Here is a 72,089-nt window from a genome sequence, read left to right as displayed (position 1 = left end):
TTGCTAAGGAGAACAATGCTTTCGAAAAGCTTAAAGAAAAGCTTATCTCTCAAACTGTGCTTACACTACCGGATCTCTCAAAACCATTTGAGGTCCAATGTGATGCTTGTGGTGATTGCCTTGGAGCTGTTTTGCTCCAAGAGGGGCATGCCATAGGCTATGAGAGCCGAAGGCTCAACCCTGTTGAGCAAGCTCTAGGCATATACGAAAAGGAACTCCTTGCAGTTCTACATGCCTTAGACTCATGGAAGCACTATTTATTGGGGACTCCTTTCATTTTGCGAACAGATCACCAAAGTCTTAAGTACTTCATGACGCAGACCAAGCTCTCCGACAAACAAATGAGGTGGGAAAATTTCCTTTCGCAATTTCATTTTCATATTGCTCACATTGCTGGCAAGCATAATCAAGTAACCGATGCACTCTCAAGATGACCGAGAGTGAATGCGGTTTCCATAGCAACTCACAATGATCTATCTTCAATGATAGATGAGTATGCTATTGATCCCAATTTTAGAGATGTGATTTCGGCCCTTGCATTAGGGAAGAAAGAAGAACCATTTACTTTACAAGATGGTTATCTTCGCTATGGCAATAGACTATGCGTTACTAACTCACTACGTGAGAAAGTAATGTATGAATCTCATGCTCCACCTTATGCGGGGCATAGAGGGATTCGGTCTACCTTAAAGGGAATTGAAACATATTTCTATTGGCCTACCATGAAAGTGAACATACAAGAGTATGTTTCCAAATGTGTGGTATTCCAAAAGACAAAATTTGATAGAGGGAAGCAACTTGGATTGCTTCAACCCTTGCCAATCCCTAATTCACCATGGGAGAGCATATCCATGGATTTTATCTTTGGATTGCCTAAGTCTATCCATGGGAATACGGGAATATGGACGATAGTAGACAGGTTTAGTAAACAAGATCATTTTATACTTGTCAAAAAGACTATTAAAGCCCATCAAATGGCAACCCTCTTTATTTCACAAATTTTCAAGTATCATGGCTTGCCAATGTCCATAGTGTCGGATAGAGATCCTAGAATGACCAGTAATTTCTGGAAGGGTCTCTTTGAGAATTTAGGAACAAGGCTAAACTTCTCTTCGGCCTATCATCCACAAACTGATGGCCAAAGTGAAATAGCTAACCTAACCATTCTCGATCTACTAAAAGCCTATGGGGAGAAGTACTTACCCTTAGTGGAGTATGCTTACAATAACACTGTACATACTTCCACGGGAAAAGCACCTTTCAAGGTAATTGAGGGAAGATCAAAAAGTCCCTTGCTACTTAAGGTACATGGGAATATCTTTGCTGCAGATGAGTATAGCCGAGACCTACAAGAATCTTTTCAAAAGATTAAGGATGCTATCTCTATCTCACAGCAAAGGCAAAAGGCTGCTGCTGACAAGCACAGAAGAGCCCAAGCCTTTAAAGAAAACGATTGGGTCTTGTTAAAGTTTCCCAAGGCTCGATTGAGGCACACGACAGGCAAGAATCCTACGGGCCACCAAAAGTACTATGCTAAACTAGCAAAAAGGTACTATGGTCCCTTTCAGATTCTTAGGCCAATCAATGAGATGGCCTATCAACTCAAGTTGCCCAATCATTGGCTCATACACAATGCTTTCCATGTGAGCCTATTAAAGCCTTACAAAGGAGAGCCACCTCAAGAACCAACTATTGAAGACCCACCGGAGAACGAGGACCAAGAGGAGGTGCTGCAGCCCGAGTCCATTCTCCGACATGAAGACAAGGTACTAAGAGGTGGTAAGACTATCCGACGATATCTTATTAAGTTTAAGAATTATCCTTTTGAAGATGCTAGATGGATTCAAGGCATACAATTAAAGGATAACCTAAACCTTGTCAATGCTTACAATGCTTCCCAAGAGTAAGCAAATGTACAAAATGTTAAAAATGAACAAATTTTTTGTCTTATAAGACTCTCTTTTTCTTTATTTGTGCACAAAAATGAAGTAGTATGCATGCTTAGATCAAGTTTGTGGAGACGACGTCTCCCAAACACCAAGTAGAGCTTGTCACTCTACTATGGAAGACTGATAGGACTGATGTGCAGACATGCTTGCGGAAGCCTCAGGCTCTCAAGCGCCAAATGGACTAGTCATCCATTATGGAATGATGTCGTAGGGTAACATAGGGATCCTCTACCCGCTAAGAAAAGGACTCATGAACATGCTTTATCTTCTCTACACCATAGTCGAGGACGACTATGATTTCAAGAGAGAGGTAATGTCATAATAATCAATATCTAATTCTCCTAAATGATTTTCTCATATTAAACTGATCATTTAATGTGGGGAGGTACCAGGGGAGAAAAAGCTAGAATATTGGTTAAGCTAGCAGACCGGCCACAGTAGGGATCCAAAGGAGGGAAAATAGGGATCAAAAGGGGGGGCCATTTGCAAAAGAGCCATGTGCAACAATGGGCTAAAAAGACCCTAAGGTTCAGCCCATTAAGACTTCCAAAATGCTAAGGTTCCATCTTCATTGCACTAGCTAGTCTTGAAGGAACACAAAAAATTGTATTGTACAATGTCTCTCTTGATGGGAGAAACCATAATACAAAGCCTTTTGGAGGGGGGACCGGCTCCATGCAAATCCGGTCCTCAACTGTTGTCAATAGCTTAATTTCTCTCTCTTTTGAAAGTATTGTCGATGCTATCTAACTAGGTGTTATGCTTTTTGTTGCTCTCTCCACCCAAGCACTCTTGTAATTCTCATTAGGAATCTATTCTAATGAAATGCCCACTATGTTCATGCTAATTTCCGCTACACATAAGTTATTAGGCCATTAAATGTTACAGGATTACAGAGAGATAATTAATTGCAAAGAATGGCTTGGTTATGGGCATTATTTCCTAATATATGTGCATCTAAATGCGGGAAATTAATTAAATGATTAATTGAGATTAGAGAAGGAGATCCCAAGTAGCCTAGCATAGAGGAATAGTGAAAATACAAGCTTGATGATGTGCATAAGTTGAATTAGCCTCCTAATCAACTAGGAGAGAAGTGGCCTAAGGGATTAGCCCATAACCGTATTCACACTAGTTGTACCTGATTCTAATCAGGCATTGACATGCCTGGGACCTAATAGGATTACAATATACTAATCCTTAGCAAGTTTTGATACCAATTGATAAGAAAAAGATGATTATGGAGAATAGATTCATGGCTTAGTCATGAGTTTAATTAGAGTGTGCTAATGGCAACTAGAGAGAATCAATAGCAAGATACCTTGCACATAAACTAAGCTTCATTAGAGTTGAGCAAAATGAGAAAATACAAGGACCATTATATAGGCCAAGAGGAGAGATCCTGCTGATCTTAGTGATGACACAGATGTAAGAATTTGAGTGGTCCAAATGAATACCTCATGTGGGTGTGGGTGGCATGCATATGCATGTGAGGTATCTACCAAATGTAGTAGAGGATCCTCTAACTCAAGTGCAATATATCTACTCAAGATGTGCTATGGGTAGAGCTCCATGGTGTGAGTTAGGCACAAATCCTAACATCATGGGATGCAAGTGGGAGTAATGTATTGACTCTTGGATGTATGAGAGAGGTATTTGGGATGACCATATAACTTTATGACATTCTCTTAAGCATGAACACTAAGGAAGTTCACACTTTGGCAAAAGCTAACCAATGATTTCATTGGATTGGCAAAGCCTACTAGCATATATAATGTTGTTCTTAACACTAGAATTGTAATAAGCCATAAAACTGGCCGAGGCCACAAAAATGGCTTAGATTAGGATAATAGTAAATTTCAATGGATAGAAAATGTTCATGGTAGAAGTGATGGCCTAAATACTAAAATTTCTCTATGTTGTTTTGATGAAAAATTTAGCAATGTTTAGAACGTATTTCTAACATTTAGTACAAGAGATCAACTCATTACTGACGCCAAGTTATTGATGTTGTTGGTGGGGGAATCGGTATATGCATTGCCAAAACAGGTGGGAGATTCAAATTTTTTAAAAATAAATTATTGTAAAATATCGACGTGTCTACCGACACTCTTATCGACGCATATACCGACGCCCATATGTAAAACAGAACCTGCTGGTTCATTTTTGCATTTTTGCACCATTTTTGTCATGCCTAGGGTAAGACCGGGTAGGCCAAGGGCCAGGATGGACATGCAGTCAAGGGATGCTATATTCGCATGTCTGTCTTGGCCCTTGGCTTGCTCGGTCTTACCCTAGGCATGACAATTTTTTTCTCCTTGTCCTTGCTCCTCTGCTGTGTTTCTCCTCCATACCTGCAGATCTACCATGTTGGTCCTCACCTGGCTTTGGATTTCCACTCTCACACCCTCCTACAATGAAAAGGTATGCTTTTTTTTGGGGTTTATGTTAGAGCGATTCTGTATTCGTGTGTGTAACACAATGTGTGTGTGTGTATTTTCTTGCAGATTTTTCTTCAATCCCCCAAGCTCTTTGTACTCACATTGGCCAAATGTGAGTGCTTTTTTTTCCCCTACACACACACACACACACACACACACAAGTTTTTTTACTTAGTAGAAAAGAGAGATGAGTGTGGTTTTCACCACCTAGCAAAGCCCCCGGGGTTGGTGATTTTTGACTTGGCTGACGCGGTATATACTGCCCCTTGGGAACATACCCTGGATAGTTTTTTAGCACTAGGCTATTGCTTAGTAGAAATGAGGCCTTATAGAGGGTCTACTGACCGATCATGTGGAACCATTTCCCTTACAGGGTATGCCTTGACATTTAGTGAACTCTCGTTTTGTGTATAGCTTTATGACCCGTCTGTAGAGCATCATGGTGTATCATGCTCTGCATTCAACCAATAGATGCTTCTCTCTCGCGTGCTCTCTGTGTGCTTACTGCTTCTAACAAACCACCACCTATCTAAAACCTAACCTCTTGTAGAGGGTGATCATAGAGGCCACCTCGCTTGTTCCTAGAATGATGTGCTGAGCCGATCGTGCTGATCAAGTGGATTCTCTTGACATGGCATCCCATAACACCTCCACCTGTGGGTCCTTCTATTTAAAGAGGTGAGGGTTGCATTGTCCCTCACTTAGCCTTGATTTTGTGTTTTTGCATGGGTATGTGAAGGTTGTAAGAGAGCCTTTTTCTCATGCTCACTGTGGTGCTATGGAGCTTGTTGAACATGCTGCACCATCTCAGGTCAATAAAGTACCGTGATACCTCTGTTCTGCAAAACATCGTTTAAGTTTGACACTTTCTGCACTGACTTAATGGAGTTCCATTTTTTGGAGTATTATGTCGTTTTTAACTTAGCTTATTTGGAAGGTTTTTTAAACCCCTGTTTGTTCTTAGCATCTACCTAACAACACACAAGCTTGTTCTTACAATATGAAGTTGTCGATAAAAGTGTTATCTCTTGGAAATTTCAGGTATTTTTCTAGGGAGCCATTTTAATACTTGATTGACTAAACACCCGCTCATGAGGTGGTAGGCCGCCGAACTGATTCTGTACTGCATACCTACTTTATAAACGAGTTGCTTTTGCACTAGCTCAAAAATGTGGTCTCGTTGTTGGAACTATCACCATTGTTGGTTTAAAACACTTTAGTGTTTTATTGGTTTGAAACACTTAAGTGTTTTATGTAGCATACGATCTGATTCACCACTGTTGTTAGAACTATTGAATGAAGGTATCTAATGGGTATACTCGGTTGTATTCCCATGAAACTTGTGTGCAATTAAGTGGACAAATTCACTTTCTTACCTAGCTAAGTAGGCTACCAATCATCAATACACTTTGTCACTACGCAATAGCTTAAGATAGTAATTAGGATCTGGTTACACGCTGAGTTGGTTGATATTTGATATTTTGGTTGTTGAGTGATACCTCGATAAAAAATTAGGTCATTTTTTATTGGTTTAACACATTAATAGGATTTGTACATAGGTCGAGTAGGCTGCTAAAATGGTTTTTTTCTTGGTTGATTATTTTATGTCCAACTTATGGGTTTGCGTTACTAACAGGTTTTTTTTTATAAATATTGTGTTCTATTCAAATTATGGATGGGATACTACATTCAGTTTTTGGGTTTTAATTAAAAAAAAGAAGAAAAATAGAGGCATGCTACCTCATTCACTTTGTTGGTTTTGATAAATTCTTAGAAAGTTCACGACTATATTTTGTGACATTCAATAGAAAAAATGGGACTAAATTGGGGGTTAGACACTTATTTAAATACTTAAGGCCTATAAAAAATTGGGTGCATAATAACCTTATCTATAATTACAATAAAACACTTGGATCTCAAAGGAGTGATTACCTTTTCTGATCTCAAGTTATACAATGAACTTTAAAAAAAGGGGAACAAAATTATACCTTACATTTGACAAAAATTCATGATTACTTTGGACAATGGTTTTAAGTTAAAAACATTGTAAGATGGACATGGATAACAATTGATATAGTCCGTTGACACTTGTAAAACACATTCAAAGCTAACATATTTGTTGTCTTGTTTGAATGGATGCAAGCGACAATTTTATCCTTTCTTGGAATCTCTTTTTTGCTATTGTCCATCCTTCATGTACCAAACTAATCCCACTTTTTGGAGTAGACAATACATAAGTTCCCTTCTACTTTTACACTAGAATGAGACCTCATTCTTATTACAATGTACAAAAATAATTGTAAGACTCAGTTGTTTTTGTGCTATCCTTGGTCACTTGTCTAAAGCCAACTGTCTTTTGAGTTGTTTGTTTCTTTTGTGCTTATATATTGAAGTAAAACAACTATACACACACATTTTCAAGTAAAATGTAAGAATTAATAAAAAAATTTAAATTAAATTTGTCATTTTTTAAGTTTGGGATGAATGTTACTATAAACAAACTAATATATTGAAAGTTTTCGATCATAGCTATTTAGTCAAAAAAAGAAAATTTGTTGAGCTTTTTGGTTTAGATTTATTTATAATTAATTATTTTTTATTTATGTAATTTTATTTGAAGTTTATGCGGTACTTTTAAGTTGTGACGTATCGTAGATCAAATTGTTAAATTATGTTAGAGACTTATGGTTACCAAATGCAAAGTGGTTGTAAATATTTGTATTAGGATGCTTTAGATTAGAGATCGATACAATTTTAGAATATAGTGTTACGGTTTAATTTGACCATCTTCGTTTGTTTAAAACTTGCCGTTTAAGTTAGATTATTAGGGTTTGAGTGTCTTAATCCGTTTAGAACTTGCCATTTAGGTTAGATTATTAGGGTTTGTCCATCTTAATCCCCTTGGCCATCTTATAGTTTGGTTGTTAGGAGTTGGCCGTGTGAAGCTAGTTAAAGTTGGCCACTCTAAATTGGCTTTTGGCCGCATTGATTTGTCAATTTGTTTTAAGGGTTAGGGGCTTAGGATTAGCGACTTTTGGTTTGGCCACTAATAGTTGGTAGTCCGTGCATGTTTGATTCCTTAGGGTTTGCCATGTAAACTTGTTTAAGTTTGGCCGCTTTAAATCGGGTTAGGGTGGTGTTTGGCCATTTTAGTCCGCTTAGGGCTAGCTACTTACGGTTAACGGCTTTTGGTTTGGCCACTAAGAGTTGGCCTTGTAAAGGTGCTTAGGATTGGTTGTGTAAAGACGCTCTAAACCGACTTAGAATCGCTTAAGTTTGTTCGTTTCAGTCCGCCTAGATCTAACTATTTGGAGTTAGAAGCTTATGGCTTGGCCATTTCAATCCGCTTAGGGTTGGCCAATCTGGACAACTTAGTGTCGTTTAGATTTTTCCATTTCAATCCGCTTAGGGTTGGCCAATCTGGACAACTTAGTGTCGTTTAGATTTTTCCATTTTAGTCTGCTTAGGGCTAGCCGCTTAGGGTTAGCGGCTTTTAGTTTACGCACTAATAGTTGGCAGTGTTTAGTTGCTTAGGGTTGGCCCTGCTTCAATCCCCTTAGGGCTAACCGCTCAAAGCTTAGTGACTTTTGGTTTGGCCACTATAAATTGACTTAGGGTCGCATTAGTTTATCCATTTCAATCCACTTAGGGTTAGCAAAGTTATGGTGCCAGTTCTTCTTGGCTAGGATGTTTCAGTCCATTTAGGGCTAGCTGCTTAGGGTTAGCAGTTTTTTGTTTGGATGCTAGGAGTTGGCCTTGTAAAGGAGCTTAGGGTTGGCTATGTAAAAATGCCCTAACCGACTTTCGATCGCTTTAGATTGGCCATTTCACTCCGCTTATAGTGGGGTAATCTAAACCAACTTATGATCATATAGATTTGTCCATTTCAGTCTGTTTATGCCATAGAGGCTTTTAGTTTACGTGCTAATAGTTGGCCAGGTTTAGTCACTTAGGGTTGGCCGGCTTCACAGCTTAAGATTGACAGTGTTTGGCTGTGTGTGGGTGCTTTAGAGATAACAACTTATGGTTTCGGTTCTTCTTGGTTTGGTTGTTTCAGTCCGCTTAGGGCTAGCCACTCAGGGTTAGTGACTTTTAGTTCGGCCACTCTAAATCGGCTTACGATCGCATTAGTTTAGCCATTTCAATCCGCTTAGGGTTAGTTGCTTTTGGTTTGGCTGACCTTTATTAGGTTAGGGTGGCATTAGACAAGTTCTGAATTCCCACTTAGGGCTATTCTCTTTGGGCTAGCTTCTTAGGGTTAGCGGCTTTTGGTTTGGCTACTTGGAGTTTTAGAGGGTTGATGGCTTTTGCTTTTTGGCCGCTCTAAATTGGCTTAGGGTTTGACGGTTTGACCGCTCTAAACCGACTTAGTATTAGAATTGGCTTTAAATTGACTTAGCTGATCAATGAACCGACGTGTTTAGGTTTTGGTTTGGCCACTTAATATTTTATGTTAGAGTGTGAGAGTGTTACAATCTATCCTCTACATTCATTATCATGTAGACGTGGGTGTGTACTTATGTCGCACCCATGATTATAGGCATTGACCAATAAAGATGATAGTATAACTCGATGGTCCTGATCTCTTTGCACCTCTAAACCGAGATCTATAGGGATCGGGCATGGTTAGAGAATGTGAGGTAGTTTACACTGTGCCAATGTAGAAACATTAAAGGGCTAGCGGCTTTTGGTTTGGCCACTTAGGGTTGGCTGTTCTTGTCCGCTTAGTATTAGCCACCTATGGTTGGCGGCTTTTGGTTTGGCCACCCTAAAATGGCTAAGGGTTTGACCGCTCTCTCTAAACTGACTTAGTGTTAGCGATGTTAAATTGACTTAGTTGATCAACAAACCAACGTGTTGTAGTGGGAATTTAATGAAAACCTAGAGGAGAAGCATTCTCTGATCACTAAACAAAATTTTGGTTTGGCCGCTCTAAATCGCGATTGGCTTAGGGTTTGGCAGTTTCAACCCGCTTAGGGCTAGAAGTCCATTTGTTCTTATATATCGTAATAACAAACCGCACTCACTACTACTTATTAGTTTGTTGTGTAATCTCTAGATTAATTATGGACAATAGGATGGCATGCCCTTGTCTGGTATGTAAGCATAAAATATTTTCAAAACAAAAGATGCGTGATCAACATATACACAAAAAAGGTCATTTTCCACTATAAGAAATCAATTCATTCCACGTCGTTGACGGATGTTGGTATATGCATTGCTAAAATTAGAGGGAGAACCAATTAAAAAAAAATCAAAATATAAAAAATTGACGCTTATTTTGACAAGCACACTGACGTCGATACCGACACTAATACCAACACTTATTCTGATGCCTATACCGATGCCATTTGCAAAACAAAACCCGTGGGTTCATTTGTGTGTTTTTGCCCCATTTTTGCTCATCTCCTTTGCTCCTTTGCTGCTAATCTCTGCCATAACTGTAGATCTGCAACTTTGGGGATTGCCTGGCTTAAGATTTCCACTCACACACTCTCTTGCAACAAGAAGGTAAGTTTTTTTTTGAGATTTATGTTAGATTATTGCATATTTGTGTGTGTGCATGACATTGTGTGTGTGTGTGTGTGTGTTTTCTTGCAGATTTTGTGGCAATCTCTCAAGCTCTTTGTGCTCACATATGGCGAATATGAGTGCTCTGTCTTTTTCTTTTCTTGCACAGACACACACACACACACACACACACACACACACACACACACACACATGCACACAAACACATAAATAAATACAAATGCACATATATTTACATAGAATTAAACACACTACAACCTCGCGCGCACACACACACATTTTCAAATAAGATATTAAATAAATCATGTATTCAACTTGTTATTTTTAAATTTTGACTAAATGTTATCATTCACAAACGAATAATTGAATTTTTAAATGATAAATATTTAATGAAAAAATTATCGATTTGTTTTGGTTTGATTTATTTATTTATAATTATTTTATTTTTATGCAATTTTATTTAAAATTTATGCGGTACTTTTAAGTTGTGACTTATCATCGGGCAAATTGTTAATTATGTTAGCAACCTATAATTATATACCAAATGCAAAGTGGTTGTAAATGTTAGTGTTAGAATGCGATATGTTAGAGATAGATATAGTTTTAGGTTTTAGTGTTAGGGTTTAATCTGACCATCTTCGATCGTTTAGACTTTGCCATTTGGGTTAAATTATTAGAGCTTAGGGCTAGTCGCTTAGGGCTAGTCACACATAGTTAGCGGATTTTGATTAAGCCGCTCTAAATCAGCTTAATGTCGCATTAGTTTAGCCATTTCAATAATTCGCTTTGGGTAAGTGGTTGGGTTGTTTCAGTCCACTTAGGGTTAGCGATGTTTGCTTTGTCTGCTAGGAGTTGGTCTTGTAAAGACACTTAGAACTGATCATATAAAGACGCCCTTAATCGACTCAGGTTCGCTTTAGTTTGGCCATTTCAATCCACTTAGGGTTGGTCGTGTAAAGACGCTTAGGGTTGGCCGTGTAAAGTCGCGTAGAGTGTTAGAATGTTAGGGTTTGTCCTCTACATGCATTGTCATGTAGATGTGCGTGTGTGTTTATGTCACACCCACACAATATAGACATTGATCAATAAAGAAGATAATATTAACCGGTGGTCCTAATCTTCGTGCACCTCTAGATCGAGGTGTGCGAGGATCGGGCATGGCTAGAGAATGTGAGGTAGTTTACATTTGCCAATGTAGAAATTATAAAGAGCAAACAACTTTTGGTTTGGCCCGTTAGGCTTGGCCGTGCTTGGATGCTTATGGTTGGCGGTATTTGGTTTGGCCGCTCTAAGTTGACTTAGGGTTTGACCGCTCTAAATGTACTTAGTATTTGCGGTTTTAAATCGAATTAGGTGATCAACAAATTAAATCAACTTAGTTTGGATGGTAGGAGTTTTAAGTCAAATTGTTAGAGTATTAGGGTTTGTCCTCAATCTACATGCATTGTCATGTAGACATGGGTGTGTACTTGTGTCACACCCATGAATATAGGCATTGACCAATAAAGAAGAAAGTATAACTCGGTGGTCCTGATCTCCGTGCACTCTAGAATGAGGTGTGTGGAAATCGGGCTTGACTAGAGAATGTGAGGTAGTTTTTTACATCGTTATTTGATTTTGATTTTTGCGAAGACTCTTAACCAATTAGGGTTGGCCATGTGAAGATGCTTATGGTTTGGCTGATTAGGGCTAGCAGCTTTTGGTTTGACCAATTAGGGTTGGCCATGCGAAGACGTTAATGGTTGGCCGGTGGTCCGCTTAGGGCTAGCTAGCCGTTTGTTCAAATTTATGTGTTCTATTATACGCTCTAATAATAGTTTAGCTGTGTGCACTCACTATTACTTGTTAATTTGTTTTATAATCTTTAAACTAATTATGGACGATAGGATGGAATGCCCTTGTATGCTATGTAAGCATAAAATCTTTCAAAAACAAAAGATCTGTGATCAACATATATGCAACAACAATCATTTTACCGTAGAGCAACTACAAGATTTGCGTTATCAATCTCATGGTCATGAGAGAATAGCTCAATCCCCATCCTTACATATCGCTACAATTGCATCACAGACTCAACAGAGGAAGGTGAATATCAATTGAACCGCCATCAATGGAGTCTATCCCATCAACAATCCATGCCAAATTCCAAGAAGCTGAGATGGAACAAATGTTGGACATCTTCTTTGACATGGACTCCATCAATGAAAGCCAAAGTGGAGAAAGCACTAGCAGTCAAGGTAACACTACCTCTCAACCTCAATCATCCCATCCACAATGACGGCATGAAAATGATGAAGAGAAAGGAGAGATGATGCAAAATCTTGCCCGCATACTGCTTTACAACGGTGCCAAAATTTCTGTTCTTCATACAACTTTGACAATGCTTAACCTACAATATATTTATGGATGGTTTGACACGAGTGTCATAGAGCCTTTCAGGTTAACATATATATGATATACTAATTTACCTGAAAAGCCAAATTTCTTGCTTAAATTGTTTAGGTGGTATTAACCGATTTCTCAACGAGAAGATTTTTCTAGGAGGCGATCACATGCCCCCTACCCAACCTGCCGCCAAATAGCTACTTACGAAATTGTGGATGGATTATAAATACCATGCATGTCCTAATGATTGTGTACTCTTTTGAAATGAGTGTAAGTATTTGGAACAAAGTTTCAAACGCGGATCAAATAGGTATAGAGAGGACACACAAGGGCAATTTCTCCCTGCAAATAATCTATGACACTTTCCAATCATTCCAAGAATAAAGAGCATATCAGATGTAAGTGTATAGCAACTTTGATGACATGGCATCAAAACACTAGATCCATAGATGATATGATGCAGGTGCTTGTTGATTCTCTTGCATAGAAGCACATAGAGGAACAATGGCCTACATATAAAGAGGAACCTCGTTGTGTCCATATTGGTTTAACAATGCATGGAGTAACCATTTGGAATTCGGAGTTCCTCATGGATTACATGGCCTATTTTCTTGGTGATGAACGCTAATCTTCCACCATGGTTGGCTATCAAGAAGGGCCATATGCTATTGTCACTAATTGTTCGGGGGAAGTACAAGGTAAAGAACATGGATGTTTATTTGGCATCACTTATAAAAGAGCTCCAAATTTTGAGGATAGGGATTGATGTGGTTGACATGTCCCAATCGGTCGGTCTATGACATGTCCATGTGCAAGGCATTTTCATGTGGACCATGCACAATTTGCCAGGCTTTGGTGAGTGTTCAAGTAAGTATTTTGAAACCTATACCTATATGCATTCTATAGGCGGTTCTTGGTCAATGTTTGATGCCTTTTCGTTTCTTCTTTTTGATTTTAATGTTTGAGCTACTTGGGAAATCATGCATGTCTACTATGTGGTCCTCAACTTGGCTTCCGTTGCTCTGATTATTTGGACAAGACAATTTACGAGGAGCATGGACAATTTTTTCTAGAAGGACATGAGCTACGAGGACCAAGTATATGCAAACACAACATGCACCCACTGAAAGCGAGTGATTGGAAGAACATGTGTTGAAGAATCAAGAGATTTTATGCCACTTGGGATAAAAAGACTCTCTATTTTTCATGACCTTCCATATTGAAGCGACCTATCAATATTTTCTCGACCCAATGCATATTTTTTAAAATGTGAGGAGATCCTATGGAAGACCATTACTGGAAAAAGGGATAGCAAGGCCCAAAGAGATGACTTGTAAGCTATGGGACGAATGCCAGAGATGTGGCCTCAACCTAATCCAAATGGAAATTATTCTATTCCAAAAGCTCCATGGGTGTTGAGAAAGGCAGAGGAATAACAAGTGAAGAAAACCATGTCTACATTCAAGACTCCTACTGGGTGCATGTGAAGCTTGAAAATATCTTTTACTAAAGATGACAAATTGAGCGGTCTTAAGTCTCATGATTGGCACAAATTTTTACAATTTCTTACTGATTGCCATCACTGACAGATAACATTAGAAGCACAATTTACAAGATTAGTGAGTTGGTGCATCGAATCTCATCACAAGAGATTAGAAGAGAGCTTGCGTAAATGCTATAGAGACAATGTGCACGGTGGAGAAGTATTTTCCAACAAACATTATTACTATCGAAATGCATTTACTTGTGCATGTGGTTGATGAATTTGCAGTAGTTGGAACCATCTATTATAGGTGGATGTTCTTCTTGGAGACATTGATGAAGACTTTAAAAGGGTTCGTTCATCAAAGGGCTCACCTTGAGGGTAGCAAAGCTGAGGGATGATGGCTTGTGTGGGAGTCTCTTGTTTTATTAGTGACTTCTTGGGTTCAATTGATCCAAGGATGGGCCGATTGTGGACTTCTGAGGCAAACACCAAGGTAACTAGGGAGGAGCCACAAGGACACAGAATCATGAGTAAGAGGATGCCAACATGCACGAAAAGGTTATGAGATTTTCTAGTTCCTCCAGTCTGCACATCACCTGAATGGATGCTTCTCACAGTTTTTTCAAGAGCATTGTGCATACACACAACAATTTTGGAGAGATGGTTCTTCCAAACTAGATACAACTGCTTTGCCCCTCAGACTAGCATTCTAGTCACACCGACTGGTGATGCCACACCTTCAACGAGCGTCCCAGCTACATCGACGGGTTGAGCTACACCGAAGACTGCACTTTGTCATTCTTCTTTGAGACGATGTAGGTCCCATCTTTTAGGTGGTGGAGGTGGTTGTTGTGGTAGTGGTGCTACCGATGCATCCACACCACAGAGAGAGCATCCACCTCTCTCTTCAGTAGATAGTACACCCCTTATCACACCACATAGACCTTGGAGATTATATGAGTTTGATCCTAGGAAGGTGTATAGAACTAGGGCTGGGGCACCAGTTATGGATAGGGTTGGAAAGGCCATGTGATAGCGGGTTTTCTAGCTTTGTACGATGCATTTTGGGCACTCTATGATGGGGCATAGGGATGCTCAGGATCATGAGAGAAAGATTTACATCATTGATGCCATTCATAGAGAGTACATGACAGCATATGTATACGATCGAGTCTCCAATGACTGAATCTCGGGCGTGGCTATTGCGATGATGTTATATTGTTTGTCAGATACACGATACATATACAAGAACAATGAGCCAAAGCGAACATGGTTGGACATAGAGGAGTGGACAGGAATCATGAAAGAGACGCAGGAGCATCCTACCAAGTTTCAAAAATAGCAAGATGCAGCCATAGCACGCTTGGAGTCTATAAAATATTTTCATCTTGGGGTTGGAGTCTGCGAGACTCTTTGACATGAGTTTGTAAGTATCATACACTATATAAAAAGTGGTTAAATGTTTACCTTATGGTTAAGTGTTTATATTACAAGAGCTTACCATGAAGCATCCTCCAGCACATAGAGAAGAAACATATGGATTCAACATGGATTATCAGCTTTTCTCTGCCAACTTTAGGATGAGGGAGAGGCCATCAACTAGGAGGCATTACCTTGACGAGTATGATTTATGTATATGTTTTCATCAAAGATAGTTGATGTATAGCTAGTTACGTTTATGCTTTTGGTTTATGTATTCTTAGATGTCGACTATGATTCTAGATATATTTATGTATGCTCAGTTTTGGTTTTGGTTATGTTTATGGTTTTAATCGTGTTATGGTTTTGGTTAAGTTTTGAATTTGGTTATGGTTATGGTTTTGAAATCATGTTACAATTATGGTTATGGTTTTGGAATCTGCTTAAGGTTATGCTTATGGTTTTGGAATCTGCTTAAGGTCATGGTTATGGTTTTGGAATTCCTTTAAGATTGTGGCTATGGTTTGAGAATTTGATTATGGATATGATTTTGAAATCCTCTTAAGGTTATAATTATGGTCTTGGAATCCGTTTAAGGTTATGGTTATGGTTTTGGAATCTGCTTAAGGTTATGGTTTTGGAATCTGCTTACGGTTATGGTTATGGTTTTAGAGTAATGTTATGGTCATAGTTATGAAATTGCTCTTTGGTTGTGGTTTTGAAATTGTATCATTGTTATGGTTTTTGAATAATGTTATGGTTATGGTTTTGGGATTCACTTAAGGTTATGGTTATGATTTTGGAGTCATGTTACGGTCATGGTTATGGAATTTCTCTTAGGTCATGGTTATGGAATCATGTTATGGTTATGGTTATAGTTTTGGAATCATGTTATGGTCATGGATATGGAATTGCTCTTAGGTTACGGTTATGGAATCATGTGATGGTTATGGTTTTGAAAGCTTGTGACATTTATGGTTATGGTTAGAGAATCTAGTTATGATTTTGGAATCCTGATTTGGTTATGGTTTGTGAATCTCGTCATGGTTATAGTTCCAAAATCTTGTTATGATAATGGTTACATTGTCAATATATACTCACATATTTGCTCAATTTTCAGGCAAGATGAAGGTGGAGTGCAGTTGCTTTTGCATTCTTTCCTTTGAGCAGAGAGGGCTGGTTTTTGGTGCTGTAGTACATACAACACCAGCTACTAGTCCTCTTTGCTCAAAATTTTTTTTGCAGGTTTTTGCATCGATTTAGACACCTATATAGGTGTCAGCATGCATTTTTGTATAGGTATCCGTATATTCGTCAGTATATTTCAATTCATATACTAGTGCCACTTATATTGACGCGTATATTGATGGTACGATATCGACACATATGTAGAGTGCATATTGATGTTTTGGAATTTTATAGGTCGTCTATTCCCGTCGGTATAATCCTCGATATCTACGCGACATGTTGTAGTGCTCTTGTAGAGAAACTACAAGATTTGCATTATCAATCTCATGGTCAAGAGATAATAGGAATGTTGGGGTGTAGGCCAAGTGGCCATGGGAACCACCCCTATCATTAATTTGATCTCTAATGAATGTAGGGAGAGAAATTGAAAGTTGACTACAAAACTCACTTCCTACTCCACTGACCCAAACTCTATTGTGTTTGCTTCATCCCGTTCCCTCTCTCGCACCCACGGATCCATGATCCTACAATTGGTATAAGAGCCCGCGCGAATCCCGGCTACACATTGCGCGTGCAGCCCTCCCTGTCGAGGATGGAACCCTTGAGAGATTGAAGAAGCTCTAGAAATCAAAGGCAAGTTGAAATAAGCAGTAGTAAGGCAAGCTCTCGGGCGAGAACTGGTGAGAAATTGAAGGCTTGAATACTTGACGATTTTGGGACCTTGGGAATCTGCAAGGTAAGAACTGAGTACAGCAGGCAAAGCAAAGCTAAGCAATAGAATTGTGAGCAGAAGCAATCAAGGACTTTATGAGTAGTACGTAATGGGGCATCTTGGAAAAGCATCACAAGTAGGCAAAGCTTGGATAATTGGGCATATCTGAGCAGCACTCGGAAGCAGCTCGAGCCAAAATTGAAGCTATTGTAAGCAGAGTTGCAAGCATAGCAAGCCATAAAGGCTTGGAAGGTGAATTTGGCAGCAAGCAAAGCCGTAGAGACGAGCCAAGTCGACAAGTCAGGGTAGTAGAACAAGGAGATCAAGGGGCAACCACCGGGTGCAGCAGAGCACATCAACACACACACACACACACACACACACACACACACACACACACACACACACACACACACACACACACACACACACAGACACACACACATCACATCAACACACACACACACAGACACAGACACAGACACAGACACAGACACAGACACAGACACAGACACAGACACAGACACAGACACAGACACAGACACAGACACAGACACAGACACAGACACAGACACAGACACATTGCTCGTTGACTTGTCAAAAAGTGTAGAGCATTTAGATAGTTCACTACAGAAATTGTCTTTTTTAACTTAACTTTACACCTTGTGTGCAAGCCCTCGCTCCCACGAGGACTTCGACCTCCGGCCCTCCGCTTCTACCAAGCCCTCGAGAAACCCCCCTGCTCCTACCATACCCCCCGACAACTTGAGTGTCAAAGAAAGAGAGCTATGAGAGTGAGAGAGAACAAGGATCTCTCGATATTGACATTGACCCTCAACAATGTCATTTTGCGAGTGCATGCGCACACATCTTGATTTGTGTGTGGTTTTCTGCATCGGCATTCGACATCGACATTGACATACAGGTAGAGCCAGAGAGCATCATCGGCTCTCGACCTGATTTTGACATCGACGAGCGCTTTCGTTCGGCGGTGGAAGGCAACATCGACTTCATTTTTTGGCATCAACTTTGTTGCCGGTTTGACTCATGGCATGCATAGGCGATGTACCTCTGTCATAAAGGAGAACGTCCGACATCTGCATGGAGTACATTTCTGTGACGACGACAATCGACACCGACATTCCTAATCTACATCGACACGTAGTTTTACAGGGGACATTTGAGCCCAAATCGACCACCTTTTTTTGCAGTCTCTTGAGAGACGCTTTTTCCGAGCACATTGCTCGGAGATGAAGTTGTCAGCATCGAAATTACAGGTGGTGTACGTGTTGGAGACCCAGCCAACGGACATTTTCCGGCTGAGGTGTAGACTTGAGTACGACCATACATGTGTTGTCTTCACAATGGTTACAATTTTATGTTGTTCGCTCTTTTGAGAGCTTGATCCCAAAAGGGATTTTGTCGCTTGTTGTAGATTCTATGTATGCATGTTGCGGATACTATATATGCACTTTTTTGTGGAGCCATATTTGGCTAGTCTTGGCAGTTTACTCGGCCGTTTTTGAGACTTGGTTCTGGAAGAGCCGTTTCTGAGATAGTGGTTAGTGTCTTTGAGTGTGCATAGCCTCTAGAAGGTCTATAGCATGAGGTTTTCTTTGCGCTAGGATGTTCTCGAATGTTGAGGCACCTTCGGTGATACAGGTGGCTAGAGTTCCCCGCTACATATCCTCGCCATAGGAGATGTATCTTATGGGATTTTATGCTTGACGTCGTGTATGTCAGTCCATTGACAGTGACAATGTCACTTTTTTACATGCCCAGTTAGTGTAGTTGGCACATTCTATGCATATTGTGAGTTGAGTTTTGACTCCTCATACAAAGGAGACTCTTCCGGCACTTTCATTGTTGGCACTTTTGAGCCTATTTTGGTTGAGATTTTTCTCCCGATACAAAGGCTACCTTGCCCAATTTTTGTAGCTTCTTGCCATAGTTTGGCACCTCTCAAACCCTCTTGTCAAGGATGGCTTCTTCTTTATAAAAGGAGGAGTATTTCAATCGCAAGTTCGATGGCAGCAAATTCACCATGTGGAAAGAGCGCATGAAGGATGTTTTGTCTTGTGCTCCTAAGCGGTTTCAGCCAAGCTTTTCTATCTATCGGTCACTAACGGCAGAGAACCTACCTGCTATAAAGAATCGGCTCTAAGACAACTATTCGGCTTACATGATCAAGAATAATTAGGATTTCCCTATTGGAATTGCCAGAGAATTGGATTAAGTATGATTAAACTATTTCCTAGCAATTAGATGATGCAGATTTACCCTATGCATGTGTGAGGAAAAACCAATTCTTAGAGACTTATTGACGGATTAATTTCTCCTTAATTACGTCTTAATGCATAAGAGAAATGAATTCAATTAAGCTACAATGTTAATGAGTGATTACAATAGTGATTCTCTTCAATCTGCACAAATACTAGCTTACCGATTAATTACTATGCTATCTAGAGAAAGAAGACTCTGATAATTCTGCTCTAATCATTAATCAAGAGTGAAGAATGGCTGATAATTCAGCTTTGGAATGATGATTTACATAATAGAGTATGAATAAGGAGAATTTAGAAAGTAGTCATAGAGATTTCCGACTAGGAATAGGCATAATGTACGAGAAATTTTGATGGTAGAGAAAGGAATTTTCAGATAGCATTAATTAAACTGTCGTTATCGTGATTAAGAGCTGGTAATCTTCTCAATTTTCTGATCTAATCGAGCTTCTTGAGATGAAAATTCGGCAGCACCTCCCTCCTTGCTTCTTCTTCAATAGGTGTGTGATTCGGCAGCACCTCCCCAATGTATGTGGGTGTGTGTGTATGCACTGTGTGTGTGTGTGATCATAAGTGTGTGTGTGTGTGTGTATGCAGGTCTTTAAATAGGCTCCTATAGGCTGAAAATCGATCTGGGTTGCTAAATGCATCTGGGAGCTTATCCAGTTAAGCATGGCAAGTCCAGTTCTCTGCCCACCAAGTGTCAGGTTGGCTTGGTTAACTGGTTCTGAGACTGAGTTGCAGGCTTGGCAGCTTTCCCAAGACTCCCACAAAGCAAGAGGGCACCCCCTAGCTGCTAAAGCTGATCTGGAGTGGCCTAGGACCTGTTCCCACATAGTCCCGGGCCCCCGGTGCCTCCCCGAACAATTTTTAGGAAATTTGGTTCTACACTAAAACGGGTCATACGAATCGGATTTTGATGCTGTAAATTGCCATACGAAGCTCTAACTAAGGCGTACTGGCCCGAGTACCTGCCATATTTAGCAGCCCCCGGGGTCCAAAATGCATTTTTTTGAAATTCGGGGTACGGGTGCAGTTTTTCAAGACGAACAAAACTGGACGGGTCGGGTGACCAAAAACTTACTATTTTTGGAAAATTTTCACAAAAATTATTTTAATTCACATTTTGAAGCTTTATAACATTCTAAACATCATGGCACTGACAGAATCTGGAAAACTGCTAAAAATAGTAACTTATTCCATTGTATTCATTTCGTGGTACAAGGGTGCTCTTGTGATCGGGTCAGAGACCTTACAACCTCCCCAACGTGAAAAATTTGAGATGTCCTCATCTCAAGAATGAGTTTGGGTAATCTTTTAAGAGCGTCGATTCGTCCTCCCAAGTTGCATCTTCTTCAGGGTAATCCTTCCATTTTACTAGATGCTCTGTGATAGTTCTGTTGCGTAACTTTCTTTCCCTTGTTTCAAGTACATAGTGAGGTTGGAGCTCGAGAACTCCTTGTGCTGGCATGACTATCTGATCTGAGTCCAAGAATTGATCAGGGTTGGGAATATAGGGTTTGAGTAAGCTGACATGGAATACATCATGAACCTTCAAGTTTGCAGGTAACTTTAGCTTGTAGGCCTGGTCACTTATAACCTTAACGATCTCAAATGGTCCACAATATCTTGGGCTTAGCTTCTTGTATCTGCCTAGCGATAAATTGCTTTTCTTAGGTCGGACTCGGAGAAAAACCTTATCTCCTTCCTTGAAAGTTCTATCTGTGCGGTTCTTATCTGCATAGTGCTTCTGCCTATCTTGAGCTGCCTGAATGTCCTGGCGAATGGCTCTAGTCTGTGCTTCCATATCTTCTAACATCTTTCTAGAGGCTTCTACTCTGATGGTTGGATCTGAAAAGTTCAGTGGTGCTAAACAGTCCTGTCCGTAAAGAGCTTTGAAAGGTGACATTCCAATGCTTCTGTGTTCGGAAGAGTTATAAGCATATTCTACCAAAGGTAGACATTGTAACCACTTCTTTGGTTCTTGCGAAGAATAGGCTCTGAGAATGTCCTCGATGACTTGATTAACTCTTTCGGTTTGCCCGTCAGTCTGCGGATGATATGCTGTGCTGAAGGCTAATTGTGACCCAATAGATTGGAAAAGAGAGGTCCAAAATTTTGATGTAAACTTGGCATCTCTATCGCTGACGATACGCTTGGGTAGACCATGTAACCTAAAAATCTCCTTGATGAATACCCGACTAACATCTGAAGCAGTAAAGGTCGTCTTTACGGGTATTAGATGAGCCACTTTTGTGAGCATGTCAACAACCACGAAAACAGAATCATAACCTCCTGTAGAAGGTAACCCTGTAACAAAATCCATACTGATGCATTCCCACTTCATCTGGGGTATGTCAAGAGGTTGAAGTTGCCCTGGTAATTTGATCCTTTCGGCCTTTGTCCGTTGACAAGAAAGACATTGTCTCACATAGTGAAGTATGTCTCCTTTCATTCCAGACCAGAAATAACTCATTCTGACGGCGTGAAGAGTTTTAGCATAGCCTGGGTGTCCGGATGTAGGGCTATCGTGTGCTTCATATAGAATGGCCTTCTTTAAAGCTGGGTCTCGGGGTACACAGAGTCTATGTCTGTAGTAAAGACATCCTCCCATAAGAGAGTAATCTTTAGCTTCAGGCATCTTATTCTGCTGGACTAATGAAGCCATACGTTGATACTCTAGATCTTCGAGGGATGCTTCTTTGATTCTATCCAAGATAGGGTTATTTGGAATAGAGATAGCCCCGAGAAACGATTTTCGGCTAAGACCATCTGCAACTGCGTTTTCCTTCCCTGGTCTATACTTTATGTCAAGGTCATATTCCTGTAATAGCTCTATCCATCGCCGTTGTCACATATTGAGAATGGGTTGGGTAAAAATCCACTTTAAACTCTTGTGATCTGTAACCAACTGAAACTTGCGTCCAAGAAGATAATGTCTCCATAGCTTCAGTGCATGAATAACTGCTAAAAGTTCCAGATCATGAGTAGGATAGTTCTTCTCATGATCTCTCAGCTTTCGCGAAGTATATGCCACCGGTCTTCCTTCTTGAGTAAGAACTCCACCTAGAGCGAATTTGCTAGTGTCTGTCACTACTTCAAATTCTTTACTGAAGTCTGGAAGCTTTAAAATAGGAGTTGAGACCAAGAACTCTTTTAGCTTAGCAAAGCTAGACTCGTGCTCGGTCTTCCAATCGATCCTCATTCCTTTCTTCAGGAGTCCCGTCAAAGGTGCAGCAATACGTGCATAATCCTTGACAAAAATCCTGTACCATCCCGTTATTCCAAGAAATCCCCTTACTTCGCTGACAGTGGATGGTTGAGGCCAATCAACGATGTCCTTGACTTTGTCTGGGTCCACTGAAATCCCTTCAGCCGAAATGAAAAATCCAAGATAGTTGACCTTTGGTGAGCAAAAAGTGCACTTGCTCACTTTAGCGTAAAGTTGGTGTTTTCGGAGAAGATCAAGTACTTTGCGAACATGTTCTTCGTGATCTGCCTCGTCTTTGGAATAGATCAGAATGTCATCAAAGAAAACCAAGACAAAATCATCGAGGTAAGGTCTGAAAATATCCTGCATAAGTCGGTTGAAGCTTGCAGGAGCATTTGTTAGACCAAAAGACATTACTGTGAATTCGTAGTGCCCATACCTAGTATTGAAAGCTGTCTTCGGAATATCTGATTCCTTGATCCTGATTTGGTAATATCCTGACCTTAGATCTATCTTTGTAAATATTTTGGCGTCGTGGAGTCTGTCCAAAAGTTCGTCAATCCTTGGAATTGGATACTTGTTCTTGACAGTTACCTGGTTCAGTCCACGATAGTCTATGCATAGCCTTAAGGTCCCATCCTTCTTCTTTTGGAAAAGAACTGGAGCACCCCAAGGAGAAGTACTGGGTCGAATGAATCCTTGCTCAATGAGTTGCCTAAGTTGTTCTTTGAGTTCGATGGCCTCCGGAAGTGACATTTTATAGGGTCTTTTTGAGATAGGTTCACATCCAGGAATAGTCTCAATCTCATGATCTACCTCTCTGTGTGGCGGAAGATTCGTAAGGTCTTCTGGGAACACATCGTCATATTCCCTCAACCAGTTTGGTCGAAGTGAGGTATCTGATTGGTCCACCTTGTTGAGTTTAACTGCATATATTTGCTGACCCTTCCTTAGTCCCTTCAAAAGTCTGTTGGCCTTAGCTAGAGTAGCCTTAGGTCTCCCATTTTCCCCCTGGATTAAGGCTTCATTACCCAAGTTATCTGTAAAAGTAAAGTTCCCTTGTGCACAATGTATGTGGGCCCTATTTTGCTTTAGCCAGTCCATCCCTAGTATCCCATCAAAGAATCCTAAGGGTAGGGTTCGAAATTGGGCAGAAGTTGGGTGTCCCCCTAAATCAAAGTCAATTTTGCCTGTAGAGTGTTGAGATACTACCTCCTTGCCGTTTGCTAACTCGACAACTAGCTTGCTTGACGGATACTTATCTAGCTTAAGCTTTCTCATGCATCTGGGTGAAAGAAATGAAAGAGTACTACCACAATCTATAAGGAAGTTAACTTGTTCATCTCTGAGAGATCCTGGCGTATGAATGACTGCGTATTGCTCGCAACCATTGGGATTATCAATTGCAGCATGTAGGGTTGCTCTCTCCACTGCTTCATCACCCACAGTTGGTTGTACTACTGCGGCGTTCACTCTGGCGGTAGCTCCACGCCCTCGCCCTCTATTCATTCTTCCGCGTCCACCTCTTCCATTAGCTTGGCCACGCCCACAGGTATTCAAGGGTATGGCATTGGCGTTGGCTGCATGAATGTTCCTGGGGCAATTGGATCTGTAGTGTCCATGCTCGCCGCAACCATAGCATCGAACATCAGGGAACTCCATGGTTGTAGTGGTAGCCACAATAGGGCGCTGGTTATAGGTTTGGTTGGCTGGTCTGTTGTCCCAAGCAGTGTTCCTTGCCCTCTTTGCCCAATGATTCCTCCTATTCTGATTAGCCTTTTGTACTTCGAGAGCTAGAGGTTTAGCCCTCAACAAGGCATCCTGTAGTGTTGACGGCCTGAGAGCCTCCAGCCGAGTGTTCAAGGGATCAATTAGTCCTTGATAGAACCTTGCCACCTGTTGTTCCAAGGTCATCTTAGGAGCATATCTCCGAAGAGTGACAAACTTTGCATAGTATTCTTCGACCGTTGAATTCAGCTGCCAAAGTGAAAAGAATTCATTCATTCTCAAGGTCCTATAGGCAAGTGGTAAATAACGTCCCATTATTGCAACTTTGATGTCTTCCCAGGACTGGGAAGATCCCTTAATATCCATGTCCCTGCAATGTTGCTTCCACCATATCTTGGCATCACCAGTCAGGCGGAACATCGCAAGCATGGTCTGATTTACGGGTTGGGTTCCCGCAGCTTCAAAGTAATCGTCCATGGCTTCCATCCATACTTCTGCATCTCTCTCCACATTTGCCCCCTCACCCTTAAAGATCGGAGGTTGGGCTTGCTTAAGGAGGAGCTTCTTCTCTTGCGCTCCCGAGTACAGAGCAACAGGCGGTACCTACATGGGTTATACGAAATTCTTGATACCATTACTTGAATTTCAAGATAGACACGAGACTTTAAATAAAATTCAAGATTCTACTTTATCAGGAGACAGAGATTCAGAGACAAAAAGCACTTTATTGATGGAAATTTATTACAATCGAAACCCCTCAAGGTTTAGAATGACTGATGACCGCTTATTACATGGCTTTATGGATTGCGTATAACATACGCCTAGGAAATGGTATTGACATGATGCACTACTTCATTCGTGTAATAGTTCTTATACACATTCTTGAGGGGATAATAAACTAAGATATCGGGCCGGATTTCCGCTTTCAGTAATCCAAAGGTTTTGACTCGGTTTGCTGGAATCACATTGGTGACCTTCTCCAAGAGCCAGTCGTTGATGGTTTGGTTGGAGTTGCCCGAAACATTCTGGTCCAATCGTGTGGGCACCAAGTAGAATATCTCTATCACTCTCAACTCTTCTCCCCAACGTATCTTCTTCAAGTCGGTAGCCAGGCATCCTAGCTTCCGAGCGTTGATGTAGTAATCCCCTCCTGGAAATGTCCAATCAAGTTCCCATCCTCTATCAATGCGAGTGGAGTGTGGCGTATAAGCCTTCAACAATATCTCCATGACATCTCGCCTGAACTGGTAAACTGGGGATCTTCGAGCTTGCTGCTATGGCAGTGATAGAGAGTGTGAGAGAGTGTTGTAGAAGTGGAGAGTAAGAAAGGGGAGAGTGTCGCAGAAGTGCAAAAGTTATGGTAGATTGCTCCTGAGCTCCTCCCAGGTCATCACCCCGTCTTTCGGCATCATCCAGTTGACCACCTCAGTCCTCGCACCTCTCTCATGTCAGGTATGCCGCTCGCAGCCATGCCTTTCTCTTATACACACAGTCCAAGGGATCTGCATCGACATGGATCCCTTCGGATTGCTTCTTGGTAATCATTGGGGCCTCATGGGGTGCTCTTCCATGCAAATTCAAGCCTGTGAGTGGCAGTGTGTGCACGGCAAAGAAGCCTATGAGTGGCACTGTGTGCGCTGTGTGCTCTTGAGACTGGAGCTGCACGCTTCTGCCAAACCAAGAGACATAGCATCCGCATCAACTTGTGAACAGCTCGGCTATTGTCGCTCGGTTGTTGTCGGTGGGGGAACGGAGTCTCCAAGGGATCTGTGTTGACGCAAATCCCCTCGCACGGCATGTGCCCACGGGTTCTTTGTGCACATCAGCAGCTGGACAGCCGTTCATTGGTCACACGGGTACAGTAGTGCCTAAGTCTCCAAGGGATCTGCGTCAACACAGATCCCCTCGCATGGGTACAGCAGCACCTTTTTTGTTGTCAGTTACTCCGGGCTCTGGATATGAACTCTTTGGGCCTAATGATCTTGTAGAATCTGAACCGACTTCATTTTTCACCTTTGGTTCAGACCCTTTGAATAACTTGAAGGAGCTTGTCTTTGCAAGTGTCCTTGTATTGGCTATGCCTGTTTGACGTGAAACTCCCTCCTTCATGGCACTCTGCAGTACAATATCTGAGGTATCTTTTAGGCCCTTAGAGCTTGGTTGGATTTTAGAACCCAAATATTTTAGAGGGAATAAGAAGGAAGCAATCGAATCACTGAGCTTCTGTGCACCTACATTCCTTGATCCAGTTGGGGCATAAGAAAAACTAGAGGATGGATACAGCAGCTCGTTTGTTGTACCTTAGTCTCCAAGGGATCTGCGTCGACGCAGATCCATTCGCCTTGCATTAGTCCTTGTCTTGAAATAGTGTCTTATTGCATGATTTAACAGCATCAATAAGTTAAACAAACATTCTAGCTGCCTGCATTAGGAGAAATATGAACCTTGCATGGGCCTTGTAAGGAATCCTAATTTTTAGGGATTAAGGCTAATGTGGGTGTGTCCACATCAGCAATTCCGTGGGTCAAAAAGAGTCAAAATTTGACTTTTTTTAAAAAAATTCATTTTTATTTGTTTTTTACTTAAAACTCCCTCCCAACATATAGACATATCCAAAAATCATTTTTTGACCCATTTTTTAACCCACAAGCTTAGAAAGTCCATTTTTTCAAAAATCTTTTCCCCCAAAAAGTAATAAACATTTTGTTTTCTCCTCCTCCTCCCTCCTCTCTCCCTCTCCCTCTCCTCTCCCTCTCTGCCCCTACCTTCCTCCTCCTCCCTAATCTCTCCCTCCCCTCCCTCCCTCCTTCTCTCCTCCCATCCTGCTCGGCCTCTCTACCCTTCCCCCTCTATCTTTTCATCATTTACTTCCTCACGCAACAGCTTCCATGGTGCTCACGGACATCACAAATGGTTTGCTTCCACCACCACGTACTCCGCACACCAAAAGCATACATATTCGCTTACCCACGGCATTTGCACCGAAGACCACTAGTGAAGGTGATCAAAGGTCATCACAGGAACGTTGCACCGCTTGTGAGACCAATGTTGACATTTGGGTGGATGGCCATTTGTACCCTTACGATCCTATAAGCCGCTTCCATCCACCGTTTAATAGCCTTTCCACATTTCTTCAATTTCTTGGGAGGGGAGAAGCAGGCTTGTTAGGCTATTGCAAGCGGCTGTGTATGGGTGCAGGTGCTTCTTTGCATATGTGGATGCACGAATGTCAAGCTCTTCACCTCAAGACAACGGCATCACAAGAGAGTGTTGCCTCTTCGGAGAGGGTAGTTAAAAGTCTTGAACAACAAATGCAAGAAAAGGAGTCCCACATCCAGAAGCTTACCAACACCATCACATACTTGAAAGGAACACCCCTTGGTGCAAGGGAACGCAAACGCCCGTATTCATCCATTGAAACTCTTGCACATTCCGGAGGAGCACGCAAACGACGAGTTACAGCCACAAGGTGATTTGGTCTTTACTTGCATGCTGCATTCTTACTTCACACTATTTTCTAACATTTATGTTTATTTGTTGCTAGAAATGTCATCCAGGAGGCATGCGGTGAAACAAGCCAAGATAATCGAGTCAACCTTCTCACTAGTTGTCTCAATACCGAGGACGTTATTTCTATCTTACAATCACCTGGAGGTAAGCACATTAAGGATGCAGTCACCAAGGACCTTATGTGTAAATTAAGAAATGTGGTTAATGATGATGACGTTCAACAAGATTGTGATGAGGCTGGAATTAGCACCAAAGCCTATCAGGCTATTTTTCAACTCCTAAAAGATGCCGTCAAAAAACATGGCATTGTGGAAAACCTATTTCCCGTTCCTCACAAGGTCAAGCTCGCAAAGAAGGCCACAAACGAAGATGTGTTCTCCCGCATTGGGACATACCTACACATTGAGGACACAATGCCAACTTCCCTTTATGCTTCGTGCGCAACAAAGACAAGGGGAAAAGGTAAGAAACAATCCATAAGACCTTCGAATAAGGGCTTTCCTTACACAATATGGAACAATATTTTCGTGGATCTTAGAAGGCTTCAAGAAGCCATGCTTAGATTTTACGAGTTACCTGAAGAAGGTGACACACTTTACTTTTTTCTTTGGTATTATTCTTTTCATAGAAGCTGAAGTTTAAGGTCTTAGCACTGTTTATTTTGTAGTGCTTGGCACAAAAGTCGCTTTTGTGCTGAAACTCGATGAGTGTCAAATAGTGAAAGGTCGAAGGTTGGAGAGGCTAAGTGTCACTCTAATGAACGAGGCCCTTCTGCAAACCAAGCGAAGGGATTCAGTCGAGCCATATCCCACCCTATCTTTTAGCGTGCAATCAGAGAAAGACATTTGGTGGTTGGGTGCTATTGAGGTGCCCAAAGAGACCAATGGAGTACTTTCGTGGATTTTTGAGAGAACTCCATAGATCACAGAAGTAATACACTCCCAAATTGCAGGTCAGAAGTTGGAGATTGAGGGCTTTGGTAGTTATGATGTGGAGTGGCACTTAGGTGGGGATTTGAAGACCATAAAGTGTTTGCTTGGCTGCAAACAAGGGGCTTCTTCTCTCATGCCTTGTCCATTTTGCACTCGAGGGTACAAACCTAATGGACAAAAATCACATAAGAGCACTGCAAAGGCCAGTTACATAATTCCATGGCAAGGGCATGGAGAACAAGGGTTAGATTGTCATGATGTCGGAGATGAAGGTAGAGAATGGGAAGCGTCTATTCTAAGATGTCCCATGCTCAATGCCACAGACCGTGATCAAAAGGACCACACTTGGAATCCAATATTTCGATTTCCTCTATCGAATGTACATTTTTGTACATTACACGCATTCATGCGTATTTTTGATAGGCTATTGAAGCTCCACATTGACTATGCTTTCACAATGAAACCGTTGGAAAAGTCCCAGGAAGCGATCGAAAGAGTGGAGGTACTCTTGAATTCCATTGGCTGTCACGGTGGAAATGTGTCTATAGTTGCTGCAAAGAACACAGGGGAGGCCCATGAAATTGCTCAACAAGTGTCAATGAGTGGACAAAAAGCTAGACACTTTTTGAAGAAAGTTTCCCAAGGAAAGCCAAGTCGATATGATGCTCAAAGCATCTCCAACCAGCAGGCAGGTAACCTTTGGGAGCTTTGGAAGGAGTTATGCAAAGCTACTACTGACAATGATTCAAATGGCGAGCTTGCAAACAAGCGCAAGCAAGTTTGGGTCCATTTTGATAAAATGGTCAAGCTTATGAGCCTTAACAACACAACAGAAGAACAACGGCAATCATTTCAAGAAGCCTTGGTGGATTTTACCAAGGTCTTCACCCTTTCTTGGGGTGAAAATAACATCACACATTACATGGTAAGTCATTCGTGGTGTATTCATTACAAGGGATTGTTTTTATTTACTAATGTGGATCGTTTGCTCATGTGAACAACATATCTTGTTTGCGCATGGTGCATTTTTTATGCACAAGTATGGATCGCTTGAAATTTTTAGCACTCAAGGCATGGAGAAGTCCCATTATCGAGCAAGGGGAGTGTACTTCAAAAATACTCGACATGGTGGTGGAATGGTGCAATCCAATTATTTAGAGGAGATGTTCAACTGGTTTTTTCGCACAACATTTGCTCGTAAGCTCACAATGGAGCGTGCGCGACAATCCAAGATTGCTATTGAAGTGCGCAAATGGAGTCGTCAAGAGCATAGCAACAAGTGGCGAATGTCGCAAGGTCCCACCAAGCATGCTGCATGGCGGCGATGCAGAGTGCGACAAGGATCAAAGTGGATACTGCGCAAGTCACTAAACGTGAACGCAGGGTCCAACTCTTAGCGACATGTTTATTTAAAAAATAATACTTCTTTTAAAAAAATTAGTGTGAACAGGGCCCTTTTTAAATGGGCCCTTATAAATATTGCATGCTCTCATAAATCACTCATTTCTTAAGAACAGGTGAGCTCTTACCAACGAAATGGCGCGTACCAAACAAACCGCGAAAGAGCATCCACCTGCCAACAAAAACACCCTCCAAGGATGTGAGAAGCCGTCATGGCTTAAAGGCACAAGAAAACGGCCACGAACACCTGGCCGTTCGAGGAACTCTTCTGGTAGTGGGCATGGTGGTAGGGCACGAGAGTCATCAAGGACTGTTGAATCTCCACCTCCTCAAGATATAACACCTAGAAAGAGAATGAAGCAACGTGCCCAGCGCTGGAGAGAAGCAGAGGGCCAGCAAACATGAGAGTCTGATAGGGAGTAGCCGTCGCGCCCCCAATCACAAGTAGGACCATCCAGGACTCGGGTGGTCAATACAGACACCGAATCAGAGAGTGAGCCACCATGGCTGTGAGAAAAAATACCGCGCACACACCGGGTGGCCGTTGGGGGGAAGACATTGCCTCAAGGCAAGGGAGCTCTCCCCACACGACAAGATCGGCAACCAATGGAAGAGGAAGAATCAGAAGAGGCTGCAGAACCAACCCCTAAGCATGTAAACAGACGCAAGTCTAAGTTTTTCAAGAAGCCTACACGCCGCCCCCCAGCAAATGTGCAAGTGCCCCCAAGACAACCGCAGCGGCGCCGAAAAATAGCAAAGGCATTTGCAGAAATCCGCCACTTAACCAAAAGACGACGCAACTCTTGATTCGACGCGCCCCCTTTGCTCGCACTGTGAAGGAAGTGCTTCAAAGCTATGGAAATCAGTATAGAATGCAAGCAATAGCGCTAGAGGCTATTCAAGAAGCTGCAGAGGCCCACATCATTTCAGTGTTGGAAGATACCAACCTATGTGCCATTCATGCAAAGCGAGTGACAATACAGCCAAAAGATATGCAGCTTGCACGACGATTGCGACGAGACTTCGAGCATTAGCCGAAGTTACCCCTCTTTTTGTATTGCACACCCTTATCTTTGTAATGATTTGACTTTCCAATGACAATATGATCAACAGTTGTGTCTACTCTGTCTATTATCTTTGTAATTTCAAGTTCTGTATATAATTGCAGTCAATTTCAGTAAATTTGTGCATTTTAAGTACCCTTAGGGGTAGATAAGCCTACAAGGGGAAGAAAAAGGCCTGGCCACAAGGGCGCGCAAATGGCCCATCCAAAACTGTTGGATGGGCCATTTGCGCGCCCTTGTGGCCAGGCCTTTTTCTGCCCCTTGTAGGCTTATCTACCCCTAAGGGTACTTAAAATAACCAAATTTACTAAAACCTATTGGTTTTGCATCAATATTTTATATGGATCCTTATGGACACCTTTTTTTGGTCATTTCAAGCTTTGAATTCCTTATAGGATATCAAAACAAATAACATATTGTGAAACCAAGTGTCCAATGTAATTTGACTTTTTGGTGCAAGGGTGTAGTAGGTAGAGCTAAAGCAAGTGATAGTTTGTTGAAAACTTCATTTCATAATTGATTTGAGCTTTTCTAGTGTCCTTGAGTGTGAACATATACTGGAATTGCCATAAAAAGGTTGCATTTAAATGAATGATGCAAAACCAATCCATTGCAATAAATTTGTGCTTTTTAAGTACCCTAGGGGGTAGATTGGCGTATAAGGGGCAAAAAAATGCCTGGCCACAAGGGCGCGCAAATGGCCCATCCAAAACTGATGGATGGGCCATTTGCGCGCCCTTGTGGCCAGGCATTTTTTGCCCCTTATAGGCTAATCTAACCCCCTAGGGTACTTAAAAATCACAATTATACTCAAATTGACTGCAATTACATACCTTGAAATAACAAAGTCAAAAAACAATTCATATCACCAATTGAAACAATTTTCAAGATTGACAAATCAGATTGAAAAGAATTTGCAATATAGAGAGACAATTTCAAATATTTTTTATTCCTTCTAGCACGGTGATTTTACATCATGTATCTGAGGAGTTCAGAATTTTTTTGACCATTTCCTGGCACCTATTTTGCGCGTAAGGCAACTCCCCAGTCAAGAGGGACTGCGCTATGGCATTTGGGTCAGTTGAGCCAATGGAAGCATGTATCCCTATCTGGGCAAGCACTTTACCACGAAAGCCAGTGCCAAACGCTGTGCATACAAGGGATCTACGCACTAGGAACACTTGATGCGCAGTTTGAGCAATGGTACTCAAACACAAAAACTTGCTCAAAGCTTTTAACGACCAAGTCATAAAATGGGCTTGGGGAGTAAATTCATTATGGATAATGGCCACATCGCCAGGGGGGAGTTATCCGAGGTAATGCGCAAGGGAAGCTTGAGGTCCAAAGCCTGTCCGCTTGCCACCCGTCCTTGCAGAAAAATCATCAACCTCCACAACATCCTGTCATAAACCGATGAAGGTTGAGAAAAAAGACAACGAAGGATAAAATAGTAACATGAAAATTAGGATACAGTTTACCTCCTACTCCTTGTCGTCCTCCTCCCTGTTGCCCTTTGCATCCAAGTCAATGCTCCCATGCACCACAGATACAAGCTTTGGATCATCAGATGGGAGGTTGCATAATGGCATAGGCATCCTAGCAGCCTCAACCTTGGCTTGCGTGGCTTGGAAATCTTCATCAGCCACGTGCAACTGCTCTGCTGCCAGGACCTCCGCACATACAACTGCAATAGTGTCAGCAACAGAGTCCCCATCTGGCAAGAGCTTGCTTTCTAGGGCCTTTTTCCAAATCATGCAGGAACACAAACTCCTCCCCATCCACTAACACTGAGGAGAAGCGGCTAATTTCTACCTCTGGGATAGCCACATCCATCAGTGGTAGTGGCACTGGAGTGTCACTAGGGCCAGCCGCAACTATGGATTTCTCAACCACTTCCTCAAGACCCCTAGGGTACTCGAGCTGGTGTGCTTTTCCTTCCGCTGCAGGGTTCATGGGGATAACTTGCTGCTCCTTGGTGTCCTTGATAAAGGACCCAACTTGAAGGTGTGGTAAGCGGAGCTCCTCCAAATCAGGTTCCTCGCTCACCAAGAAGATAAATGTTGCGAGCCGAGAAAGGTACTCCACCCCCAACTTGCGCTTCTTGAGCGCTGACACCCCAGGGGCTTGCTCGTCCAAGTAATGGCCTGCATTGGTTGCAATTTCTTGGAATCGTTGCAACCTCTTGGAGAATGGACGATCACCTTTGTGTATATAGCGCAAAAGATCGCAAGGCACCCAGATCCCTGCATGTGGGGGGATAGATACAGAATATTTTATGATGTGCTCCTCCATGAACGCAGAAATCTCCTCAAATGCATCCATGTGAAGGGCAACTGTGGCGTCAAGGTCAGGGAGACGAGTAAAAAAGGTGTGGAGGTCCAACTTCCCTTTGTATTTGGTTTCCTCGAGGAAGAGGATGAAGCGTGACAAAGGGGTGGATGTGGGTACAGATGCAGAGGTTGTGGTAGCATCCATGTTTAGCCTGGGGTGTGGATAGAGAGTGGAGGAGCTCAAGAGTTGCAAAAGTGAAAATAGTGAATGAGTTAGGTGGCCCCCCTTTTATAATGTACCCTTTTTTTAAGACATTAAAAAAAAAGGCACTTTCACCAAAAAATGATTTCTCATCCCAATGCAGAAAATTATATTCAAAGGCATGATTTGTCGAAGCAAATCATGTTGATTACAGCGGGGATCAATATGAAAATTTCAAGAGTTACAAAGTTATAAGATCGATAGCATAGTTCCATCTATCCCCCAGTCCTCCTCGACCTTCAATTTGTCTTCCATTCTCTTCCCAATCTGCGGACATTCATTACAATAAGCATCTAATGATCGACAAACCATGATGTATTGAAAATGTGGTGGAAGGATTCTCACCTTGTGACCTTGTAAATGAAATTGTGCTTGTTGAAGGGCCTCGAAACCCATAATAACCAAATGTTCTCGAACATTACTGAGAGTCCAATGCTTGTTCACTTGGACTGCCTCCAAAGCATCGTTGGGCATCTTCACTGCAATGTCAAAGCTTGCAATAGCGCCGTCTACACTCTGTAAGGGAGTCCACACTCCAAGCTTGCACATCCAACGATCATAGTGAAATCGTATGTACAAGGAGGTGCGGGATTTCAAATAGCGCATTCCAATACCTGAAGCTCCAACCTTACAACGGTACCGGTCCCCGTTGTGCATGCCCTCCACAAAACCCCAGTCCTCTTCTAAAAGCCTTCCTAATTCCTCGTAATGCGCATCTTTACATACAAGCATTGTGGTAGTCTCCACAAATCCAAACTCTTTAAAAATGTGCACAAAACAATGAATAGGCAAACACCAGCTCAAGCCCACAGACCTAGAAGCTTTAGAGTATTTCAAAGAGTTTTGGACATCCATTATCATCTTTTGCTTGAAAGATGCTACCGACCACAAATCTGGGACCAGCCACTCCATACTTAATAAGGAAGTTACTTTGATGGGTTCAAGCGTTCCAAATGCTTGTGTAGAAGTAAGGACAATATAGGAGTGAGAATAGAAGAAAATCCTTCTTTGAACCAGTTTGGTTGGGCAAAGATGCGGGAACATTATTGCTCCAATATCCGCATGTATAGCATTGAATGTGCCGGAGAGACTATGTAGTGGCTGCTCCTCCACCAACGTGGATGGAAATATGACTATAAATGCATGACAAATGTTAAGTATGAATCCATAATAACATTACACTGTGATTTCACACCTAGCTTTGTATTCTCAAAACATGTACTTACAATGTGTTGGAAATCGAGGTGGTTGTTGCAAGTGCATGGTTGACATTGAGAAAACATGTTGTACAATGGCTACGGTCCCCTTGTCTTTGCGGCTCTTGAAGCCAAGGAGCTTTCCTTTCCAATGAAGATCCAAGTTTGCACGATTCCACACACGATGAGGGCCAACAGCAGATGGTTGCATGTATACCCAAGCACCTTTGGTGAACTCTTGTGGCACCCACTCATCATCTACACCTCTAGTGTTGTGGCATGCAAGTGTTGTGACCTCATCCTTTGGCCGCCTTTGCGAAGTAGAGTTGGCCATGGTTGAGCAAAGCAAACTAGGAGGAGGAGAAGAACCTTGCTTGTTGCTACAATGTAGGTGGGATAAAGTGATATGAGAAAATGGTCAACCCTTGTGGCAATGGGAGGAGAAGGTGGACAACCCTTGCTTGGTGTGGCACTGGGAGGAGAAGGTGGATAAGCCTTGCTTGGTGTGGCAATGGAAGGTGGTAGGGGAGGAGAGAGGAGCTTCCTTGCTGCAGCAATGGAGATGGTGTAAAGAGAGAGAGTGTTGGAGTAGAGGATGAGTGTGATGATTGCAACCAAGGAGGGGTTGGAAAAGGGGTTCTAGAGAGAGAAAATCCCTTTTTGCCTAATAACTACTTTTGGGGGAGCTCTGGATAGCAAAAAAAGATTTTTTAAAAGTTTTTAAAAAAATTTGAATTTTAGGGTTTTTGGATGCACGTTTTGACTTTTTGAGATCAAAAAATGCTTTTTTGACCATAAAATAGTTTTAGGGAGGTTTTCAGAAGATGAAATTTGAGTTTTGAAATTTTTGAAAAATTTCAAATTTTTGGGATTTTTTCAAAACCGGATCAAAAAGGAGGGAAGTTGGAGGTTCCATATGGCCCACCCACCCCCCACCCCACCCCACCTTCTCACTAGGTAAGAGCCCATTTAAAAAGTGTAAGACTACTTTGTCCCCCTACATTTTTGAGGGCATAGAGTGTGTCCACCACCCTCTTCTCATTGGCTGGCCTCTAATTAACCTTAATCCCAAAGGGCCCCTAGAGGGTTCATATTTTTCCTAATGGATTTAAACAAACGGCTTAGTGTCCTACTGCCTTAAACAAACGACTTAGTGTCTTGTATAATTTAAGCACACAGTCTACCTGATTTAAACACACCGCTTAGTGTCCTACTACCTAATTTAAACGGCTATGTGTCCTACCTAATTTAAACGGCTTAGCGCCCTGGCCGATTCAAACTATCGTACTGTCTGATACGACATCAATGGAACACACAGTATACTGCCTAATTAACATCAAGAATAATTTAAAGTATGTTGAGACCATGCATTTCATTATTATGCTGCAAGAAGAAATGGATTTCAAAATCAACTGGCCCACTCATATATTGAGAAAATATGCCTTTTATTGATGGTATCCAAGGATCTGCGTCAACGCAGATCCCTTTGGACTGCATCATAGCTTGATACCCATATGCTTCTCAAAGTGTGAGAAAAGATATTTAACATGTTTGGCAAATAGAGCGCTATATAAAGTGTCTTATCATGTGCATTTTTTGTTGAGACATTCCCCTTTTTTTTAGTTATTTGGATCAATTATTTTCTTGATAAGGAAGTTGTGTGCAACATTGCTCTCTGCTTTAAGAGATTGTAGGTGTTTGCTTGCTATGTTGGGTCAAGGGCTCCTTTTTGAGTCAGTTAAGAGCTTTTTGAGTCAATATAAGAACCTCTCTTACTTTTGAGCTGTGATTTAGTTGAAACTTTTCTAAATGTTTAAATTCTCAAGTGAGGTGGATACTAAGAATCCTTATGTACTATTTGAAATTATGTCCAATATCCAAAGGATACCATGGCCAAATTTTTATTATTAGAGATCACTAAAACTTATATCGGTGTTGGTTTTCTAAACTCTTTTGTGTCCTTATGGCATTGTTGCAGTCCAAGATCTAGAGGTCGTTCCAGCAGGAGAGTACTTGAACCTTGCCAATTGGAACATATGATTCAACAGACCAAATCAGCTATGTGCCAGGCACGGAAATGGGAACGAGTCAGGATATGCTTGAGGACGATGTGATGTCACCGGAGATGGAACAAGGTTCATTACATGAGGTAGATCCTATCTTAGCGGCTGAAGAAAGTAATTTGCAGATAGTTCCTTGGGAGATCAGAGATGAGGTTACTGCAGCTAGTGAGCCAAAAGATGAATCCAATGCATTTACGCATAAAGGAGCAGATATTTTGGCTTCCACTAGACTCTTTAGCTGCTTTGAGTGCCCCACTATCCCTCTTTGTCGTCTTTATCCATATGCAAGAGTTCGTGGTTTAAGAGACGATTTAAGTGGTTTGAAGTCAGCTTTTGCTAAAGAAGGCCACATGCAAGAAAAGGGGTCCTTCATTGTTTCCTTGTGGACATGTCAGAAAGAAGAAAAAAAGCTCACATGTGAGAATTACTTTTTGATTTTGCTTTGTGATATACTTGGATTTTATTTTTTGTTATGCATGTGAATATTAAATCTTATGTAGATGAGATTATGAAGGAGTGGGATCCACTGTGGAATGAGGTCAATGAGGAGTTCAAAATAAAGTTGCAAAATAACCCAAAGTTGTCAGATTTTGTTGGTCACATGTTTTTGTTTGGGAGGGAAATCATCGAACAATGGCATGGACTCAAGCCATTAAAGAAAAATTTTCCACATCAAAAGATAAGCATTGTAGAGTTCTTTGTACTATTATCGATCCTACAAGAGTGCCAGAGATTGCTTTGCTTAGTAGTCTACAAAGAATGAACTTGTAAGTGCTCTTTGTTGTTTTTGTGAGAACTTGAGTGTTTTCCTTGTCTTTTACACAATTATGAAATTTTGAATGATTTTCTTTTGGTGTGAATTCCCATTCTCTTATCACTACGCATCTTCGGGATGAGATTGTGAATTTGACTCATATTTGTGCTGCTGATCCTAATGTATACTTAAAAGCCCTGCCAGAGAAAGATCAAAAATTGATTGCAGATGTCAGAAAATGTTACTCTAAGGGTGAGGAATTTTGGTATCCATTGACACGAAAATACCTTGCACGTCTTGTGTATGATGTGAGTAGAATTTTTTCTTTCTTTCATTTTCAAGACATTCAATTTTGCAATGATTGTTAATTCCTTAAGCTTTCGATAGGTACGAATGACCAAGGAATATAACATAAGGGTTGATCAGCTCTCTCGTGAAAGTTTGGCTAAAGAGGATTTAAAGAAAGAGGAGGAGAAAATTTATCACAGCCTCACTACAAAGTATAGTGACAAGATTGGAAAGGTATTCTTTTATGTATGTATGTTTTGTTGTGTTCATAGTATGGTTTTTAGTTACGCACATCTAATGAACCTTTTCTTTTGTTTTGTAAGCTTCTTAACATTGTGGATCCACACTTGGGTTCGGATTGGCTTGGCAAAGTCTTGTCATTGTGGTGGGATCTTGGAAGTTGGGCAACATTAGAGAAGATTAACTTAATTGCTATTGTGGATGCTCCAATACAAAACAAGCTGTTATGCTTATCTATTTTAGAGGCGGACAATTTCACTAAGACAGTATATGGCATCAAAAAAGGAGATGCTGCTTATAGAACGTGAGAATTTTTTTTCACTACTCTTAATGCCTTGAATCAAGTATTGAATTGTTCTTCAATTTGTTTTTGTGTCCACTCAAGCTGGCATCGTAGGGAGGGTTTCTTGGCTAGGGTCTATGATAGAGCCTCACAGTTGGTGACAGATATGTTGGGTACATGGGGAGATATTGTAATGTCAGCTGACTATACCCTTATGTTCTACTTTGAGGAGATAAAGCTTGAGGCTAGGCCACATCTCTTTCCTTTGGAGGTATCTTTGGAAATGAGAACAAAAGATGTTGATAAACAAGCCCTCAAAAAGCTTGACACTTTGCGTATGGTTGCATAAAGATTGGCATACAGGTATTTTTGCTTCCAAGGCATTATGTAAATAAATAAATTTTATTTATAGTAGTTTAAGAATAATGTATCCATTGTCGTTTTTGTCAAGATTCTTCTTGAACTTTTTGGTGTTGCGAAAGATTCTTCGTTCAATTCCACTACTTGCTAGAAAGTGGACAGAATTGAAGATACCCGATTCATGATGTATTCAGAGAAGTTACATAATCTTTCTTCATGGGAGATTGAAGCTTGACCTTGGTGGATAGACATGGACAAAGGCCATGTTTTAGCTTGTGAGAGAGATCTCAGAGATGCAATTGGAGGTGCAGGGATTCCTCCTAGACCGGCTACACAAGTACGAGTACCATCTTTAGGTAGAGATACAAAACCTTATCCACATCTTTAACCTTGAAATGTATAAACTTGATAACTCTAAAGTATTTTCAATGAGAAGGGATTTCTCGAAAAGGAAAGGAAGCTATAGCAGACACTATTGTAGATGAGTTGATGGAGAAGGCTATGCCATCCTCACATGGTAGTACTTCTCGTACTTAATATCATCATTACATTTTATAGTCAATTATGATGTTTCTTTCTCTAATTTTGTGCCGTTACTTTCTCAGATATTGGTGGATCTTGTCAATTGCGTCGTGTCTTTTCATTTGATTATCCAGATAATGTCTCGATGCATGGTCATATTAGACATGATTTTGATCAATGTATTGCTATCACAGGGGACTACATTGCCATTTCTGGAGATTTACCATTGGGAGTAAGGTCTCCATCTTGGGCTATGATTCATGAGCATATGCTCAAGGCCCGGCCAAGTGATCTTGTTTATAGGCGAAACAACAAGTCAGTTGCTTAGGCTGCAAATTTTATTTTCCTCGACCTTCCATATGGAGGATTGATGAGTGGCTATGGTGTCTCGCCCATGTGGGATACGATCACAGAGGATCATGTCCGTGCGGGAATTCATCTTGCATGGAACACTTTATCGGACTTGGGTTGGTTGTTAATCATGGCCTCTTTTGCAGGTTTGTAATCTCTAACCACTTTAAAGTTTGTATTTGAGGTTCACATTTGAGTATACAAATCACTCATGTGTTGTTTTGCAATTAAGGTGATACACCTCGATGGGTGGAAAGGTTCTGCATTGCTTTTGACATGCATATTTATTGACGGATAGTAGTGCTTCATCACACTCCCTACGGCTTCATGGAAGCAAGAGTAGACAAAGTTCAGGTAGCTTGTATTTCTCTTTTGTAGTTTATGTAAGGTGTGTTCCTTTTTTTTTTACATAACTTTTTTGGTATTATATGTCTGTAGTTTGACACCTCGATGTTTTACTTGGTGCATCAACGGCGGGGTTCCACACCGCCTATTTACATAGCAGAGAGTATGTCTTCTTTTCAAGCACTTGGCATGAGGCCTACAAATTCTATCATGCAGCACTATATTCCCGATACCTCAATATCTATTATCGCCGATAGAGTGCCTTGGCGTGGAACATTGCAGAGGAGCTCTACATTTTTGGGTGCATTTGTGGAGTTCTTATGCAAGAGTAGAGGCATTTGCTTGGAGTTTGGATGCAGGACTGCACCTGTGTTGGCAGCATGTGCAGCTTCGGGTCGAGTGTGTGGTTCTTTGGATTATGATGATAGTATTATTACAGGTTTTGTGCAGTCTATGTTTCATCACAAAAAGCTGAGCAGGGAGGAGGCTTCAACGCCTATTGATATGGAGGATGAGGGTGATAGGCCTATGGGTGGGAACCCTTTTGATGACTAGTGAGACTCCCATTCCATAGTTGGACCTTTTACATACTTTTTTCTATCATATATGTGTTCTGGTATTTTTATGCCATTGTGTGTCTAATAATCTATCACTATGTCTTGTTGATTGTAAAAAGCTGCCATTAGACTCATTGGCTAGTTTATAATTTTTTGTTTTTTTATGAACTATATTACCCATGTATATTGAAGCGGAGGTGAGACGGATGGCATCAGATGGTCGCTTTGATTTGCGGCTTCGTGAGCAACCTCATACACGCAACATATTTATTGACGATGAATGGTGACTCTTCATAGGAGTTTTCGTTTGCAGATTTTGCAATGTACTCTTTTGATAATAAAGAATGAATTGGGTCTATAAAATTCTTGCATGGTTCAAGGTTGCAAGATTAATGAAATTGTCTTTTTTTGCATTATATCTGTCTATTTTAAATCAATTTTTTGTGCTACAATGTTAGAGATAGGAGTTTCAGTTTACAATTTTGCAACGTACTCTTTTGATAATAAAAACTGTTTTGGGTCTATAAAATTCTTGCATGGTTCAAGGTTGCAAGATTAATGGTCTTGTCGATGGCATATTAGGCCTTGTCGATGGCAAGCTTGTCAGGTTGGAATATCTCTCTCTCTCTCTCTCTCTCTCTCTCTCTCTCTCTCTCTCTCTCTCTCTCTCTCTCTCTCTCTCTCCCCCCCCCCCCCCCCCCCCCCCCCCCCCTCAAATAGTCGAGGGGAAAAAGCCTGAGGAGAACAGGGGTTGAGAGTATAAAGAGATCAAAACCCTCAAAACGGGTCCTTACCCCTGATGAGGCATCATGCTCAAGCAGGGCCAACTATACTATGAATGAGTATGCCATATAATTTCACCCCCATCTTTCTTCTTATGTGTTGCTAATGATTAATGAGCTTGCCAACAACAAGGACCCTTATTCTATAAGAAAACCTCTCCTCTTTTCATCGCATTTTGACTCTCTCTCTCTCTCTCTCTCTCTCTCTCTCTCTCTCTCTCTCTCTCTCTCTCTCTCTCTAGTTTCCCACGACGTTGAAAATTCTCTTCTTTTTCTTCTAAGTCCTTTACTAATTTTCCCTTTTTGTTTCTCTCTCTCTAGCAATCCATGCGGACATGGAGTTCTAGATCTAGCAATTTCGTCCCAATGAGTAGCAATATAGGAACTAGCCAACAAATATATTCAAAATTTTTAAGTGTATCTTATGTAAACAACGTTTGTCACAGATTCGGCAAAGTCATAGATTCTGAAGTGTTTCTTATGTAAACAACGTTTGTCACAGATTCTTGTCACAGATTCAACAAAGTCATAGTTTTTAGCCGGTTACAAATATATTAAACCTTTATTTTTGTGAACACTAGCCAATGGTTTATGCTACTTCCTACTTACCAGGGTGGAGGTAAGCGAGTGGCACTATAAGAGGATCATCACTATCATTTTGAAGTTATGGTCTTTGGAAAGAAGATAAAGAATATCACATTACAAACCATGAATAATGGGAGCTTAGTTACGATTCATTCAGATTACCTTACTTTCACAAATTATCTTGCTCGGTTTTTGGTTTCCTCGGATGTTTTTGCTCGGGGTTTGGTAGGACTCCTCTTACACATATTTGGCTAGGTACATTGAACCTAGTGACTAGCATGCTTTGCCACATTTCGAAGATGCCTACACACTAGATACATCATTGATGAGGTCAAAAGAACACTCTACCACAAGGCTATATAATGGCTCCTCTGTACAAGCTCTTTATAATGCATTCTATCATTCATGTATCGTAGTTATCTTCTTGTCCATTGAGTACTCATTGTCTTGATTAGTGTGTTGCTAATTGCATTTCTTGTTAAGCCATGAACGCCTCATCAGTTTTTTCGCCTTAATCATCATCCCCACTTACTCAACAGGGAGATTGAGATGCCCACAATTGAAGAGAGGAACCTCACAGCATCGACAAAGACTACAGTAGAGGATTCAAGCCATACTATTTTGACATCCAAAGTACATATGAGGATGGATTCATCACCCATTTATCACCCTCTTGTATTGGGCACCAATTGTATCAATGGTCACACATACCCCGTGCACGTTCAAGCTAGTAGCACTTCTAGATTCACTTCTGTATCTTTTTTTGTACTCTGACAAGGTATCAGATTCATTAGTTTGTAAGGGATGGATCTCACACGGCATTTTAGCCTTTTTGAAGACGTTAAAATATCATTTCATCTCTCTCTCTCTCTCTCTCTCTCTCTGTCTCTCTCTGTGCATGTATGTGTGTATGCATGCATGTGTAGGTGTGTGTGTGTGTGTGTGTGTGTGTGTGTGTGTGTGTGTGTGTTGAACTATGTGTGTGTGCATGGGGGGGCAGGCTTTACCTAAGCTACCACAGTGAATGATGTCACGGGCAACGAAGCTCTCTCTCTCTCTCTCTCTATATATATATATATATATATGTGCATGTATGTGTGTATGCATGCATGTGTAGGTGTGTGTGTGCGTGTGTGAGTATGTATGTTGAACTATGTGTGTGTGCATGGGGGGGCAGGCTTTACCTAAGCTAACACAGTGAATGATGTTGCGGGCAACGTAGCTCTCTCTCTCTCTCTCTCTCTCTCTCTCTCTCTCTCTCTCTCGATGAAGTCGCACGAGCAACAAATGGCTCTCCCAAACTTCTTGGAAAATTCTTTTGAACTTGCAAGTGTCACATATGCAACATTGTCGCTTAAGCGACGAAAGTTAGTTTGCAGTCGTTACAAGCGTCGCAAAATTTATGTCGTTTAAGTAGTGACGTCAACAACGACGGTTATAATTTTTTGGTGGGAAATTAGTGGGCATTGCATAAGCGACAACCGCACGTTGCTTAATTTTTACAATTGATGGTACAAGCAAAGGCCAGTGAAGGAATATCGAATGCTTTTGAAGCTAACTAGTCTTGGCATCTCATATAAGTCACAAAAAGGAGGAATGGAGAAAAAGAAAAGCACAAGGAGATGTGTACTCAACGTGAAATGGAAATGACATCGAAGGGTTGAGTGTGTCGCGCCGCTTAATCAAAGGATGCCGTCTGCTCAAAGGGCATAAGTGCAACGCTTGATCAAGCGTTTAGGACGTCGACGTCGATGGCCTTGCTCGCCCATCAGCAGCTACTTCGACACAACGGCTTATTCTTCAGCATCTTGCCGCGCTTCAATCTCCCATCACGACAATCTTCTCACTGCGCAACCACAGCCCGCCATGTAGATCAGCAGCAGCAGCAGCAGCCGGCGGCTTCCCCTCGATTGTCCTCTACTCCTGCACCTCCCGATCATCTTCATCATCATCCACCTGCTCCTGCAGACAGCCCTCATACCCTTCCTCTATGTAGCAATGCCAAGCGTATCCACATCGTCGACTGCAGCAGCGAGCGGGAAGGCGTCTACGCGCTTCGGCTGCGCAGCCCCCGCGACTTCCGACGCATGCTCGCCACTTCCGGTCTCTTGTGCCTCGTCCCGGCCCAACAGGACACCGCCACAAAAGCATGGCGAATCTCCGGCGATGGCACGCGCTGCTTCTCGGATCTCCGCGAGAACACCTTCTACATGGCGATGAGCGCGTTGCGGCGCAACAGGAGCAGCCACAATTCTGCTTCCGCTTCTGAGCAGCAGAGCCTCGCAAGTCTACGTGCAACGGTGAATCAAGTGCGCAGGGAGCTCACGAACAGGGCGCTTGGGGAGGAAGGCGAGCTAACGGAAGCGCTACTGCGCATATTCTGCAAAAAAGCAGGATTTCCGGGCATGGTGAGCAAGCCACAGCTGCGCATAGTGGACAACGAGGAGGTGGACGCGGTGCTGGTCTCTCCGAGAGCAATGGCGATAGGGTTTCATTGTAACAAGCTCACCCACAAGGAGGCGAAGGCCGCGCTGAAGCGCGTGTCAAGTTGGGTGCAGTTGGCCAGCACCGGCAGCTCTGCGCATTCTTTTCTCCTAGGCAAGGACGTGTACGTTGTTCTCTCCGGAAACCTGCTGCCCACCAAGGAATACGAGCGTGTTGTTTCCTACTGCCAAGAGCATCGTCTCATGCTGCTTCTCAAGAACGGCATCAATTTCTCCCTCCACAACTCTCTTCTTCCGCCTCAACAGTACATGGTGCCGGCCAAGCTACGTACCACTTCTACTACTCCTCAGCAATGTTAATTGTCATTGAAAACTCTCTCTCTCTCTCTCTCTCTCTCTCTCTCTCTCTCTAAATCTTGTTGTTTACATATACATCCTTTTAATACTGTTACATCAGCACAGCCTTAGCTTTCGTGTCTTCATTCAAACCAGCATGCACACAAGAAGATTTAGAAATTTTCTTATGTAGGAAATTTCATACAATGCATAACATCATGAGCTTCTGCTCGAGAGGCACCGCATACCTAGCTAGGTATGCGCTGCCTCCTCACAGAAGCTCATGATGTTGTAGCAAGTCACAATGTGGGAATTATTGTGAGAATTTGTCCAAAACTTCTTGTGATGAATGTCTTCAAGAATCTAGTCACTGATAAGTTTCTCAGGAAGAGATCTTGAAGAGTGAACCTTATACTCAAAAACCATAGCATGAATGTCTTCAAGAATCTCCTCTTGAAAAAGTCATTAATTGGCATTATCCCTCTAAAAGGGAAACTGTACTAAAGTCTCCGAGTAAGGATGAAAGAATGAGAGCTATCGTAAGGATGAAGGAATGAGACCTATACAAGACACTTACATAACCAAAGGAAGTGAGTCCCAGTGTATCAGCTTAGCCTTCAGCCAGTGAAGAAGAGAGTGAAAAGGAAAAGTTCCACTTGGATTTTGCAAGAAGTCTCTCTATGGCCAAATCATAGTATAATTTGCAAAATTTTTGCTTAAGAATTGACTTTACAAAGGGATTTATGTATGTTTGGGATAAAGATTTTTTCCTAGCAGTGGAAGTGCCCTTTGACCTTTGAATTCTCTCTACCTCTGTTTTTCTCTTCCCCCCTACTACGGTTCTTTCACCCGTCAAAGTCTCTGGTCGCCTGTTCTGCAACCAGCCACCTGCTACAGTAGGTCCTTCAATGGCAAAATGTGCGCCCCAATATTCCCTGCGCTGAGGTGTTAGGTTGAGGCAAGTTTGGTAATTCCGGCTGCTGACGGGTCAGCCTCCCAGAGACTTTGACAGCCAGGAATAGGCCCTGGTCGACCCATTCTGCAGCAGGCTCCCGGCTGTCGCCGGTCGCCTGACCTGCACAATAGGCCTCCCAAGGCCCATTCCCTACACCTTCAATTAGGACCCTCATTTTTATTATTGGCCTTTTCCATTCTAGACAATCAGGCCTCCCTACTCATGCTATGCTATTTCTCATGCTACTTATGCTATGTTTCTTGTTTAATGCATTCAGAGTTTGGTTGTGGTTGACCATATTTACTCTCAATAGGCTTCTAATTCACATTAAATTTAAAACATGACTTGTTATGACTTTTTAGTTAAGCAATACAAAATTATTATTTTCTTGTGGTAATGTTTCAAAGTATATATGCTTTTTGCAAAAAATTGAAAATTTTCTAGTTAAATCCCTATTGTGGTGGACACGAGACTTTTGTCAAAAAAATCACACGAGTTATTTTTACTATAAACTTTGATGGAAATGATGTAGCTCATAAAACATATAAAGCTTTACTTTGGATGAAGAATTATAAAGTGACTCTACTAAACTATTTTTGTTGTTTTTATTGCTATTCTCAGAAACTCATTAGAGATATGTCTTATGATGAAAGCATCAATTAGAGATTCAAAGTGGGGCATACTAAGAGAACTAAGAATATTTTTACAAAATACTAGTAAAAATGATTTAAACACTTTGGGCTTCACAATTCCTTCAAAACTTATCCACATAAGATCAATTTGAAAACTCATTATACGAAATGTTGATATGACCTATAGTTTTATCATGGTTTCCATTTTCAAGTGCACATATTCAAGAGAATTGTTAACCCTCAGGGCACACGGACACCCTATGATATATAAACGTTGTATTATTTAGAGTCAGGTACTGGGCTTGTCGGACCAATAGGAAAAGGGTAGGAGTGATTGCCGATGAGAGGCGCACTTTAACTTGGACATTCAAGGGATTAGTTGGTTAAGCATGGGCACTCAAGTGTGAATGGGGTGAGCTTCTATAAAAGCCAACTAAACCTAATTTTTACTCATTCTCTCATTTGTACAATAGAAGAGTGCTCTTGCTCCATCTCCATCTTCTTCTTCTTCACCTCCTTGTGTGTGTGTGTGTGAGAGAGAGAGAGAGGGAGAGTGTGTATGCGATCGAGCATTACGAAGGCACGACGGCGGCGAAGTGGTTGAGCGCGACACGACTGCAGCTTCTTCTTCATCGCGGCGAGGAATCCACCACGAAGGCGAACGTAGAGCGGTGAGTGACACACCCTTTGTTCTCTTGAGCTTGCTAGTTTAAGCTTGTTGTGTGCTTGGAGCCGTTTGTGGCTCGCACACGGTGTATTGGCAAGTCCCTTGCTTCGACAGCGCGGCAAGGAGCGCACATTTTTGGCGCCGCTGCCGGGGATATGCCCTACACTAAGCTCGGTTAGCACTTTACGCTTCCTTGTGGTGCAATTTCTATCATAGGAAAGGCAGGGAAGGAGTGCGTGGAGATTTCTGTTTTTTGCGTTTTCTGCATTTGCTGTCAAGTTTCAATTTCTGCTATTGTCTGCGTTTTTTCAATTTCTGCAATTTCTGCATTTTCAAGTTCGACGTTTTCAATTTCTGCAATTTTCTGCATTTCTGCGTTTTTCAATTTTCTGCATTTCTGCATTTTCAATTTCTGCGTTTTCAGTTTCTGCAATTTTCTGCATTTTCAATTTCTGTATTTTCTGCATTAAAAAAAAAAGTTTTTTTTGGAAAAAAAAATTCTGAAAAAAAAAATATTATTAAAAAAAAAATTCGAAAAATAAAACGCGAGCGAGCGGGCGGCTAAATTTTTCGAAAATAAAAAACGTGACTCTTAAAACGGACGGGTTGGTGGTAGATCGGGATCGAGATCATTTGCCCAAGCCCAAGCCCAAGCCCAGTCCTCAGTCTTATGATATATACTAGACTCACTCTTATATATATATATACCCTACTCCCTCAAGAGAGAATGAGAGCATGTGGGACAAGTCCTCCACTCTCCTCCTTTCTCTTCCCACTTGCACCCTTAGACTTTTTAGTTTGGGCCTAGTTCCCTACTGGAAATTGACAGTTTTAGGGATTCCGAGGGCATAGAGTGACCAAACGGAGGGCTGTAAAGCACGGCACGACCCTCTGACCGATACGCTCGTTTCGAGCTATCACACGGCCCATTCCACGTCACGCTCTAAAAAATCTAGCAAAAAAACAAACAAAAAACACGCTAAAAACTAGTCACAAGGCCTTCTAGAGCAGCTTTTTGACACCTTAGGGTATCAAAAGCACATGCACTTACGCTCTGGGCGGGTGCTAGAACACGAGCATATTGAGGGTGCCTCTGTTCATACGGACACCCATTACCCATCCACGATAAGCTCTAGACCCTCAGCGGGGACACAAGGTAGCACCACCCAAGACCCTAAAATAGCCGCTAGTGATTCCTCCTCTGACTCAGAAATCATGGAAGCATACCCTACCCAAAACACTGAGAGAGAAGGCCATGCACCTCCCGAAGCTCCACAGCCTAGTACTAGTATGTTTAGCCGTTTCATGGAAACATTAGGTAGAGCTACTCGTTCGGAACCTGATGCAAATGAAGCACACAAAGGGGGTGGGGAAGTGAACTCTCCTTTCACATCGCACGTGGACCCCACACCCCCAAAGAGTGTCCATGTGAATATCCTGCCAACTTCTTACCAAGAAGGCCCTGTTGAGCTGCCTCCTTCAGAAGTTCCCTCTAGAGTACCGTTGGTGACAAGTAAAACCACGGGGAGCAATATTGCTTCTACCTCACAAGAAACCGTTAACACGTCGACTCTAGAAGGATGGTTCATTAATGATCATTGGACATACGACCTCCACACTGAGGTGTTGACGGATCTACACTCTGGCCACGCCTACCATGTAGGATGGATAGAGATTGTACAATCCACCTCTAGTGCCACGAGCATCGAAGATCAACAGAAAATGATCTGTAATGTTATCCATGGCATTATTCAATCAGAAAGGCAAAACCGAGGGGTAAATATACTCTCAACTGGCCCCATGAGATTTCTGGATACGAGCAAGGCTCAACAGCCTACTCTAATGAGCCCCATGGACCCATCTTACGTCATTTCACCTGGGGTCTCTATGCAATCTGAGCCTCCGAGCGAAAACTTTAGCTTCCCTAACTTGGCTCAACCCTCTATTAAGGAAAACCCAGTGCTCACTCCAGGGATAAGCCTGACAGAGAATGTACCGATGACATCTACGGTTAGCGCAGTGCCACTACCTAGTGTCGTAGTACCTAATATGGGGCCTCGACCATATGTGCCTCTAGCCCCTTATGCACACATGGCCCCCACACCTCCAATAGTACCACTTGTTTACGCTCCTCGAGTGCCGCTCCCTAGCCCTTATCCGAGTGGACCTATGCCCGGTTATGTTCCATATCCTGCATCATCCACACATATGCCAAGACCGGTACCCGTTCCTCTCCCACATATGATTCCAAGAGTACCTCCACCGGCCCTGCCTCCTCACATAGGTGACTTGGCAGCGTTTGCTCAAACCATAGGTCGATCTATCGCGGAAAATATGCGTCACGCATCTGATAGAGAGCCTAGAAGTAAGGCAGTACAAATTGCCAAACTCACGCAAAAATTCAATGGGGACGAAGATGCTAGGAAACACATTGAAGTGTTTGAACAAGTATGTGATTCCTTAGGGGAACGCAACGAACTACATAAGTGCAATGCCTTAAGCTTGACATTAAGTGGGAAGGCTGGAGATTGGTATAGGACCCTAAGGGTGGACGAGAAAACAATCTACCCTACCCTTCGAAGGTTGTTTCTAAAGGAGTACATACGAGAAGGTGTGCTTTGGGGTGTAGCATCTCAGCTACAAAAGGCCGAACGTAAGGAAGGAGAGTCAGTAAGGGACTTCATTAGTCGTCTAAAGCACTTAAACTCTCGTTGCCCTGTAAATGAGCGCTTCAACAATAACCAACTGCTTGATCGATTCATTCGAGGGTTGAGGAATGAAGGAATCTATAATGGACTAGTGATTAGAGGTATCACAACCTGGGAAGATGTCACTGCCAATGCAATCCAATTAGAGGACAACTTGATGATAGCAGGCATGAGGGTGTCTACTAACACGAGATCCACTAGCTCACAAGCCATTGAGTATGAACCCATGACTGCAAAGCCCATTGCCAATGAGCCAAAGGTATTTGAGACATTCTTGACAGACCTCACCAAGGCAATCCAAGAGTCTCTTAAGGATAATCGACCCCCTCAAAATAGTCACATGTATCCAAGAAGGGAGCAACAATGGTGTTCCATTTGCTTAGGTCCACATAGCACTAGTGAGTGCCCTACGTTTAGAGTAAAATTTAATGGAACTTGCAACGCATGTGGTAGGTATGGTCACCAAGCTAAGAATTGTTTAATGATCAAACGTATGATGGCAAATAGACCACCTGTAGCCTGGACGGATGCACCTCGAGCTCCTGTATTGATGCCTGCTCCACCTGTTGAGCAACTACCGCAACACATGGTCCCTAGATCTCAAAATGTTGTACAAGCTACACCGCTACCACCTCCTGTGCTAGGACCGCAGCCCCCGCATACAAGAGTCGCCCCTATGAACCAAGTGGGTTGCGAGCCATCAAATGCTTATGCAGATGGCTGTGAGGAGGAAATAGACACTAGTATTGCCTACGGACTTGATACAATGGAAGAGTGTCCTATATACTACATGGAAGATTGTTGGGGACAAGTCAAGCCGGTTTATCAAGCTGCTGCTCTCGCATCCAGAGGTCAAAATATCAACACCTAGGCTAGGAGGCCACCTCTTCAATGCTACGAGTGTGGTGGACCACATCGAGCAGCGGAGTGCCCTATTAGGCTGCAAAAGAATGCTGCACAGATGCAAATGAATCAAGGGAGCACGTCTGCAATGCCAATACTCACATGTAATCGTTGTGGCATAGATCACTTGATTGCCCAATGTCCCTATAACCCAAATGCGCCTAAAATCACACCCCTAAATTTGGTCGAAATTGCTAGTGTGACATCGCCAATACCACCCGTCGCACCCGCTTATGCGATTACACGGTCCATGCTTCAAGGGCCAGGCCATATCCTCGAAGAGAGAGATACCGCGTCAGTTATCCAAGCAAAGAAAAGGAAGACACGAAGGAAGAAGTCGCAGAATACGGAAAATTCAAAGCCAAGTTCCAAAACAAACATAGGAACAGGAGATGACCCCGTGTATATGAATGACCTCGAGGATGATTCAGATTCAGTCGAGACAATGGAGACTAGAACCAATACCACAAAGAGAAAGACCGACAAAGAAAACCGTAACATGGAACCAAATGAAAACCGAATAAGAGAAAATCATAAAGAGCCTCTGAAAACACCACAAGTGTTTCCAAATCCAATCCAAGACCCCCAAGATAAACCGCAGGGGCAAAAAGGGAAGAATCGTAAAAAGAAGATTGGGACGTACCCAAACCCTGTAGACGAGATTAAGCAGGTGAAACATCTAAGAGGTTTAGTGGAGGAGACTCAAAGGAAACTAGAACCAGAACCCATGCAGGTCAAAATTCATGACACAGTGTTTCCCACGCAAGTTCATCCACCCCACATGAATCATAGACCGTTAGCCATATCTAGTATCATCCAAGAAGGGAGTGAGGACGGGACATCAGAAAGTGAGCATACACCCTTCTTGTTGGAAAGGATGTTTAACGAAGGAATACCTGATCCCATTGAGGAATATGAGATTCCATCCTCACCAGTTCCTAGTCAAGGACCTACACCCTGCAAAACGCCAATGAATGTTGCCAAACTAGTGGACTTCATGTCTTCTGAGGTCCGAACCACGATCATAGCAAAGCTGTATGGAGATCCTGAGTTATTCCTTGCACTTCGAGCATTCCTTAACGGAGAGCTACGAACAGGATTACCGCAGTTTGCGCAACCAAATAGGCCTGACTTGATTATGATTGATGAGGAAAATCATGTGCAATCACTTGACTTAGATGGACACGAGTCTGTGATTGAGGTACCCATTAACGAATTAGGGCTGTATTTTGAAGGCGACGAGTCTAATGCGACCCTACCCATCACTACCAAGGGATTAACTATAAAGGGAATTCTTGATGGTGGTGCGGGAGTTAGCATCGTTACAAAAGATTGTTGGGAATCCATGGGAAAACCCCGCCTCAGTGTTACTAACATTGTGGTAAAGATGGCAAATGGTACCATAGCCAAACCTATGGGGATGCTCAAGGATCTTAAGATCAAAGTTCTAGGACACAAGGTACGACATACGTTCATTGTAATGGATTTCTCTAAACACCTTATGTCATATGAGATGATTTTAGGATGACCATTCATGAGGGAAGCACAAATGGTTCACGATTGGTCTAAAAATCATGTCAATTTGCAATTCCAAGACTCTATCCTTAGAGTGGATTTGGTGACTGGTAAGGTACACCCCTTAGGGAGTAAAACCATTATTGATCATCGCTCTAACACCACAGTTCACTCGGCCCCACTACAATATTGTTACACTTGTAAGAAGGATACAGACATTGGCAAAGATTCTCCTTATATGGATATCCTACCTGGGATGACTGAGTCGGACAATGTGGATTGGGTCCACCTAGCATCAACCATAGACACTTGGGGAAATAGGGGGACGACCTGGGTAACACCTGAGGGGGATGAAATGCATGTACCCTTAAATATGCTACAAGCAATGCATATCGCTTCCGACAAGACTCATCCTAATGTAACGAAGAAAACATACAAGTGGGTCCCTAAAGCTTCTTTAGTGACCATAGCTAGTGCTAAAAGACAGAAGCCTTGTAAGAAACGTACCACTCGCTCCAAGAAAAGTAAGAAAATGTTGCGATGGATCCCTAAGCGACTATTGGAAGCCCAAGGCTACTATCAAGGAAATGATCAAATCTGGGTACCAAAACGTAGATTGTGCTCTTACCTATCACCTGACCCAAGTGAGCCCAATCCCGTAGCTCCAAAACGAATCAATGATCGTGGAAAGAAAAAAATCAGAGAATGCTACACACCCGCTCCCGAGCTAGTTTGGGTACCAAAGAAAGAACGATTTGTTCCACCTAGCTCAGGAAGGGGGGAGTCCCATGAAGATTCTAGCTCATCATGTAATACATCCATAGAGGTAAAAGCTTCTACACAGTCTCCATCTATAGTAGTGGACCTCCATGAAGCTACAAAAGAATCCACACCTCACAGTGTTCAAGAATCACCTGATGAACCACTTCAAGTTCGATCCTGGGAGAGTACCTTACCACCCTTGCAACTTGACGAGGCACCTAGGGTAATAGAAAACTACTGGCAAAAATCCTCACCCATTACCAACTGGAACAATTGGTTTCAAAGGGTGACAAGCTCATTTCAAACGGTATGATCTACCCAAGGCAGGGGGGAGTGTTTGTGGACATCCATCATTCACTTGTTTCCCTCTCAACCTTTTTCCCTGACCTCTCAATCTTCGATCTTAGGGAATGTATATATATAGCCTTATACTCACAAAAAAACAAAAATAGTAAAGAGCAAGAGTGCCTAGCAATGAGAGAGCACCCTATCAGATCTTACATATAAGTCCAAATTCACCGTGTCAATTCAAGCAACACACAAAAACAACTCTTATGTTTTAAAGGCCTAACCAAATCTATCTGTCTTGTCAGAAATGGCTACTTCACCAGAGGCATGCACTTCTATTTTTGATGAAAGGTACCCCTTGTCTTTTCAACAAGTGTTCTACGTATGCTACCCTATACTTTCTTGCGAATGGGATTTGATAGAGAGCCTTGCATGTGAGAGAAATTTTGAGGAGTTAGAATGGCTGATACGTCTATGGCTAACTAGTGATCCCTACCCAGTAGCGAATGTGTCTCCAATGGCACATGCTTATTCTTTTGCACAAGATGAGTATCCACGCATCACGAGGTTCTTGATTAGCATGCTTGCACAAGAGGATGATGAAGAGGAACTAATAGAGACCGAGGAAGACTATGGCCTCACGGACAACGATTTTATTTATCTAGATGATGAGGATAGAGGCCTAGCCTTAGGGTGGCCACCCGGTTTATATAATATCCTCTTTCCTTGATTCTAAAAGGGGTGACAGATAGGTAGGTTAGGGGTCTAGATTGTGTTTTGAGTTTGTTTTTTAGGAGTTTTAATTTTTTCCACTGATGTGCCTCCTGGAGGTATTCCTTTTGTTTCCTAGTGTGTACAGGAGTGTGTTGCTATTGATAGGATTTGGACCTTCATGGAACCTTCAAATCAAGCGCGACCATCAACACAAACAGGTGTTTCTTGTCCATTAGCATTGCCCTTATCTTTTTGCATCCATGTTTGTCTGCTTTGATTGTGATTGGTAGCCTAATACTCAGCGCATTTGCTTACTATCAAACATTTAATTCAATGTAATGTTTTGTCATAATCACTTGTCTAGGTTTAAAAATCAAGCAGTCCGACTAAGCTAGTTTGACCAAGCTAGGTATTAGAAATCTTCTCTTAATACCATGGGGAATGCCTTCCTAATAAACAATGGTTACTTAGGTTCTTAATCCGATTTAGGCAGCATTGTATGAAATGTACTAGGGCTTTCTAGTGGACTTAACCCTATTGACCTTTAGCTTAAGTATTATAAAGGGAGTTTACTAATGTGATGAGCCTGGGGAGGGTAACAGTGTTATATGACCCCCCAAAGTTACAAAATTTAAATGCTGAAAATGAACAAACAAAAAATCAAAGTGCCACAATGTAAAATTTTAAGCTGGAAGAGAAATCCCTGCTTAAATTGGTACTTCACTCACATGTATCGCCTATGGTACTAGAGCCCTAGAGGTTCCCAGTGTGGGCGCTTTTCCTTGAAAAGCAAAAAACCCAAGGCATACAAAATAAGCACACACATCATAATTGAATCAATGTGAAAAGACTTTGGGGGGTCAAAGAAAAAGTAATCAGTCAGGCGATGATTTCATGAGAAATTCCTTTTATGGTAGCTTAACTACAAGGTTTTCTAGATATAGCCTCTAGTCAGCCCTCGAACATGAATACTTGGCTCTCGCGATTAAACAACTTAATTGACCAGAGAAAATTAAGAAGCTTACCCATGGTATTAATATTCGATCTCTAGTGCCTTTCGACCGTCAAATTAGCGACCCCATACTTGTTTAATTTTCTACCTTTACATCTGTTTATGCATTTGATTACATTGCAATTTAATGTTCATTGCTACCAAATTGTTTGAAATTCTTTGACCAATCAATTTGTCTACCTAAAACTGCATATGCTTTTTAAGAGAATGCAATTACTGTGCCAACGTTGTTTGATTTTGCAGTGATTGAAGAAGGCTAAGGACATTCATCTCAAATGCTCTTCCACCTCGACGAACCAGCTTCAACTCAATAGCTTCCGAGGACGGAATCTACATCAGGAAGGGGGGCATGTTAACCCTCACGGCACACGGACACCCTATGATCTATAAACGTTGTATTATTTAGAGTCAGGTACTGGGCTTGTCGGACCAATCGAAAAAGGGTAGGAGTGATCGTCGATGAGAGGCGCACTTTAACTTGGACATTCAAGGTATTAGTTGGCTAAGCATGGGCGTCCAAGTGTGAATGGGGTGAGCTCCTATAAAAGCCAACTAAACCTAATTTTTACTCATTCTCTCATTTGTGCAATAGAAGAGTGCTCTTGCTCCATCTCCATCTTCTTCTTCTTCACCTCCTTGTGTGTGTGTGTGTGTGTGAGAGAGAGAGAGAGGGAGAGTGTGTATGCGATCGAGCATTATGAAGGCACGACGGCGGCGAAGCGGTTGAGCGCGACACGACTGCAGCTTCTTCTTCATCGCGGCGAGGAATCCACCACGAAGGCGAGCGTAGAGCGGTGAGTGACACACCCTTTGTTCTCTTGAGCTTTTTAGTTTAGGCTTGTTGTGTGCTTGGAGCCGTTTGTGGCTCGCACACGGTGTATTGGCAAGTCCCTTGCTTCGACAGTGCGGCAAGGAGTGCACAAGAATACACCCTCATCTTGAAATTAGCTCGATTATGGTACAAACCTTCAAGAATTCGTCATGTTGCATTGTGATGTATATATGGTACTAGGTGTGATAAAAATCAAGGAAGAATCATGTTCTGATACTATTCCATAAGGACTTATAAGTTTTTATTTAGAATCACTACAACATGTTGTGCAAATACCGATGACTATACCAACGGAAATAATTGGTTTTTAAAATTCCAAAGCATCGGTATAGGCGTATGTATAGACATTGGTATCGTATCGTCATATAGGCATCGATATACACAGCATTGATATATGCACTGGAATATATTGACGTGTATATCAACGCTTATATAGACGTGCATATCGACGTCTATACAAAGGCCTATGCCAACACCAAAACCTACAAAAAAAAAAAAAAGAACGGAGAGGATTGGCAGTTGGTGCTACATGTACCACAACACCTCAAATGAGAGAAAGAAAGAGATTGCTCTGAATAGAGACATAGCTCATGCAGTTATGTCACGGGCACGGAGAGAGAGAGAGAGAGAGAGAGAGAGAGAGAGAGAGAGAGAGAGAGAGCACTATGTGTTGTTGCATGCTGGTTTTGGAGAGGGAAAAAAAGAGAGAGGGAAGAAGAAACAAAAGGAGGATTTCATCATTTGTTTACACTTTTGGCCTTGAAGGGGGGGGGGGGGGGGGGGGGGGGGGGGGAGAGAGAGAGAGAGAGAGAGAGAGAGAGAGAGAGCTATATTTATTGTGGATCTGCATCATTGCAGGCCTTGGTATCAAGTTAGTACATATCAGAATAAAGACTTATAAGCCAGGGTTTGAAAAGAGGTAGTAAAATATGGCAGCTAAGTCTTTCTTATAGCGGTTTGTAGGTTATTAGGGTAGTGGGATATCAAAGTGAGTTTTATTCTCTCTTGGTGGTTGCTCTGATGGTTTGTTGGGTGGGTTTATTGACTCCTAAGGGTCCTTTCACCAGGAGAAAACTTTTAAGTTCTTGCCCAATTCTTCTTTCTTCCTATTTGGGAAAGTTTCCTTTATGCCGTTTCTAAGTTCTCCTCAAGATACCATTATTGTGTTACGGTAATAAAAACAACCCACACCCATTGTGGTAGAAATGATGGATGTTGTCTAGTAATGTCCCATAAATATGGTAGAAATTGTTATGGTGGTCGGTTGCTTTTCTTCTCCCCCAATCTTGCTGATAAATGCTATGAGCAGGCATTGCAATACACAATGATCGCATTTGATCCCAAAAGTAATTTGTTCCAATTTACGTGGGTCAAGGGTGTGAGCAATTTTCAAATCACTAGACCTTTGACTTATGTGCACGATGTTGTAAGGAATTTTTCTAGAGGTTGGTAAGGGGAAGAGATGCATTTTCAATAGCCCACAAAGCTTTTCTATGAGGAATTGGAGAATTGCAAGTGAAATATCAATAGAAAGAATACCTCTACTTTAGCTCTTGTTGACATTTGCTATAAGAAAAAGTCGGTTAAACGCAACATAAATGTACTATTGCACTTGGATTCTATTTATCCTTCCATACATCTCTACAGGGTTATCTCATGAGATACTCTCTATTAAACCCCAAAACCAAAATCGAACAAACCTAGCTAAGTCAAGGTTTACATTCCTGCCTTTATTTGAACAGATTTATATGCATACCCTAAGAAAGATGAAGGTCAGTATTAGCTGTTGAAACCGTTGAGGTGTGAGCATTTGTTTTTTGATCATGACTTGGGATTTATTATATTGATTTTTTGTTGCCATTGTAATGCGAAGCCTTGTTTTAAGAGATGTTTTATTTTGGTTTTCCATATGTATTTTGTATCAAAACATCTCTTGATATGGACTCTTGAGTTGTGACCTATGCGCACACCACTAACGTGCTTGACCTATGGGCTTACCCCTGGGGTAGGACTATAGAGTTTAGATCTGTGTTTATGTATGAAATCCCCTCATAAATGAACCATACTTAAACAATTGCATTAAATAATACATTAAATAACAATACCTTAAAACAAGATATAAGTGAATATACATGATATCATAATAGTGAATAAACATTTTGTGTCTAGAATATTGTTCTATCATACATCACTCAGCATCTAATAGTCAACATAATCATCTAGGATCTTTGATCATTAAAAATTGGCATTTTGTTCTCGATTCTTATAAATGTGTCCACCTCGTTGGGATGAGCCTCCACTACACAAAGGAGAAGGATCCAGTTGTTATACATACATCCATACAAAAACATTCAGTTAGAACTGACTATACACCTGCGACACTGGATCCAGTTGTTATCCATGTCACACATGTTCTATGTTTCCCTATATATACAAGTTAGCAAGTTATAATATAGTTTCCACGTCCCATAATGATGCTTGTCATCCAAGTTTAGAGTGACTACTGTCTTAGAGAACCATGTAAGACAACATCCCCAAAAATCCATTGGGAGCAAATTTTCAAAGCTATCTCAATAGGGGCCATATTCTCAATAGGGGCCCTTCTCAGGAGGATTACCCTTTTTATCTCTAAGCCATAAGCTAGTATGATCAAGGGAGTTTGACCAAATTTTGACAGAGTTTTGTTTGTATTTTGGGAACAATATTTTCAAAAGAAACAGTATATGCCATCTCATCAAGAGACCCTACACATTAGGTTTGAGGCTACAGCTTACACACCAGCATATTTCCCGTGTATCAACATGCATCGTACTTCAAGAGGACGCATCCCTAGTATCATCCATTAAAGTCAAGATCAAAAAGTACCATTGTAAGGTTCTCCACCTAAATTATCTTTCATATTCATCAGTTTATGTCAGATAGCTTCATCTCACAGCTAGTTCATTCAACCAATGGAACAAAAAGTGTGTTACATATTAAAGGTCTCAATTATCCTAGATCTTCTTAGTCTATGTCATGCCATTTTTTGACTACATGTGATTTAAAACATCCTCAATTCACAAGCAATGCTTTTTAACAATCTATTAGCATAGATGTACCATCGTGTATATGCATTAATACCATCCCACAACCAGCAATACAATCTCCGAAGCAATACAATCTCGGAACTCACAATACGGCATTTAGCAATCATAAAATGACCTTGAAAGAAATTACAAATTCTTACACATAGGTTCTAGTTATTTATTAGGTCAAGCCTAATGTTGCAAAATAGTTTTAAAAAAGGAAGAAAAATATTGATATGATCATGTCCAAATTCTAAGCAGGTGCCAAGCCACCTACATGTGGTCTGCTTCCTGTTCAAAGAATTTGACTTTGTATACTATAACTTAAAATTGATTCCCTAATTCAAGTTTCCATTGAGGCCTATTATGGTAGAGGTCACATCATAGCGGCATCAACTATTCCAAGTCCTGATATGTGTGTGTATGCTACTTCCTCTCCCATATATCTCATCTCCCAAATGGTTTATTTTTCTGCTAATAATCATGCCAGCTTGTGGATTGTGTGTGTGTGTGTGTGTGTGTGTGTGTGTGCGCGCGCATGTGCGTGTGTGTGCGTGTGTGTGTGCGTGCGTGTATTTGTGTGTGTGTGTGTGTGTGTGTGTGTGTGTGTGTGTGTGTGTGCACGCGCGCATAGCAACATAGTTGAATAAGTTGCAGAGAGATCATACATATCTTGAATATTGTAGAGAATAAAACTTCCAAACAAGGGCAAGGAGCATCTTGACTGAGTCCATGTCTCCCTCTTTTTCACTGACCTACAAGGATCAAGGGGGGTTTGTGTGTGTGTGTGTGTGTGTGTGTGTGTGTGTGTGTGCGATGCTTGACATCAATGGGAGTATCCAATTGTTGTGCAAGGATGGAGACCAAATAAACGCCCATGATGGTAGCAAAGATGAGTTTCCTGAATGAAGAGGAACTCCAAATGGGTGTAGCTTTCAAGGGAGGAGATGCACGATCATGCCTAGTGTTCAAGGGAGGAGATGCACGATTGAAGAGCTTGGGTATTTTTTACCATCCACATCTATTTTTTTGACCTGCTTAAGCTCGAAGAGAATATCTTGTGCTAAAAGATGTTTGGAATGTAAGGCAAGGGTTTTACATTGCTCTACAATGTCTGTGGGAATGCTACAAAGAAAACCCAGTGAGGAAATTGTAAAAGTTGCCCGATGGTTCAATATTTCATCATCCCAGAGCTTGTGTTCAAGTCGAATAGCATCGAATTTAAGTTGCCTGGGTGGTAGTAATGGGATTACCTCTTAAAAGAGTTTAGAAACCGCTCTTTCTGGGGATAAATTGTTTGCATCTGCTAAAAAGTTGAGCGCTTCTTTCTCTTCTTCTTCAAGAAGGTCTAGATCTAGAGAGGGATTGATAACCTTTTCTGAGTGCTTAATTTCTATAGGGACAGCATGGAGGTTATTGATGAAATACAACTTGTTCACAATAGTGGGTAGAGAAATAAAATAAAAAACAATATATGAGCTATCTTGTGCATCAATAATGGGTAATTTGGCTAGGAAGGTATTAAATGCCTCCAATAGATTATCCTTCTCTTTTCTAGAAAGAATGAATAAAGAGAGCCAGTCATTGACAGAAGCTGTGTTTAAGAGAGATAAAGAGTGGGTGATTATAGCTTGTTTCTCAAAATCAAGTAATTTATACCTTTGAAACAAGAAATTATACATTTGGTACCAATTGGTGGAACAGGAATGACTTCTTCTATTCCATACCGCAAACGAGTGAGAGATGGAATCCAAAAAGCCTAAATCAATCACCATATAAGTGTTAAACAAACCATTTGAATTATTGTCATACCAGTATTAAGTTTCCTTAGTATATGATGGATACCCGACCAAAGGTATCCCGGGAAATTTTGTGTGTGTTTGAATTTAAAATCCCATCATTCAGAATCATATACTGAGAGACTTAAATAATGTTTGCAAAAACATATTGTGTAAAGAACAAAACAAAGAAGAATTTCTTGATATATAAAATTCATTACAAGATACTTTGATACATGACAAAGTAGGAGTTTAAGCCAGAACTTCTATCAGATGAGAGCAGGGATCTTATCCTGCCAACCAACCAGAAGTACAATTAATTAGAACTAATTTGTACTAAATGGGCGACAGGTATATCAAGCAATCCCCACTGCTTGTTATTGTTGTCACATCCCAGACCCCCAACCATACTCCTAAACATATACTATATTTTCTTTAGCTCGTCTATGTAGGTAGGGTCTATTGCGGTCCTTGAAAGACTTTATGGTTCTACATGGTTTGGAAATAGGGTCCCTAATTGCTATTGGCTTGGTTTTCTTTTTCATATTATGTGCAGCCATGAGCTTGTCCCGAATCTGTTGTAGTTTAAACATGTCTTGCGTGATGCTCATCCTAGTCATCTGCCTGTATCCCTCTTTGTCATAAATATTTACACACATGTGGTTAATATTCTTATGTACCAGACCTACCTGTTACCCAAAATATATGTGTATGAATCCCTCAATTGTTGCATTCTATGGTATATACAGTTACCTTTTAAACCCATCTTTTTATAAGTGTCTATAATATGTAAAAATTTCAGTAGCATTTTGTTTGTTATATCACTCTTTTTTTAAAAAAAAACAGCTATACACATTGACTTGTTCCCTCAGAGGAGGTTGTCATATCAAATTTTTCATATCCTTATACATATTTATACCACCTAGCAAGCCTAGAGGGGATTTCTTTGAATTCAAATGCTTCCAAAAGGAAGACTTACAACTTAACACCTTTGTTTTAGTTCATAAACACCAAAGGAAATTTATTTGTAAGTAGAGCTTTACGTACCACATTACCTGGTTACTGCTTGCTGTTGCCATCTGTGTTATCTCTCTTATATGTGCTTATTATCCAAGGTATTGCACACCGTCACTGCTATGCCCTTCAAATGATACGTTTTTTTTGTTTTTAGCTTTATAATATGTATGTTTTTACTTTTTAATGCTATACTACTCGTATACTTGTATATTCCTTGTTGTATATGCATCTGTGAAACATTTCATGTGTTTAGTTTGTATATGTGCTTGTGTATATGCCTATGTGTGTAGAATCAAAACCAATTTTCTCTGTGTATGTGTTTTTATGACTATGAACAAAAAAGTATTTTTTCATCTTCTTTTCGATGTGACATAGACGTACCTGTGTAATCCTTGTGATGGTGGCTATTAACTTATCATTCTTAACCCCTTATGTGTGCGTATATGTTTCCGGAGCCCCCTTTTTGTGTACCCCTATCCTTGTGTGTGGTTTTGAGATAAAAAACAATCAGTATTCATCATGTGCGGGATGCAAATGGAGATTACCTAAAACTATTGTGTGTTTAACTAGGCATAAAAGACACTCTATGTGCTTTAATCATTGTGTGTGTGGTTGCTGATAGAAGACGTCAATTACCTTTTGTGTTATGTTGTATTCCACTTGTTTGGTATGTACTCGGAGGCTCTCCTTGGTTGGTGTATCCACCGGTTTGCCAAACGTTGGGGTGAAAGGATTGTTGCGCAGCAATAGCACGGGCCTCCTTGCGATTGTGTGCCTGGTTCAAGGCTTACTCATATGGTAGGCGAGCCAAACACCCTTCACTTGTGAGCCTTGCACTATGCGTTAATAATCTGTAGTGTATTGCCTATTAACGAAAGTGCATGTTTGCTTATGAGCAACCCACTCAGTTGTGAGCCTTGCGCTATGTGTTAATAATTTGTAGTGTATTGACTATTAACGAGAGTGCGTGTTTTGCTTATGAGCAACCCACTCAGTGCAATTTTTGCTAGCATAAAGAGTATGTGTGCATAAGGTACTCTGTGTGTGAGACTTGCATTTTCTACTGCTTGTGCAACCTGCTTTTATCATCATAGGCCACATGTGGGTGCCTTTACGGCTCCACGCTGTATACCTTGCTTATCTGGGAAGGTTGCAGTACCAACCGGATAACCTTTAATTGTCCACTTGGCTTTATCAAACTTTCCCTCTTAAAAGAGAGCGCTATTATCTTTGCAAAAAGACTGGGAAAAATACCAGGTTCATTACGTGCTAAGGGCAAAGCTGTAAAATTTACTATATAAGAAAGCCTATTTAATATCGCATATCAAAAAAACCTATAAATTGTGCAGTAACTTAGAATGTGCCGGTATTTCTCTTGGGTCCGTGTATCCACCAATCGAGTGTACAAAAGTAACCAGGTAAAGATCCGGTTTAGGGTTAAAAAGTGTGTATCCTATTGCATAAATAACTGAGCATGTGTGCTTATTTTACTTGTGCCAGTGTATCCACCGCTCAAGTGTTGTCAAAAAATCTTGTTTTTTAGGATTTCCACAATTGATGACAATGGAAATTGGTTTATTCAAGGGTTTGTACACTCTTTTGGTGACTTCAAAAAAATACAAATAAAAGACTTTTCCATGACGGAAATGTTTACAAAAGGAGCCATTCAGCTTGTTTTTTTTTTTTAACCGTCATTGTGTGTTGCTTTGGAGTAATTCTCCCTTCCATCATTCTTCTACTAATGAAGTTGTCTGTGCCATGTTAGAAAATTAGTAGATTTCTAGTGGCATGTTATCAAAACTTGTGTTTTTAAAAAAAAATCAAATGGTGTTATTTTTTGTGTCCGTATGTGTGTGTGCGTGTGTGCGCATGATCTCACAAAGCTATATGTGTCATGTGTCTAATATATTGTGTGTGTTTGATTGAAAAATCCCACACTTAGAATCATATATTGAGAGAACTTAATACTGTTTGCAACTTATCATATGGTTACAACAAAGAAAAGTAGAACTTTTTTATATAAAAATTGTTACAAGATCCTTCGGTACATAAAAAACTAATAGGAGCTTTAAGCCGAAACTCCTATCAGATGAAAGCAGGGATCTTTACCTGCCAACCAACCACAAGTACAATTAATTAGAATTAATTTGCACTAAATGGGTGACAGGTATATCAAGCAATCCCCACTGCTTGTTATCGTTGTCACACCCTGAAGCCCAACCCTACTCCTAGGTATATGTTACGTTTTCTTTTGCTCGTCTATGTAGGTATGGTCGATTACGGTCTGTGAAATTTCTTAAAGGTTTACAAGGTTTGGAAATGGGGTCTCTAATTGCTAATGGCTTGGTTTGATTTTGCCCTTTGTGTGCTACCATGAGCTTGTCCCGAATCCTTTGTAGCTTGAATATATCACGAGTGACACTCATCCTAGTTGTCTGGATGTACGCCTGTTTGTCATCAATGATTATGAGTTTAGCATTCTTTAGAGACTATACTATGTGTTGCTAAAGGGGCAACCCTATCGTTATGGTATATAAGTAAGCATTCTAATCTATAAGTACTCCTGATTTTTTGAAAATTTCGACAGCATTTTGTTTGTAAAACCGTTTATTTTTCAAAAAACCATATTCCAAACAAGACCAACATCTGTCTTACAAGAGGTGTCTTATACAATAAAGGATTAATCATAAAGAAGAGTAGCTTTAAAACCTTTCGTTTATACTTACAAACCTTATATCTAAGGTTTTCTGTACTAGTTCATATAAACTGTATGTTGCCTTAGGGGCAGCCTTTCTCTCTATGGTTTTTAAAAGTAAGTATATACTACGATCCACTTTCGTGAAAATTTTGGCAGAATTTTGTTTGTTCTATCCTTTATTCTTCAAAAAAACCCATCTTTACACACTGACTTTGTCTTTATATGAGGTTATCCTAAACCCTCATGCAAAGTATTGATACCTCTTTATGCCCGATAATACTTACAAGACAAACTCATAAGAAAAAACAAAGCTTTGCTCTTTACTTTTTGATAAAAAACATCATACTCATGCTTTCAATATAAGTTCATCTAATTGTTACTTGCAGTAGACATCTTGAAGTGCTCCATTTGCCTTTGGATGTTCCAGGTAGTGCTCTCCTTGAAACCGTTTCCTTCAACTGTCAAGTAATTTTATAAAAAACTAGTCGGACCACACATCCTTTTTAGTTTAGGTATACTACATACCTGTTTACATGCCAAATTGTTGCTTAACTGTGTTTATGAATGCACGCCATATGCACAAGTATGCAAAAATACGAGTGTGGGTGATCAATGTATTCTTTTTTGTGCCTATTGCGTGCCATTTACATGAATATGGGGTGTATTTGTTCAAAACTGTAAGTGAAACATTCTATTGCTATACTTTACATGTATTCATATCCTGCCAATGTTTAAACCAGATTGCATGCCCGTAGGCAAGTCTTAGTTCTACAGCCGGATATTTAAGTTTGTGATATCGTACTTTTTTCATGTGCGTGCCTATAGCCGAGTACCTTATGCATGAGAAACCGTTAATGGAAGACATGTTAAGAGAAGGAAATACTATGCCTTTAAAAAATCGTTCTGTGAAAAAAACTGTACACAAAGGGTGTTTTAAATACAGTACTGCTAATGTACTTCAACAGATACTTGATAAAAAAACAATTTTACCTCCTCTGGCCTGTACGCGAGCTGCCCTTGTGTGTAGGAGAGGACGATTCCTTTAGACTGCGTGTAGCGATTCCAAGCTTGTGTGTGTGCAGGAGAGGACGATTTCCTGTGGGCTGCGTGAATGTGTAGCGATTCTGCAACCCAACCTTGTGTGTGTGTGTGTGTGTGTGTGTGTGTGTGTGTGTGTGTGTGTGTGAGAGAGAGACACTGTATGAAGAATACATTTGTATACATGCTGAGATTTGCCTTCGCATGCCCTGCGACGCCTTTGTTTTATAGGGAGTCCCCGTTTGGTGCCTTAAAGGGGGTGTTTTGGCTATGCCAGTTGCAGCGAGATTGCGCCATAGGTGGATACGGTGTTTTCTTTATGCTGCTGCTACTATTAGTAAGTGTGTAGTTGCAAGTTGCTAAGCTTTAGGAAAAAACATTTTTTTGTATAATATAAAGTTACTTTGGTGACCCTACAGTAAGCAAGTAGTGCTTCTTTTTGTTAGATATTACTTGGTAAATTAATAAGTGCTCCGATTGTGAAAAAAGAAAGCAAAATACTTGAGATGTGGACGCCATAATGCCATTTAGACCTTGCATGCATTATTCTCCATAGGGTGTACATTTTAAAAATTTTGATAATTTGCAAGATGCTAACATGAATCGTGAAAACAGCTACAAAGTACTTGGCTTTGTCTATGCCAGAATAAACCAAAAAATAGGAGGGGTTCTTGCTTGAATGCTCCATCATCCTGCTCATGTTGTATGTCCTCGTCTTTCTATTACTCCTCCGCCAATGATGTTGTTGTCTGTGTCATGACAAATCTGTTAGTAAAACTGCCGTCTTGTTTATGTTAGCATGTGTGTGTTATGTGGTTGCATGTCCTTAGTATTATCAAGTGTTGGACATCATGCATCATTGTGTTCCATGTATTGTGTGCTTTTGTGTGTGTGTGTGTGTGTGTGTGTATCTCGAATCATGTGTTTAGACCTTAAATCTGCAAGCAATGAGTTGAGTATGACAAACATAGAGCCGATCCAAAAAATGGGTCATAATATGTAGAACATATACCAAGGGGTTGACCATGTAGGCCTAGGTGTGTGATATGTCAGTGCGTGTTCCATAGATTGTGTGTGTGTGTGGCAGTTCTAAATATATACATACACGCAAAAGAACAGAAGTTGTGGCCACGTTCTCTTCTATTTGGGCAAGTTCCCCTTACTATTTAGAGTGAGGGTGAGTTGGCTTAAAAAACTGTGAGCTATTAAGTTTGGCTTTTTGGTGGTTTATACTCCTCGCGTTCCAAAAAGAGAAGATAAAGACTTAAAAGCATATAACCACTTATAGCTTCTGGTCACGCTTTTTTTCAAGTCATACACCAATCAATAATAAACTTCCACCTTAGGACTTTTTATGGCTCACAAAACCTTTTTTCTTCCTTTTTTTAAGCAACCACCGGCTTTTTGAAGCAACCACCAGCTTCAGGCGTGGATATATCTTCACTTTAGCACTTTGTGCTTCACTAAACTTTTGTTTGCTTGAGTTATCAACCACTAACTTCACAAGTGTGAAAAACATATTAACATATAAATATTTTTGAAGGCATTGACAAAAGCATGTACACTATACCTCTATGGGTGTTAACCCATATGCACAATCAATGGACTAATTAAAATATATGTCAAATATGATTTCTCCTCCCAAGAAAAAGGCCAAGCCATAAATTTGTGTGTGTGTGTGTGTGTGTGTGTGTGAGAGAGAGAGAGAGAGAGAGAGAGAGAGAGAGAGAGAGAGAGAGAGAGAGTGAGTGAGTGAGAGAGAGAGCGCATGCTATAATATGTGAATATGTGTGTGTATGTGTGTGTGTGTGTGTGTGTGGCCTTCCCCCAACCCAAGGAGAAGGTCCTCATGGTGGGAGTTAGGGCCCACCATGTGGAACCCTACCCCCAACCATGTATGATAAAAGTCATCGTGTTGCATTGTAAAATCAAATGCAATAAGTTACTCAAAATGCTATGAGGAGCTTATTGTACAAGTGGTATCAATTTTGGTAAAGGGGCTTATGTAAGGTAACTTCATAGCACGCGATATCACTTCAAGGATAGCAACATAAGTACAGAGTAAGAAAGTGATGTTTACCTTTAGTTTTGCTTTTTGTAAACGATCTTTTTGTGAAACGCTATGATTCTTTTGGAAAACACAGAAATGCAATCCTTCTCATATTTTGAAATTTCATAACATGAGCCTGCAAAAGACATACTCTAGTGAGTTTTGTAGAAACATGCGTACAAACAATTATAAAAAACTAAGGTTTTGAAGACCAAATTAGGGACCAAGATCCCAAACCCATCCGATTGGATTGGGTGGCTCAGCATGAAGTAAGTAATGTGCTCAAACAATATCCATCTCAATCAATTGTATAGTGCTATCCCGACCAAAGGATAGCTGGGAACAAGTGTGTGTGTTTGGATTTAAAACCCAATCCGAAGACACTATACAATTGATGAGACCAAATATTGACCAAGACATTTGGCAATGGCAATTGACAAAAACAATGACTATAGGACGAGAATGACTTAAAAGACTAAGTATTATCATAACACTATAAAGTACATCAAAAATCATCAATTAGAAAAGATATGGTAAAGACTATCCTTTGTCTTCTTTCTTCCTCAATCTATTTGACCAATCATATGATCCAGCATACTATCAATGACATTGCCTGGTTACCATAGTAATCCCAAGGAAGAAGCCTGTTACCTGTCACCATCCAAGACACAAAAACAAGAACACAATTAGTACTCTTATTAATGTCTACTTGGGAAGACAGGTGTCAATGACCCCTTCCCCTTGTTATCGGTTTCAAGAACTACCACCAACCTGGAAATCAAGAGATATTGAAAAGGAATTGATGACTTGTTTCTAAAAGGGTTAACGTATCATTGATATGTTCTTTACATTAGCTCAGCAGTCACACAAAGAACTTCGTTTGTTAATGTAAGCTAAGAACTATTTTGACAAAAGAAAGAAAATAAGTCCATGTAGCTCAATTTTATATTTGAAGAGACTAATTTAATGTCTGTCGTGTCCAAATTTGTACAAAGTCTCCTTAGTACTTAGATAAACTTCTCAAAGTACACCATAAAAACTTAAGCAACCTCTCTCATGATGCTTACACCATCAAATTGTTATATGCTTCTCATGATTGAACTACCATCTTCAATATTGTAGTTTAACACCATCTTCAATACTCTATATATTCAAACACGGACTTGTGAGGTGATAGCCCTTAACCCTTCTTTTTACCTTGTCACTGGGAGAATGTGTCCGGGTTGTAGAGTCATTAAAACACGTTAAATTCCTTAATAGGCTTTGCATCTAACTTTAGAGGTCCTTTTGCATGTATGAATGTATGTGCATGTGTGCGTGTGTGTGTGTGAGCTTGTGTGCATGAGTGTGTGTGTGCGTGTGAGCTTGTGCGCATGAGTGTGCATGTGTGTGTGAAGGTGTAATTACGCCATGATTTCATTCAAATCAAAAATTACCTGAGTCTCCAATTTTGTGAAAGTGATCGTTGTCATGTGGGTTGCCAAAGGGAGGCATATGCAGTCGCAAGAACTTCAAGGTCAAATTTGTTAGGTCGTCTATTCCATAGAGTAATACATGGAGAGGCCACCTCTTGTCAATATGTGTGTGCAGGCGCGCGTGTGAAAGTGTGGTGGGAGCATAGATGAGTAGGATTGTGAAGATCCACATAGTGGTACATGGACAAGGGGATTGTGAAAATGCACAGAGACAGAGAAGGGTATGTCACTTGCTACTTAATGTGTGAGTTGTGAGCATAAATCAAAAAGTTGTGGCCACGCTGTCTTCTATTTGGGCAAGTTCCCCGTCCTATTTAGAGTGAGGGTGAGTTGGCTTAAAAAACGGTGAGCTATTAAGTTTGGATTTTTGGTGGTTTATACTCCTCGCGTTCCAAAAAGAGAAGATAAAGACTTAAAAGCATATAACCACTTATAGCTTCCGGTCACGATTTTTTTCAAGTCATACACCAATCAATAATAAACTTCCACCTCAGGACTTTTTACGGCTCACAAAACCTTTTTTCTTCCTTTTTTTTTTTAGCAACCACCAGCTTCAAGCGTGGATATATCTTCACTTTAGCACTTTGTGCTTCACTAAACTTTTGTTTGCTTGAGTTATCAACCACTAACTTCACAAGTGTGAAAAACATATTAACATATAAATATTTTTGAAGGCATTGACAAAAGCATGTACACTATACCTCTATGGGTGTTAACCCATATGCACAATCAATGGACTAATTAAAAGATATGTCAAATATGATTTCTCCTCCCAAGAAAAAGGCCAAGCCATAAATGTGTGTGTGTGTGTGTGTGTGTGTGAGAGAGAGAGAGAGAGAGAGAGAGAGAGAGAGAGAGAGAGTGAGAGAGAGAGAGTGTGAGAGAGAGAGTGAGTGAGTGAGAGAGTGAGAGAGAGAGGGAGAGAGAGCACATGCTATAATATGTGAATGTGTGTGTGTGTGTGTGTGGCAGTTCTAAATATATACATACATGCAAAAGAACAGAACCTATTCACATACCAAAAAATTCTAGGTAAGTATAATGGATATGTACAATAATTTATTTGCTGTTGAGAATAAATTTTGAAAGTACTGAAGAAAACAAAGTATAACAAGGAAGAAAGTAATCCCTAATTTTGGAGTGATGTTGCTTTAAGGTAAAAGATAAGCCTCATGTCATCAACCACATCGAACAGTATGTTTTTATCAAATAAGGTAACCCTCACCTGCACCCATAGTAAACAAGAAAACGTTCGGTTAGCAATTGTTACTATGTACAGGTGATGCATGGGCATCCCAGTTGTTATCCATGTCCCAATGAAAAAAACAACGGTTCTCAAAATATATTTGTATTTTGAAAAAAATATTAAGAGTATTTTTAAGCCAAGTTCTTACTAAACAAAAGTCTTTGGTATTTAGCAAATCTTTCTTAGAGAGTGAGATTCCCATAGTAAATGCTACCATTTATCAAAGCATTTCCCGATTTTTCAAAACATTCCTTTGCCTATCTTAAGTTTAAAGTGTTTTAAGGAGGTTCTTTCAATCACACTAAGTTCGACACTTTCTAAATCATTCTTAAAATAGCATTGGGAGATTTTTACCCCATATGAGCAAGCACAAGTTCGCTCGAGACATACATCCTATAGTAGGCATCGGTTTTTAACAGCTAATCTATCTCATGAAGGGTTAGAGGATAGCCAACTACACATAAACCATGTCAAACCCATATTTTATTTCACTAACAGAGCCTAAATGGCTACTGTAGCATTATAAATAAAGCAAAGCCATAGGAAAAGATTACCCAACTTTCTAAGGTGATATCTTCAAAGAAAAAACGACACAGTAATGTTCAGATCTCCGGAAACCAGCAAAACGACCAGAGGAGTCCCAGCCCGTATGTCTGGAATTTGCAATTTTTCCTTTATGATTTGCAAACTGATTCAATCATCTTAACTGCCATCATCAAATACCGTTGTCTCTTATCTTATGTCATGTCCGACATATATTTTTTACAAAGCCAGTTACATATTCCATTTTATTCCGTGCTAAAATAAAATAAAAATTTCATCCCCTGTTACCAGAAAAACAGAAAGCGATTGACTTATTCTTCTTGGTATGGAAATTGAAAAAGTAGGAAAAGTATGTATTCATAGTGTAGGCGAAAGTGCTAAACTCTGAATCACAACTAGACCAGCCCGGCAGGTCTAAGCCCCAAGAAAAGCATTAAGCCAGAACCAGAACAGAAAAAGCCAAAGAATAGTTAAAGTAAAGCTAAAAAGCCAGAGACCAACAAAAGCATAGTCAAAGACCATCTCTTACACTAGAGAGTACCCATTATACCATCAACCCATTTTAGATATCTGAACACTAGCTGCAGATACCCAGTTTTATACTCTTTGTAATCGCATCATGTGGGTATGTAATCATCCTTCTACACGCTGAAATGATATAAAATGAGAGCAAGTAAGGGCAAGTTTAAAAGAGAAAAGCTTAGATTATTTTACAGTAGGGGACCCACACCATAACCATGCAAGAAGCTACCATATGTCAGCAATACAATGCAAGTTGTGAGCAACAAAAAAGGCCAGATATTTTACGGGTAAGTGATGTATGAAGGTAAATGTAATCAAGCTCAAACATAAAAATACTACATCATTAGGATATGTGATGCTTTTCAACCTCTACGAATCTTTTTAAGAATTGGCAGCACCTCAAAAACCAGTAATCATATGACAGTGAGCTTCCCATTTTCTTAGAGATTTCAGCGAAAAAAACCCCCCGGATCAGACCATCACATCGATCTTAAATCTGTCCAATTAGCCAGAGTAAAACATACCAAGATTTACTAATTTACTCAAGTTTATCACAGTCATTTTAGCCAAACCAGTCGAGCCCAATCTAAAAAGTTGTGATGTTTTCTATCCCCTATGAAAGTTTTCAAAATCTAACAGTACCTCAGTACCCAGTAATCATTCAACAGTGAGCACCTATTTTAAGGATTTCAGCGAAAAACAGTTTAAAATCAAAGCCTCCCAATCGATCACAAAACTGTCCAATAAGCAGGAGCTAAAACCACCAAGCTTTCTATCCACTTAAGTTTATC

At 40.9% G+C, this 72,089-nt stretch overlaps 1 protein-coding gene and 1 pseudogene across 1 annotated transcript; both read left to right on the top strand.

Moving 5' to 3' along the window:
- Nucleotides 1-36,924: 36,924 nt before the first annotated feature.
- LOC147420125 (uncharacterized) lies at nt 36,925-39,849 on the top strand (annotated as a pseudogene).
- A 3,847-nt stretch (nt 39,850-43,696) lies between these two features.
- On the top strand, nt 43,697-48,739 carry LOC147420124 (uncharacterized). The gene has a single exon (XM_086505069.1). The coding sequence runs from the start codon at nt 43,850-43,852 to the stop codon at nt 44,900-44,902; it is 1,053 nt and encodes a 350-aa protein (XP_086361195.1). The 5' UTR covers nt 43,697-43,849; the 3' UTR covers nt 44,903-48,739.
- The last annotated feature ends 23,350 nt before the right edge of the window (nt 48,740-72,089 follow it).

This window comes from Adiantum capillus-veneris, chromosome 28 (genome assembly GCF_014529385.1).
Source record: "Adiantum capillus-veneris isolate H3 chromosome 28, ASM1452938v2, whole genome shotgun sequence".
In the NCBI taxonomy this organism is placed as follows: Eukaryota; Viridiplantae; Streptophyta; class Polypodiopsida; order Polypodiales; family Pteridaceae; genus Adiantum; species Adiantum capillus-veneris.
This window is presented reverse-complemented; position numbering and strand designations above follow the sequence as displayed.

What these genes read in the sequence shown, in the direction of transcription:
- LOC147420124 (XM_086505069.1), top strand. Translation starts at nt 43,850, where the DNA reads ATGGCCTTGCTCGCCCATCAGCAGCTACTTCGACACAACGGCTTATTC.